The sequence below is a fragment of the Lactuca virosa genome, chromosome 3, assembly GCF_052849685.1.
Source record: "Lactuca virosa cultivar CGN04683 chromosome 3, Lactuca_virosa_CGN04683_v6, whole genome shotgun sequence".
NCBI lineage: Eukaryota > Viridiplantae > Streptophyta > Magnoliopsida > Asterales > Asteraceae > Lactuca > Lactuca virosa.
Window position 1 is genome coordinate 125,586,660 of NC_136428.1, and position 72,089 is coordinate 125,658,748.

The following is a 72,089-nucleotide window of genomic DNA, read 5'->3' on the forward strand; positions in this document are numbered from 1 at the left end:
ATGAATGTTGTTGCTTGTTTTACTATTTTACATTTGTTGTGATACTGAGCATGACGTCCTCCGCCCTGAACGTTTCCGCCGTTTTGTTTTAGGGGTGTGACACATACTACCCTTCACATTAGTATGCCCTGCGTACTCCCTATGTACGCCCCATATACTAGGACTTCCTCTTAAACCCTAAAATACTCCGAAGGCCATAACGTTTTCGTTATAAATCCAATTTCGACGATCCTTATATTCATGAAAAGGTAACGAGAAGCTCTACAATTTTATCAACTCATACTTTCCATAAAATTTCGCGAACAAAAATCCAATTTCCATAAAAGCCCGCTGCCATTTTACCAAAATACCCCTTGGCTCCAAAACCAAATCTTAATGCCCGAATCATCTACATTACATCACCCACACCCAAATGGGTAACAATTCGGGACAGGGCGTTACACCCAAATCCAAATGTGCCTAAATCTCTTTTTGTCACACCCCCAAACCAAGGATGGCGGAAACGTCCGGGGGTGGAGGACTTCATGTATAGTATCACAACAACGAGTATCCTAGTGCTCAAAGTAAATACAACCATCATAATTATAATTGAAAAAGTTATATCATAGTATGTTTTTACATGTTTCAATTCAATCAAACTATGATGAGAAAAAAATGAAATGTTTGACGATTTAACGTCCCATCCTCAAAAGCTTGTTGAGTTCCTGTTTCACTGATTTCCTGAGAATACAAGTAGTTTTGGAAAGAGTGTCAACAATTAAGTTGGTGAGTTCATAAGAGTTTTATTTGAGAAAGAAATCGTTTTCCTTGTTAAAAGCGATAGAGTATGATTCCAGAAAATCCAATATTTTCTTTAGTAAGTGTGAAATGAAAGCTCCTATGTTATGCAATAATGTACCCTAGAAAGACCCGTAGATTCCTTCTATGATCACCCAGTGTATATAAGTTATATAAAATTTAGTTTAATAAACCGTCGAATATAATGGGTCTGCCCTAGGTCCACAACCAAACAAGGAACAAGAAGTAAGGCGCGCCCACCAATTCTAAGTCGATTGTGACTAGATTCTTATATAACTCTAGCATATACACTTAGCAATTATAGCTGAAGTCTAACAATTCTAGATGAAATGTAGTTTTAATAGAAATATGTTTCCAAAGAAAATCCAATATTTTCCTTATAAAAGTCATGTAGTCTTAAATGTCAAGACCGAGAATATGTGTATGTTTTGTACTTATAATGTTCATAACGGTAATGTGTTTCCAAAGAAAATCCAATATTTTTCTTATAAAAGTCATGTAGTCTTAGATGTCAAGACCGAAATGTACGAGTATTTTTCCATACTTAAAGTAATTCATGCAAGTTTAAATCGACATAAGCTCGTTTAATTTAGAAGTAAAACCCCTTTTCAAAGTAGAATTTTTCCTGTAAACTTGAAAGATTGTTAACTCCCTATGTGAGTCGTTATAACCGTACTACGACCGGATGACCTGCTGCGACGTTCTTCAGACGTCGGAAACGAAATGACATTTGTCACCCCTGATCGGCCCTGATCGGCCGATCGGACTTATGCAAGCAGCATGGCTGTGGGTTGTCAATCCCAATATAGATCTATACACAATTATCACACTCTCCCTACAAGAGACTCTGGTTATAACCAATTCAGGATTTTTAACCAGTACTCAAAGAGTACAATGAGAATGTCTCACAACTTACGTTAACTAGTTTACATATAGTTTGAGTATAAAGCCCCTTCCGTGGAGGAAGTGAAATCACCTTTTATGAAAATACATTTGTGATATGAATCCATAAACTATTACTATTATAGTTTATCAAGTAGTATATGAAAAACCTATCTGTTTTGAGAGTAAAACCTTTTCCATGTAGTATGCTTTTATCGAAAATTCATAAACTATACTTAATGTAGTTTATTATATGTGTTCGAAATGAATGGAGGAAAAACCTTAACATGAATGACTAATTTCTGTTTATGATGATAAACTAACAAGAATGCATCCAAACATTGAGAAACTTATTGTTATACACTTTGCTCAACATACTACAAAGTGTTATTAATATGGTAAACTATGTAACTAATTTTTATCCTTTCTGCACTGCTTTGAAATCATCATAGAAAAATCATACGAAGTCGAAAACTAACTCAGTAAACTCTGAGAGTTTAGAAAATGTCTCTAGTTTATTCATAATTTTTATTATGATTTTTAGAAGTCTCTAACTTATGTGAAAGTGTTCATAATCACAGACTGGTCCGAATTCATTTCTAAAATGATAGGCAGTTTTGTAAATATCACCATAAATCGTAGAAAAATCGTATGGAGATGTGAAAGTAGTCATTTTAAAGGTATAAACCTGAACTACTTGCATATTAAACAGTTTTGAAAAATATTAAGTTTAAGTTGGGTAAAATAGTTCGTGAACAGGTCACAACTTTTCTGTTGTAATCTGTCAAGTTAAGTTTTGAATATGTTTTGGTGTTTTAGCTTGTATTCCCCCCCTGAAAACTGAAGAAAACTAGAAAATGTAGGGGTATGAACTCACCTTATGTGATTACTTGAAGGATGGAAGGTTGAAGATGATGAGTTTCAAGTCTAGAACGCTTGATGAACACACGAAGTTTTTGGATGATCCAAGAGCGATTTCGTGTTAATATGTGTGTAGATGATCCAAGAGTGTTATGAAGACATGTAATAGCACTTGAGTTAGAAGTAAATACTTACCAATAAGTGAATAAATGACTCAAGAACACATCAAAAGGGTGGCTGAAAGTTGAGAGAAAAGAGGCTCTCTTGATGACTTAAGAAGTGTATAAGTGTTTGATGGTGAAGCAAATGATCAAGGAAATCCCAGGCATTTCTTTATATGGAGGGTTGCTGGAGCAAGTGGCTAGGGTGAAGGGATGTTTGCCTTGGTTTGTGTGATGTGGATAAGGTTGGACCAATGAGAAAGTGACACATGGAGGCAAGTGGGCACACTTGACCCACTTGTGGTGTAGGATACTCTTCTTAATGTAAAATAATGATTTATAATTAATAAATCCTTGAAAAATAATTAAAATAAGAGTATGGGGGTTAAAAATGATAAAAATATGAATTTGGTGAAAAAATCACGTCAAAAACGTCAAAAACGGGTTTAGGAAGCGAAAATGGTCGAATACCGGGCAATATGGACCGAACCTGCGAGGTTTGGCTCTAAGAGGGTGAGAATCGAGAGGGGAGAAGGAAGGAACCGAGAGGAGGAAACGGGACCGAAGGTGCGAGGGGGAGGGACCGAAGGTCCGAGGGTCTCGGTTCGGTCTGCTGAGCTTCGGTCCGAGAAGGGTGCTTCGCTTCTGACAATTTCGGCTCCGAGAGGGTTCGGCCCTAAGAGGTTCGGTTCCTAAGAGGTTCGGTTCCTAAGAGGGGTTTCGGTTCCTAAGAGGTTCGGTTCCTAAGAGGGGTTTCGGCCCTAATTAGCTGTTTTTCGATATAACTCTCCGTTTCAAGCGGTTTTTGGCCAAGTTAAGGGTCGGGATGACTAAAAAAAGTTGAGAGAGATCTTGAGAGAGATTTGGGAGAGATTTCACATACTTGGAGAGATTTGGGAGAGATTTCACATACTTGGAGAGATTTGGGAGAGATTTCACATACTTGGAGAGATTTCACATATTTGGAGAGATGTGGGAGAGATTTCACATACTTGAAGAGATTTGGGAGAGATTTCACATACTTGGAGAGATTTGGGAGAGATTTCACACACTTGAAGAGATTTGGGAGAGATTTCACATACTTGAAGAGATTAGGGAGAGATTTCACATACTTGGAGAGATTTGGGAGAGATTTCACATACTTTGAGAGATTTGGGAGAGATTTCACATACTTGGAGAGATTTCACATACTTGGAGAGATTTGGGAGAGATTTCACATACTTGGAGAGATTTGGGAGAGATTTCACATACTTGGAGAGATTTCACATACTTGGAGAGATTTGGGAGAGATTTCACATACTTGGAGAGATTTCACATACTTGGAGAGATTTGGGAGAGATTTCACATATTTGAAGAGATTTGGGAGAGATTTCACATACTTGGAGAGATTTGGGAGAGATTTCACACACTTGGAGAGATTTGGGAGAGATTTCACATACTTGAAGAGATTAGGGAGAGATTTCACATACTTGGAGAGATTTGGGAGAGATTTCACATACTTGGAGAGATTTCACATACTTGGAGAGATTTGGGAGAGATTTCACATACTTGGAGAGATTTAGGAGAGATTTCACATACTTGGAGAGATTTCACATACTTGGAGAGATTTGGGAGAGATTTCACATGCTTGGAGAGATTTGGGAGAGATTTGATCTTAGCTAATATTATCGCATAATCTCGTAATGTAAGGTTCGTGAATCCCGTTATACTTCGTTTATTATTGTTTTAAGTCCCCGAGAGGGTCCTTAGTCGTGTTTTGAAGCGTTTAATTTTTTAGGGTTTGACATTGCTATTCACATAGAATATCTGAAACACTTGAATTCTTGGCATGCCAACACACATTTTTACAAAGTATCTTTTCTTATACAAGTATTGGTTAAGTTTGACCGGTTTGACATTGTTGATTTTGACTTTGACTTTGACTTGAATTTGATGGTTGTCACATTATCCCCCCGTTAGAAGGAATTTCGTCCCGAAATTAGCACATTGAGTGGGACATCAAGGGTTGGGGAATAGATGTGGGTATTTTTTGCTTCATTTGGTCTTCACGTTCCCAAGTGAACTCGGGTCCTTGTTTTACGATCCAACAGACCTTCACAATAGGGATGCGTCTTTGATTTCGTCGGGAGGTATCACAAGAGTCTCGTCGGACATACATTTCTTTAAATTTGACGCGTGGATGGTTGGATGTACGTTATTAGGTTCTTGGGGCAGTCGGAGTTTGTATACTACCGGGTCAATCCTAGCAAGGATTTCGAATGGTCCGCTGTACCTTGGATTTAGTTTCCCATGTTTACCGAAACATATCATTCTTCTGAACGGTGAGGCCTTCGGTAGAACTCGGTCACCAACCCTCAATTCCGAGGGTTTGCGTCGCTTATATGTGTAGTTCTTTTGCCGGTTTCGAGATGCTTTCAGCCTTTCTCGAATTTATACTAAGTCATCAATAATAACTTCCCCTCGGAGCGCTGCATAGGGTCTGCTTTAGTGTTTCTCGTTTGATTAGGTCGGTAGGGAGCGTATGGATTCGGTTCGTGAGACTAGACTTATTTGGATGGTAGAACGTTCACTCGCACTCCCGGGTAGCCTTGTCCCGAAGTTCATGGTAGGACTCGTACCTGGTCCATCTATCATTAACTTGCGCATATAGGTCGTATGTAATTAGGGTTGGTAAGACAGTTGGATGGGTGACTCCGCCCCAAGTCCACAACCAGACAAGGAACAGGAAATAGGGCGGAAACACACATCCAATGTCCATAGAATCTTAATTATATATTATCCTCGCGTATACACTTAGTAGTGATAGACTAACCGCATTCGTCCCCAGCTTCTGTGCTTGATCTTGTCTTGTTATACGAGTGATATTCTCGAAGGGTTTACTGGGAATAATTTCAAAAGGTGCGGAAGGTATAATACTCCTCTGGTGAGTGTTTTGGGGTTTCGCAGCGAGAGATGGCCCGGAGGTCCGTGTCGGATTTGCGTTTATAAGAGACGAGGGTTTCGAGGTTAGGTGAAGGGTCTTTTCGTAGCCGTTTAATCAGGAAAGTGAGGACTATACCAATCGACATCGAATGACGACAACATATATTTTTAGTAATACATGTGTTAAGTTGTATTCGTACGAAATATTCGTTAGGGAGATAGAGTATCCTGTGATTCTTGTTAGTGTGTTCCGTTTTGATCGATGTTATTGTTACTGCAAATGATTCATACCACAACAGCCAACACTGGTAGTAAGTGTGTTCTGATAGCTAGTAATGATACTTTATATCATGATCCTCGACAGGTCACTCTATGATCAAGCGGTATATGCAAGTCGTATGTAAATTGGTATTGATGAACCCGTCAAGTGGGTGGCTCTACCCTAATCCAACTACTAGACATGGAACAGGAGTCAGGACGGAATTATTCGCTTTAAGTCTGTAGTATTTTGATTATAATTAACCCTGATGTATATACCAAGTTATCCCAGCTCACTGGTAATGATCCTAAGATCATATATAAATGTCTTTGCTTTGATTGAACGAGAGAGTATTTTAACTACTTTTTGATATACGGCAATTTTAGCAAACATACCAAATTCATTACAATCATATGGTACTTAAATGTTTTTGTTGTTGGAATCATTACACAAGTCCTAATAAGGTTCCTTGTTGCTCCTGCTAGTTTGTTTGCCACACTCCTCCTTCTCCCCCGTCATTCCTCTCAGTTGGACAGTCTCTCTTGAAGTGTCCCGTTTCACTGCATACGTAGCATACTGGACTTACACTGGTGTTGGTGATTAAAGCAATGTGTTGGGTCCGGGTCCTGCAGAAACGGGCAGTATGTCCGTTCTTGTTGCAGTTTTTACAGTGCAACACCCGACAAACCCCATTGTGATGGTAGCCACAGTTGTTACACTTTGGAAGTGTTCCCATATATTGTCTGACCGGTGCTTGAGTGACAAACGTTGTGGCTAGTGTCGAGGCATGAGTCGGGACTGATGTTGTAATTACAGGGGCAGCCACAGATTGTTGTCTTTTAGCGCGTTTTTGAGATAGGTTGCGCTTCTTTTTGTCCCAAAATTTTCATTTCTTGTTCTTAGGTTTGTGGTTTGAGGCATCTTCGTGGGTAGACACCCGCTGGTGTTCTTGACTGTTACTGTGGTTAGAATTGCCAACACCGCCTTCACCTATGTGGGCGTTGTTAGCATTGAGTTGCGCCATGACGGCTGTCACGGCTGCCGTGACCGCCACTTGAAAAGTAGCAGAGTCTATCTGCAGGATTGCTGCCTTGCTTGCTGGCTGGTTACCTCCTTGTGAAGACATAACTCTGTTGCATGGGGAGAAACGATTTCGTGAGTGGGGATGATTCTAGTTATACCCTTATCATTTATATACACATATATAAATTTCGCACTTTACTGAACTATTCTTGATGTTTCTGCTAACGTTCCTAAGACGGAGTTATGGTAGTGGGTAGGTTTCGTACGGGCATTAAGTTTTACCTATCTTGGGATTATGTTTGTCCAAACACACTTAGCTGAGAAGTTCTAATGAGATCCGGTGCATTAGTGCTGGTATGACCGCACCCTATAGGTCTATGGAAAGGCACCTTTTAACCATGAGGTTTAAAAAGGCGAGACGATAATGAGTATTGAATAAGGGTTTATACGTCGGGGGTTATTTTATCTTAGTTCTGAGTGTATCATGTTCCAGTTTTTATGGTGTTCTGAAAACAATTCATAACGAGAGTCTATATATGATAAACTTATGAATTCTTAGTAGTATTGCTCCCAATGAAATAATACGCATGCCCCTTTCATTTGTATGATTTTAGTATATTTAGTTTTTAGAGAAAGGTTTTGAGCCTGATGCAGGTTCACACCACATCATTGCAAAAAAAAGTTTGGACCGCAAATAAATCTCTCGACTAGTGTCATCACTAACTCGCGGGGTCGGGCCTACACATGGAGGGGAGTAGCACCAACGCATACTCATAGACCTAATCTACAAGGTCTTGTGAGTAAAATGAACTCTGATCACGACAATACATCCCCAAATGGTGATTGATGTTGCTGATGGCGACTCCACCCATCGATCAATGCTGCCCAACGGGGCATAGGTTCGCTGTAGTCGAGACGGTTCACGAGAGCCCTGACTATGTAAGGAGAGTTGTCGACCTCTGGCTCCACCTCCGACTCTTTTCCTCATCACCCACTAACTCTCCGGGTTCGGAAAGTAGGGGCCTCCTGGTAAGTAAGATATTTTCATGATGTCCGTGCGAGAATAGGGGTGAAGTAAGAGGCATATAACTTTAGTGTATCCACTTAGTGATTGTAGATCTACTAGCAAGAATCTGTTTAGTTTTCACATAAGTTATAGCACCACAAAATACTCCTATAGTATTTTAAATGTTATGTTTGGTTGTTAACGATTTTCTGGTATGGGTGTTGGTAAGTTGATAGACTTGTTGCCCACTATGACTATCCCCCGATACATACTAGTCACTTCTCGGACGAATATAGTTGATCAGGCTATATTCCTCCTGGACTTGACTGCATATCCAAGGGCATATTCACATCGTACAACTCCTCTATTTTTAACTTTTGTGTTATCCTAGGTATGATATTGTACTAGTATGTATGCATGCACTCATACTTTTAACAAGAAACTATTTATTTCTAAAAGTATAGTTAGTTGACAATGTTTAATCAGAGACTTTAGTCCCAATGCATTTATAGTTTGTATATCTTATGTGGTTCGATATACTTAGTTCACTATAAACAATGCTCTGATACCAATCTGTCACACCCCCAAACCAAGGATGGCGGAAACGTCCGGGGGTGGAGGACTTCATGTATAGTATCACAACAACGAGTATAATAGTGCTCAAAGTAAATACAACCATCATAATTATAATTGAAAAAGTTATACCATAGTATGTTTTTACATGTTTCAATTCAATTACACTATGATGACAAAAAAATGAAATGTTTGACGATTTAACGTGCTATCCTCAAAAGCTTGTTGAGTTCCTGTTTCACTGATTTCCTGAGAATACAAGTAGTTTTGGAAAGAGTGTCAACAATTAAGTTGGTGAGTTCATAAGAGTTTTATTTGAGAAAGAAATCGTTTTCCTTGTTAAAAGCGATAGAGTATGATTCCAGAAAATCCAATATTTTCTTTAGTAAGTGTGAAATGAAAGCTCCTATGTTATGCAATAATGTACCCTAGAAAGACCCGTAGATTCCTTCTATGATCACCCAGTGTATATAAGTTATATAAAATTTAGTTAAATAAACCGTCGAATATAATGGGTCTGCCCTAGGTCCACAACCAAACAAGGAACAAGAAGTAAGGCGCGCCCACCAATTCTAAGTCGATTGTGACTAGATTCTTATATAACTCTAGCATATACACTTAGCAATTATAGCTGAAGTCTAACAATTCTAGATGAAATGTAGTTTTAATAGAAATATGTTTCCAAAAAAAATCCAATATTTTCCTTATAAAAGTCATGTAGTCTTAAATGTCAAGACCGAGAATATGTGTGTCTTTTGTACTTATAATGTTCATAACGGTAATGTGTTTCCAAAGAAAATCCAATATTTTTCTTATAAAAGTCATGTAGTCTTAAATGTCAAGACCGAAATGTACGAGTATTTTTCCATACTTAAAGTAATTCATGCAAGTTTAAATCGACATAAACTCGTTTAATTTAGAAGTAAAACCCCTTTTCAAAGTAGAATTTTTCCTGTAAACTTGAAAGATTGTTAACTCCCTATGTGAGTCGTTATAACCATACTACGACCGGATGACCTGCTGCGACGTTCTTCAGACGTCGGAAACGAAATGACATTTGTCACCCCCGATCGGCCCCGATCGGCCGATCGGACTTATGTAAGCAGCATGGGTGTGGGTTGTCAATCCCAATATAGATCTATACACAATTATCACGCTCTCCCTACAAGAGACTCTGGTTATAACCAATTCAGGATTTTTAACCAGTACTCAAAGAGTACAATGAGAGTGTCTCACAACTTACGTTAACTAGTTTACATATAGTTTGAGTATAAAGCCCCTTCCGTGGAGGAAGTGAAATCACCTTTTATGAAAATACATTTGTGATATGAATCCATAAACTATTACTATTATAGTTTATCAAGTAGTATATGAAAAACTCATCTGTTTTGAGAGTAAAACCTTTTCCATGTAGTATGCTTTTATCGAAAATTCATAAACTATACTTAATGTAGTTTATTATATGTGTTCGAAATGAATGGAGGAAAAACCTTAACATGAATGACTAATTTCTGTTTATGATGATAAACTAACAAGAATGCATACAAACATTGAGAAACTTATTGTTATACACTTTGCTCAACATACTACAAAGTGTTGTTAATATGGTAAACTATGTAACTAGTTTTTATCCTTTCTGCACTGCTTTGAAATCATCATAGAAAAATCATACGAAGTCGAAAACTAACTCAGTAAACTCTGAGAGTTTAGAAAATGTGTCTAGTTTATTCATAATTTTTATTATGATTTTTAGAAGTCTCTAACTTATGTGAAAGTGTTCATAATCACAGACTGGTCCGAATTCATTTCTGAAATGATAGGCAGTTTTGTAAATATCACCATAAATCGTAGAAAAATCGTATGGAGATGTGCAAGTAGTCATTTTAAAGGTATAAACCTGAACTACTTGCATATTAAACAGTTTTGAAAAATATTAAGTTTAAGTTGGGTAAAACAGTTCGTGAACAGGTCACAACTTTTCTGTTGTAATCTGTCAAGTTAAGTTTTGAATATGTTTTGGTGTTTTAGCTTGTATTCCCCCCCTGAAAACTGAAGAAAACTAGAAAATGTAGGGGTATGAACTCACCTTATGTGATTACTTGAAGGATGGAAGGTTGAAGATGATGAGTTTCAAGTCTAGAACGCTTGATGAACACACGAAGATTTTGGATGATCCTAAGAGCGATTGCGTGTTAATATGTGTGTAGATGATCCAAGAGTGTTATGAAGACATGTAATAGCACTTGAGTTAGAAGTAAATACTTACCAATAAGTGAATAAATGACTCAAGAACACATCAAAAGGGTGGCTGAAAGTTGAGAGAAAAGAGGCTCTCTTGATGACTTAAGAAGTGTATAAGTGTTTGATGGTGAAGCAAATGATCAAGGAAATCCCAGGCATTTCTTTATATGGAGGGTTGCTGGAGCAAGTGGCTAGGGTGAAGGGATGTTTGCCTTGGTTTGTGTGATGTGGATAAGGTTGGACCAATGAGAAAGTGACACATGGAGGCAAGTGGGCACACTTGACCCACTTGTGGTGTAGGATACTCTTCTTAATGTAAAATAATGATTTATAATTAATAAATCCTTGAAAAATAATTAAAATAAGAGTTCTGGGGGTTAATAATGATAAAAATATGAATTTGGTGAAAACATCCTGTCAAAAACGGGCTCAGGAAGCGAAAATGGTCGAAAACCGGGCAATATGGACCGAACCTGCGAGGTTCGGCTCTAAGAGGGTGAGAACCGAGAGGGGAGAAGGAAGGAACCGAGAGGAGGAAAAGGGACCGAAGGTGCGAGGGGGAGGGACCGAAGGTCCGAGGGTCTTGGTTCGGTCTGCTGAGCTTCGGTCCGAGAAGGGTGCTTCGCTTCTGACAGGCTCGCTTCTGACAATTTCGGCTCCGAGAGGGTTCGACCCTAAGAGGTTCGGTTTCTAAGAGGTTCGGTTCCTAAGAGGGGTTTCGGTTCCTAAGAGGGGTTTCAGCCCTAATTAGTTGTTTTTCGATATAACTCTCTGTTTCAAGCGGTTTTTGGCCAAGTTAAGGGTCGGGATGACTAAAAAAAGTTGAGAGAGATCTTGAGAGAGATTTGGGAGAGATTTCACATACTTGGAGAGATTTGGGAGAGATTTCACATACTTGGAGAGATTTAGGAGAGATTTCACATGCTTGGAGAGATTTGGGAGAGATTTCACATACTTGGAGAGATTTGGGAGAGATTTCACATACTTGAAGAGATTTGGGAGAGATTTCACATACTTGGAGAGATTTGGGAGAGATTTCACATACTTGGAGAGATTTGGGAGAGATTTCACATACTTGAAGAGATTTGGGAGAGATTTCACATACTTCGAGAGATTTCACATACTTGAAGAGATTTGGGAGAGATTTCACATACTTGGAGAGATTTGGGAGAGATTTCACATTTTTGGAGAGATTTCACATACTTGGAGAGATTTGGGAGATATTTCACATACTTGGAGAGATTTGGGAGAGATTTCACATGCTTGGAGAGATTTGGGAGAGATTTGATATTAGCCAATATTATCGCATAATCTCGTAATGTAAGGTTCTTGAATCCCGTTATATTTCGTTTATGATTGTTTTAAGTCCCCGAGAGGGTCCTTAGTCGTGTTTTGAAGTGTTTAACTCCCTTTTTAGGGTTTTATATTGCTATTCACATAGAATATCTGAAACACTTGAATTCTTAGCATGCCAACACACATTTTTACAAATTATCTTTTCTTATACAAGTATTGGTTAAGTTTGACCGGTTTGACATTGTTGATTTTGACTTTGACTTTGACTTGAATTTGACGGTTGTCACACTTTTCCTCAAAGGCCCTAAGCCTGATGATACCCGATCTTCGGTCACAACCCCGCAATAGGAAACAATTCAGAATAGGGCGTCACAGATTGATTATCATTTCACTCGTCACCACTTTCAGCGGGTGACTATTTCTCTTCCTCATGTTTTATCCACAATGTAGATTGTTGATATATTTACAAAAGCCTTGACTGTTCCTCAATTTCATTTTTTGTCTGAAAAACTCTCAATGCTTATTGCTGTCTCATTATGAGTTTGAAGGGGGATGTTAGCATAATAAAGTTATTAGGCCATTTTTTGGTTCGGGCCATGTTTCGTACTTTAACTCTTTAGTTGTTTAACCTAATTAGCTTTCCTATTTATATTTTCTTTTCCTTTCATTTGTAACTGTACTATGTATTATTTTTCAATAATGAAACCTAGAAATATTTGGTTCATTAGTTCACAAGAAGTGGCCAATCGATGTCTCGAGTCTTACTTATGATGTTTTACATGTGATGAACCTTGAAATTGGAGTAAATTCTTAGTCGAAGAATGGTACAGTACTCACTATCACAGTGGTATCGAGATGACCCCATTCCAGGCACTATATGGTAAGCCAACACCATTACTCTTAAATTATACACTCAAAAATACTCAAGTCCCATCTTTAGAAGCTACACTATGAGAGAACCAATGCCTCATTTATCTCCTTAAAGAAACCTTACAGAATACCAAATCGACAAGAATCGGACATGGAAACAATTCAATGTTGGTAAATGGCATTACCTACGCTTACGAGTCCATCGCCAAAGTTATTCCAAACACACAAATTTCAAAAACTAAGTCAACATTTTTGTGGTCCATTTATACTATTGTAGCATATTGTATGAATTTCATATGATATGGAGCTTCCATCGGAGGCTCACATAAACCGAATGTTCAATATGTCCCTCTTACGACCATGTATCGTCCCAACCATAAATCTAAGAATACCACTGCATGAACATTATGTTGATGATGACCTATTAGAGAAACTGGAGAGCATTCTTGATAGCCGCCTCATCGACCATAATGGTACCTCAATCAAATGGTTAATAATCCAATGGAAGGGTCATGACAAAGAAAAAGCTACATGGGAAAACCTCAATGACTTTCCAGATCTTGATGAAAAGCTCCTCTATAAGGGGGGGGGGGGGTAATGGTACTATCCAGGAAGTTGGATTGTCAGAGTAACCCAACAACCAACTTTATCGACCCAACAACCGAATCAGATGTTGTATAACGTCCAAAATTGAAAACCAAATATTTCATTTTAAAATAAAGGAAACCTTGTCATTCATTTATAAAGCAAACATTTGATTGTTTGAAAAAATAAATCAGAGTACTAATAAAATCATATGTGCACAACATCTTAAAATCATAAAATCAGATGCGATACAATCATGTCGTGCTCTTCTCCGTACTGCCAAAAAGACCTGTAACATTAAACTTAAAACCGTAAGCACAAAGCTTAGTAAGTTCCCCAAGATACCACATACAACCATACATAACGTAACGGGTTTGTTTCAACCCAAGTGAATGCTATGGGCCAAATCGTAGTCTTACAATCACTCCCTACCATGGGCCAAATCATGATCTTTCTTGCTATGAGCCAAATCGTAGTCTTTCATACAAATTCCATGAGCCAAATTGTGGTCTTTCATACAAATGCCATGGGTCAAATTATGGTCTTTCATGCATATGCCACAGGCCAAATCGTGGTCTTTCATGTGATTCACAATGACAAACAACACATCTTAACACTTAGTGTCCCACAGTATAGTCAGAAGACTCATCTCAGTCAAGAGATGAATCCGACTACTTGAAATCCCAAAGAATCAGCTACATGAACTGCCTAAACTAAACACAAGCTAAACCTCATACTATAGCTCAAAACCTCCAAATTTTAACTAAAAGTCAAATAGGTCAAAAAGTAAACAATCAAAATCAGTGGTTGACCCACCATGCCGTGGTCAACCCCATAGCCAAGCTATACGTGGGACATACAAATGCCTTCCTTTCATAGATAAGAATCTAGTGCCAGACAATCCGAGTCATAGGAGAAGCATCAATCCTTGTTAAATTCCTATACCCCTGGAATAATTTTCAGATAATGATATTTCTGAAATTGCACACTTCATTTTCTTCACATATTTTCAATATATAATTATCTTTTCTCCTTATTGTAATCATAACAACATAGTGGATTTTATTGACTTTTGTTAGATTTTTTCTATTTTGTCATATTCCACTATGCTTTGAACAACCATACTTATATATTGTGTAAAACTCAATTCGTATTTTTTATCTGTCTTTATTTATTTCATATAAATTAATGTAGAATACGTTTTCTTGTATTTAATTAATTTATCAATGTAATTTTACTACTTTTTACATGTATTGGAAATCCAAATGATGGAAAATGTTGTTGCTAAAATTTACCTGAAAACAAAACAGATGAAAAGTCGTTAAATTATAGTAGATGAAACTTCTCATGAAGAATCGATGGATTAGTAAGTTGCTAGTACTTGATTTTCCAGCAGTGAATGTCTAAAATGATAGAAAACTTCATTGACTTATTTCTTTATCTACTACATAATGATATTAAGAAAACATATGATCAGAAATTTCACCAGAAGGCATTCAAATGAATACACCTTATCAGGAGGCATATACGGAACTTCACAAAAGTAAAGGTATTGAAAGTACACTATATCAGTAAGAGATGTCAATTCAACGCAGATCCTTCACTAACAGATTTGAAACTTGGCGCATTGTTGGCCTTTCATGTGGATTCGAGTTCAAACATGTTCTTGAGATACTCAGAACTGACTTAACTTGTTTCTCAACTTGGGATGAGGGAGGAGGCATCCGACTATCTCCCACATTGATTGCAACCAGATAATCAGTAGACAATGTTGGTAAAAATGTTATGAGTTCTCCAGGATGTTTTCCCATGACCACTTCTAGTGCAACAACTCCAAAGCTATACACATCACATTTCTCGGTTGCCACCATTGTATAAGCAAGCTCTATATCCAAAGAAACATAAAAAAAATAAAACAAAAAAGATTGTATCAACGCCACGAGATTCTATCATAAATACATATATATATATATATATATATATATATATATATATATATATATATATATATATATATATATATATATATATATATATATATCGTGAAACTAAAGATGTAGAACTAACATCACAAGAGTATGTTACCTGGTGCGATATAACCATAGGTACCAGCAACTGCAGTCCAGTTGGACGAGTCTAGCTTTAAAAGCTTGGAGGTCCCAAAATCAGAAATATGTGCCTCATAATCAGAATCAAGAAGGATGTTGGCAATGGATATGTCTCTGTGAATTATAGGAGGTGAGCAGTCGTGATGCATATAAGCCAAACCATTAGCTACAGCCTTTACAATATTGACCCTTTTCAACCAATCCAATTCTTTTGCTAAGACATTGCTTCTTAAGATTGATCCAAGGCTTCCCTTTTCAAGGTATTCATAAATCAAAAATGAGTGGCGGGCATGGGAGCAATATCCATAGAGTTTCACTATGTTTCGATGCCTTATGTTTGTTAATGCACGTACCTCATTAAGGAAACCATTATGATCAGTCTCCTCAAATGATATCGATGAATGAATTTTCTTGACTGCTAACACATTGTTAGGTTGTAGCTGTGCTTTGTACACAATGCCGCATCCTCCGGTCCCAATACAATATGCTTCATCAAAATCATTTGTTGCCTTCAAGATTTCGTCATAAACTACATTTCCATCAAAACTTGTTATGGAGAAAAAATCATGACCTTCTTCGTCCAACTGCATCTGTGGAGCAACTTTTTTCCGTTGTCGATGAGCAATGATTCCACACATGAACAAACCAAGTAAAACTACCCCAATAAGGGGGAGCATAATTACAAGGATAAGCCTATGATGAAATGCATCATTTTTCTTCTTTTTAATTTGACTTGCACAAAGATCTAACCCTGTAACATTTCCACACAAACCTGGATTGCCTTGTATGGATGCATTCACAAAGTTAGTGCTATGGGGAACCGGACCTTTGAGCTCATTGTAAGATAGGTCGATATCAATCCCGCTAGGCAAACTTGTAAAAGTATCAGGAATAGAACCAGATAGTCTATTGTGAGAAAGATCCAATTTTTGCAAACTTTGCAAACTTTGAACTTCAGATGGTATCTCTTTGGTGAGCAAATTGTGAGATAAATCAACTTTCGTAAGTTGACCTAATTTACCAATCTCAGATGGGATTTTTTCACTGAGGTTGTTATTACTAAGATTCAAGTAGTAGAGGCCTGCCCAATAACCAATACTTGTTGGAATCAACCCATTCAATATATTTTTGGATAGATCAAGAACAAGGAGATGATGCAGTGATCCGAGCTCCTGTGGTATAATACCCGAAAGTTGATTATGAGACAAGTACAAATACAACATACTTTTCATCTTCTCAAACTCCCTTGGGATCTCACCAACCAAACAATTTGAAGAAAGATCAAGTCTTTGTAGTTGAGTTGAATTTCCAAACTCTGGTGGTATGCTACCACTGATGTTGTTATAGGACATCACTAAGGATGTCAAATTCTTGCATTTACTCCAGTTTTGAGAAAGCTGCCCTTGAAAATTATTGTGACTGACATTAAGGTAATTTAAGATTGGATAAACACCAAAACTATTTGATATATCTCCACTGAATTGATTTTGATCAAACCGAGCCCTTATTAAGCTAGAACAATTCTTTAAGCCTCTTGAAATAGAACCAGTGAGTTGATTGCCATTAACTATTAACAATTGAAGCTTTCCCCCATTGCACAAATCATCAGGCAAATCGCCAGACAATTGATTATTGTACATTTGTAGGTGAAACAATTCTAGACTTCCTAATCCCTGTGGAATTGTACCAGATAATTTATTCGCATTGAGGTACAGATACTGTAGGTTGCTTAGGTTTGCTAGTGTTGAAGGAATAGAACCACTAATCTGATTGTCACCCACCCCAAGCACAGTGAGAGACTCCAAATCCCCAAGTTTAATAGGAATGGGACCAGATAATTTATTGTGATGGAGGTACAGACGCTGTAAGTTGCTCAGATTTGCTAGTGATGAAGGAATAGAACCTACAAGTTGATTGTGGTTCAACGTAAGATCAATCAGAGACTTCAAATTCCCAAGTTCAATAGGAATGGGACCAGATAATTTGTTCTTAAAAAGGTACAGGTGTTGTAGGTTGCTCAGGTTTGCTAGTGATGAAGGAATAAAACCAGTAAGTTGATTGTCACTCACATTAAGATCAGTGAGAGACTTCAAATTCCCTACTTCGATAGGAATGGGACCAGAGAGTTGATTGTGGTCCAAATAAAAGACATTCAAAGATGTCAAATCACCCAATGATGAAGGAATTTGACCCGAAAATTTATTGTTATACAGACACAGATGAACTAACTTTGTTAAATTTCCCAGTGTTGGAGGCAATTCTCCTTGAAGAAAATTGTCAGACAATTGAAGCTTATAGAGAGAGGTTAGTCGACCGATCTCTTGTGGTATGGAACCAATCAAGTTATTTCCATTCAGGTAAAATATCTCAAGATTGGATAGCATCATCCCTATTTCAGGTGGGATTACTCCAGAAAAATTATTTTCTGAAAAATCAAGATAGACAAGTCTGGACAGGAGTCTGATTTCTGGTGGGATGGGGCCAAAGAAGTTGTTTACACTGAGATCAAAATGAGTAAGATTGTGTAGCAATGAGAATGAAAATTGATGAAGCGTACCCTTTAGTCCAGATGAACTGAGGTTTAGCCTCTGAATGCTCCCATCAGCATTGCAAACTACTCCAAACCAAGAAGTGCATGGAACCGATGCACTGGAATTCAAAGGGAGGGGAATCCATGAAGAGAGCAAGGAGTTTTTTGGGATTTCAAGGTTTGCTTTCCATTTAAGAAGAGCATTGGCTTCCTCCAAAGAAGCAGAAGCAAAATTTGGTATGGGGGAGAGTTTCATGATTAGTAGAGAAAAAAGTAAGAAGGTTGAGGAAGACATTATGTGCTTTGCCATGTTTTTTCTCTTTTTGAAAAAAGATAGTTTGTATCTGCCTAATTTATACTTGCGTTATTGCTTTCTTTTGTTTGTTTGTTTTTATTATTTTACTTTTTTATACATGGAAAATTTGGAAAAAGTCATTTATTTCACAAGAAATGTCTTTTATGTGATAAGTCAATGTTATGTTTTTCCACAAGGAATCTATTAAACTTTAAAATGTACATCATGTCAATCTAGGAAAAGACCATGGTTAACAAAGACATTATAATAGTAATTAGCTATCAAAAAACTAAACTAGATTTGATTTTTTACTTGTTCAACAAAGCATATACACACTAACTATAAAATTGTTGAACAAACCATATTTACCTGTTCAACAAACCATGACAATCTAGGAAAAGACCCATGGTTAACAAAGACATTAAATTCCAATTTTTTACCTGTTCAAAAAACAGTAGAGACAAAAGTAAGAACTTTGAGAAGTCAATATTATATTTTTCCACAAGCAATTCTTAAAAATTAAAGGGGATTGGATTCTTCCTGTTAACAATTCTTTCAGTCTTTTAATAGCTAGCGTTGTTATGCCAAGACTAGATGGTCCGGCCCTACTATGTTAACGGGTCAAACTGGATGGTTCCCAAGGGTCCTTAGAAGAACCTGAAAAATGAACGAACCTTGTGCATTCCTTCCACATGTGAAAGAGGCATGTGACAATGTAGTTTTTGCGTATTACTTTTATACGATCATCAATCCTTTAAAAATAAATCAAAATACAAAAATTAAAGACTATATAAAACTAAATATTACTATTTCCTAAATATTATTTCATTAATGCTAACCAAGCGTATGAGGAACTGTAGTTTAATCAGACTCAAATTAGTTTGACAGATTTCGTTTCTCCAGAAACATTATGCCAAGTTGCGAACCAAGCAACTCGTTATTTCTTAGTGTCATTTTCTACCTTTTCAAAATGAGTAGCAATTTTGGTCCCTGTAGTTTACTGAAAATCATAGGTTCGGTCCAAGTTTTGATTTTGTCAAAAAATATGTCCCAGTGGTTTTAATTTGTTGCTGAATCGTTAAATCTAGCCTTTAGTCTGTGAATTTCTAAATAGATTATTTTGCCCATGGACCAAAGCTGGAAAAACGATATGCCCAGGGACCAAATTCGTAACTTACTAAATATTATATAGGATAATATTTTTGATGGCATATAAGTGAATACAATATTATTGTCTTAGAAAATGAAGTATCTCACTGTTTAGCTTACTAAATTACAATAGTTGAATAGACTATGTATATTGTTGACTTTTGAATTTTGACTTTTGACTTTTGAGTTTTGTATGGCAATTTACAACATGCTCTTTCAAATTTTCATTTATTTTGTCGGTGACAATCTTTACAAGACACCCGACCGTTTCCATGGACCCCAGTAAAAACCCGCACACAATCTATATCTAAAGTAAATTACAAAAATAGTTCCTGTGGTATTCACAGTGTTAAATATATTGAGTATTGGTACAAACTTGTCATTTGAGATTATGCAGGGTGATAAAGTATAAAGTTGTTATTAATCAAGATGTTTGGACTGTTTATGTAACTTGTTGGAAGTCTTGGGTTAAAGCTGAAGTAATACTCTTTATGATTCCGGGTTAACACGCGGGTCATATCTCCGAAGTATATATTGGATGTTGGAGCAGATACGGGTCATAAAAATCATCTCAGATATTTTAAGTCCTCTCTTTTGTTCTCTCTGTGAGATTAGGGTTTTATCGATAGTGTTCTTCATCTGTTCTTGTTAGATTAGGATGAGTGTTCTGTAAAGAGTGTAGAGTAGGATTTGTGTAGTGAGGTTTTGTTTGTAAGTACCTGAAAACCATTTGTCTATTTGTCCTTAAATGATATAATAGATGATGATGTTGGGAAGATGAGTTTATACGTTTCTTTACATGGTATCAGAGCTTTAGGGCTTCGATCTTCTGCTTGATGATCATCTTTGTAAAGGTAATTTTAGTTCTATTTCTCTTTCGTGTTAGATCCTTGTAGATCTTCATTGCTGGGTTCTTCTGTGACTTCTTTTGAACGTCACAGGTTGTTTAACCTTCTGTGAATATCTAGGGTTCTTTCATTGATCTAATTGATCATCAATTTGGTCTGGATCAGTGATTGTTTTTTGTTGAAATTTTGGTACTGCGAGTTTTGTTGTGTTCTTGCAGGTTTGTCCTCAAGTGGAGATCCTTGATTGATTCTTTCTCATCATCGAGTGGAGATCCTTGATCGACAAAATAAACATCAATCGATCAATCCTGTTCTCTGAAATAACTCTTGATAACGGATTTCATCACCGTTATTGTTAAAGAGAACGGAGTAACAGGAGTCGATTCGTCTTTCCATCGCTAATCAACTCTGTGAGGGTTTTTTTGTTCCTTTCTATTCTTTTTCTAGCTGTAGATGTGGGAGATCCTGGTTGTCTTGAGTACACCAGTTATTTGTTTTTTGATTTTCTGTGATTTTTGTTCTTTTATTCTATCCTGGTTATCTGTGTTTTGTTTTACTCTATGGTTCTTGTCTTGGGCCCCGACAAACTGTGGTGACCATCTGGACATATAAGAATCATAGTAGGTTGATCATCTTTTTTGTTTTTTGTTTGGCTTAACTTTGTGCGAATGTGACTGATTCTCCTGTTGATACTGGTAGTAGTTCAAAGGACAATTCTGTGAACTACGATGATCCATTGTATATTCATCCTTCTGACAATACTGTAACCACAATTGTAAATTTTAAATTGACTGGGACTGATAACTTTCGTGTATGGTGTAGCTCTACGATAAGGAGTCTTAAGGCTAGAAATAAACTAGGGTTTGTAGAAGGAACTGTAATTAAGGATTCTAAAGATGAACTAAAATCTTTAAAATGGGAACGTGCTAATGCTGTAGTGTGTTCCTGGATTCTTGGTTCTTTGTCTGAGTCAATCTATTCTGGGCATGCTTATTCTGAATCTGATGTAGATATTTGGAATGAACTTTTTCAAACTTATAATAAGGCTGATGGTTCTGTTATCTTTAATATACATCAACGAATAAATTCACTTAAACAAGATGGGTCCTCTTTGTCTGAATATTTTAACAAGTTAGATACACTTTGGAAAGAATTTGATGGTCTTACTAATCTTGCTGAGTGTACTTGTGAAGCTGCAACTAAATATAATGATCATTCAAAACTCATGAAGTTAATGCAATTTTTAAGTGGTCTTGATGACTCTTTTAATCAAGTGAAGAGTCATATTCTTTTAATGGAACCTCTTCCAAATGTTAAATCTGCTTTTTCAATTGTTTCTAGAGAAGAGTCACATCAAAAGAATGGGGTTTTGACTTCTTTGTCTAATGTGTCTAAAACTCAATCATCTGCATTTAGTAGTAGGGTTAATGATAAAAAGAATTTTAACTCAAATAGAGGAAGAAATCAAAACTTGCAGTGTAAAAACTGTGGTCTTAAAGGTCATCTCATTGATAGGTGTTATAAGTTGATAGGCTATCCAAAAGATTTTAAACCTAGGAATGAGTCTAGTAATGATGTTCAAAGGAATCAGAATAAAACCTTTTCTGTTAATTCTTCCTCTGTTCCCTCTAGTAGTTCCTCTTCTAGTGTTCTTTCTGGAAATGATGGAGCTTATTGTTTCACAAGTGAACAGTATCATAAGCTTTTGAGTCTCATCAGTGATAAAAATTCAACTTCTGAGGATACTCCTGTCAGTGCTAATATGGCAGGTATTCCTTCATTTAATGTCTACAATTCTACCTTTAATCATCAAAAGTGGATTGTGGACTTAGGTGCAAATCAGCATATGACTTCATCTGAGTCTTTATTGCATGATATTGTTGATGTCTCAAAATTAAACCTTCTTGTTAATCATCCTAATGGTTCCTCTGCTAAAATTGAAAAAATTGGAAATTTACAATTTTCTGAAAATCTGACACTTTTTGATGTCTTTGCTGTTCCTGGTTTTAATGTTAATCTTCTTTCTGTTCACAAATTATGCAAAGACACAAACTGTGAAGTTGTTTTTAATGAAAACTGTTGTACAATTCAGGGTTTACAGTCAAAGAAAGTTGTTCATAATGGTAGAGAGTCTGGGGGATTATATTATCTAGATGCTTTTCCCTCAGGTATTGGTTCTTGTAGTTCTGTTAAATGTTGCGTTTCTAAACTTACATGGCACAGTAGGTTAGGTCATCCAACTGAACAAGCTTTAAACTCTTTAAAAGATGTTCTTAATTTTGACAATTCTTTTCTTCCTCCTTGTGATGTTTGTCACAAAGCAAAACAAACTCGTGAGTCTTTTCCTCATAGTGTTCATAGTTCATCTAAACTTGATGAATTAGTTCATCTAGATGTATGGGGTCCTTATAGAATGTCTACTAGAGAAGGCTATAGGTTCTTTCTGACTATTATGGATGATTTCACAAGGGCTACTTGGGTTTATCTTTTGAAAAGTAAAGATGAAGTTTTTACTAGCTTTACCTCATTCTTTTATATTTTGGAAAATCAATTTGATTCTAAAATTAAAACAATTCGTTCTGATAATGGAACTGAGTTTTTAAATCATAAAATGGAGTCTTTTCTTAAAGTAAATGGTATTGTTCATCAAACAAGTTGTGTGTACACACCTCAGCAAAATGGTATTGTAGAAAGAAAACATAGGCATATTTTGAATGTTGCTAGGTCTTTACTTTTTCAGTCTGGTCTTCCAATAAAATACTGGGGAGAAGCTATTCTAACTTCAGTTTTTTTGATAAATAGAATGCCAACTTCTGTTTTAAAAGGACAATCTCCTTATGAATTAGTATTTAAGAAAGTGCCTGTTTTTGATCATCTAAGAGTTTTTGGTAGTTTATGTTTTGCTACAAAACTTAATAATAATGATAAGTTTTCTGAACGTGCTGAAAATGTGTTTTGTTAGGTTATTCTTCTGAAAAGAAAGGTTATAAACTTTTAAGTCTTGATACAAATTCTATTTGTGTTTCCAGGGATTGGAAGTTTTATGACTCAGTTATTCCATTTAAGCTAAAGTCAACAACTGTTGATACTCAACTTGATTTTAATAAATCAGTAGACCCTTTTTCCTATGATGATTATAATACTTCAGATTATGTGAATGATTTAATTGATCTAAATGACTTGAGTGTTAATCATCAAATGGATGGCTCTAATGCAGCTCAGAATCTAGATGAATCTTTGTTTGATACTACTTTTGATAATAACAACCAGTCTAGCGGGGTATCTGAACCTTCATTTGATAGGTCTGTGCCGAGTCATTCTGATTCAACTGAGGAAAATAGTCAGTTAGATTCATTGCCTTCTTTAGGACAGTCAATAGGGGCATCTAGATCTAGAAGAGAATCTCGAATGCCTGTGAAATTCAATGATTATATTGTTGAAGGGAGGCATAGGTATGGAATTGAACATACAATGAATTATTCTGTTCTTAGTTCTGAAAATAAGTGTTTTTGTTCTAATCTTAATAAAACTGTTGAACCTAAAACTTTTGAAGAAGCTTATTTAGATCCAAATTGGATCGAGGCAATGAATAATGAAATGGAAGCTTTATATCGTAATCATACATGGGATATTGTAGAACTTCCTATAAAACGAAAACCAATAGGTTGTAAGTGGGTCTATAGAATTAAATATAAACCCAATGGGGAAGTAGAAAGATATAAGGCCCGTCTTGTAGCTAAAGGGTATAATCAAAGAGAAGGGGTTGATTATCAAGAAACTTTTTCTCCTGTTGCAAAAATACTTACTGTTCGAATAGTTATTACTTTGTCTGTGAATAAATCTTGGCCCTTGTATCAGTTAGATATTAATAATGCTTTTCTTTATGGTGACTTAACTGAGGAAGTATATATGAGTTTACCTCAAGGGTATCATACTAAAGGTGATACTTGAGTGTGTAAACTGGTTAAGTCGTTATATGGTCTAAAACAAGCCCCAAGAAAGTGGAATGAAAAGTTATGTTTTGAATTGTTTAGTTTTGGTTTTATACAAAGCAGAAATGATTACTCTTTGTTTATTAAACAGAATAATAATTCGATTGTCATTTTATTAGTTTATGTTGATGATATAATTCTTACAGGTAATAATGAGTCTGAAATTCAGAAAGTTAAATCTTTTTTGAACTCAAAATTCTTAATTAAAGATTTAGGAAAATTAAGCTATTTTCTTGGAATTGAGGTTTTGAATACTAATAAAGGTGTGTGTTTAAATCAAAGAAAATATTGTTTAGAACTTCTGCATGAGTTTGGTATGCTAGGCTGTAAGCCTGCTTCAACTCCTTTAGAAGCCAATTTTGTTCCAAAAAGGAGTTGTGATAGCAGTGATTCTTTACTTCAAAATATAATTGAATTTCAAAAGTTAGTTGGAAAACTTATTTACTTAACTATTACAAGGCCAGATATTTGTTATTGTGTTCAAATACTCGGTCAGTTTATGCATAAACCACATAAGTCACATTTAAATATGGCACTAAGACTACTTAGATATTTAAAAGGTAGTCCAGGTAAGGGAATTTCTATTGAAAAGTCTGTAAACTGTGACTTAGTTGGTTATGTAGATGCTGACTGGGCTAAATGCCTTAATTCAAGAAAGTCTGTTACTGGATATTTGGTTTATTTTGGAAATTCTCTAATTTCCTGGAAAAGTAAAAAACAAGCTACTGTGTCCAGGTCATCAACTGAATCTGAATATAGAGCTTTAGGTTCTATTACTTGTGAAATTATTTGGATTTTAAAGTTACTGTTTGATTTGGGAATTAAAAGTTTGATTCTTGTATCAGTTTTCTGTGATAATGAGTCTGCTATTAAACTAGCATTGAATCCTGTGTTCCATGAAAAAACAAAACATTTTGAAATTGACTTACATTTTGTTAGAGAAAAGATTGCAAGTGGTGTTTTAAAAGTTGAAAAAATTATTTCTTCATAACAAAGGGCTGATATTTTAAAAAAGTTTTTAAGTGTGTCACAACACAATTTTTTAACAAATGAAATTGGTTTGATAGATCCTTTTAAATAATAACATTTTTTATCTCAAATGTTAAGTTTGAGGAGGGGTGTTAAATATATTGAGTATTGGTACAAACTTGTCATTTGAGATTATGCAGGGTGATAAAGTATAAAGTTGTTATTAATCAAGATGTTTGGAGTGTTAATATAACTTGTTGGAAGTCTTGGGGTGAAGCTGAAGTAATACTCTTTATGATTCCGGGTTAACACACTGGTCATATCTCCGAAGTATATATCGGATGTTGGAGCAGATACGGGTCATAAAAATCATCTCAGATATTTTAAGTCCTCTCTTTTGTTCTCTCTGTTCTCTCTGTGAGATTAGGGTTTTATCGATAGTGTTCTTCATCTGTTCTTGTTAGATTAGGATGAGTGTTATGTAAAGAGTGTAGAGTAGGATTTGTGTAGTGAGGTTTTGTTTGTAAGTACCTGAAAACCATCTGTCTATTTGTCCTTAAATGATATAATAGATGATGATGTTGGGAAGATGAGTTTATACGTTTCTTTACACACAGATTAGTACTCTTAGTCCAACTTTAAAATTTTTGGCATGGTCAGTTTCTAAGGTTTCATTTTCTTGTACAAGTAAGCATTTAATTGTTAAACCTAACTATTCAACTTATATCTTTTTAGAAATGACCATTTTGTCATCAACCCAAATCAGTATACGTACAAACTGTATATAGGGGCCAAATCCATATAAACTTTGAACTAACCTAAGGATGGAAGGTGTCGACCCATGAAGCTCGGGAAGGAGCTTCGGGTTCTTCATTGTCGGGAACAAGGATCTGGCCACATCGGGTTTGACGGGAAAGAGCTTCCTCCAGGTTGTTCTTCCCGAGTTGTTCCTCTTCTTGATAGTTACCTAACAGCTAGAAATCTCCAATGACCATAATTTTTTTTTTCAAAAATTAAACTGTATTAATTAATATATACTCAATTTTTTCATTTTACTACACCATATCTCACAACATTCCTTCTCACAATATTTTCACAATCAAAATGGACTAAAGCCATGGGAAAGGTTGTGCTACGTGTTCAAAAGGAAAGAAATGTGAAGAGTTCACAACAACAAGCAACTACTCAATTCCCGAAACTCAATTCCCACATTTCCCACCAAACTCAATTTTCCCCATTTGCACAAGTTTTGACAGAAAACGGCATCGAGCGAAAAGTTGCATTTGATGGTGGAAGAATAACAAAAAAGAATGCACATCATGGACGAGGAGTTGCGTTTGATGCAAGAAAAACATAGAGATGTGGATACGTGGATCTAAATAGTGACACATGAGAATTTTTTCAGCTCGACATTGGTTGCGGTCCTAGTACGCAATAGTGAATTTGGGAAAAATATATATGGGAATAAAATGCTTTTTATGTATTTTGCTTATTTAAGCTTGTGTTTTTTTAAGATTTCTGTCAATTATTTTTTTAGTCTTGTAATTTCATTTACTAATGAATGTTATTTCAATTAAGTAATAGTTTTATGTATATTTAATTAATTAATTTTTTTAAATGGTTTATGAAAGGGAGGAAAGCTAGGGAATACCATTTCAAAAAGCTTTCAAAGTACATCCAAGAGACATTATCACATAACAAATTTCAACCTTAAATATCTCTTAAAGTGAATGCTCCAAAACAACACACTACAAGAAAACTGGCCTTTTAATGACACGCATTGCATGTCATAAAACGGTACAGATAAAACAGTACCTACGCTTGGTGTAGCTTTACTACGCTCAGAGGTGGTGTTTGTGTTTTGTAAAAACCTGTTCTGACCACTTATTGTTTCGTGACGCAGCACACCCGCAACACTTTCCATCTCGCAGTTTGTTTTTTAATAGGCTTATGATTAAAAAACTTATGCGCCTCCTCTGCCCCATACAACATTGGGCTTGCCTCTTCAAGCCTCTTCCTAACCTAAGACTGAAAAAGTGGGACATTGGAAAAAAAAGGCCGCTCATCAAAAAGAAGCTCCCAGCGTTCTTCCTTCCCCGTTGTTCTTCCTCCTAAGCTCATCATCGCCACTCACAGACCATCACAGTCACAACTCACAACTCACAGGGAACCTCTCCGTCGTTATTTCGACCCTTATCATCGGCGTCTTCCTTGACATGTTTTTTTTTTTCGTGATTTCTGATGTAGCTGTGCTATAATTGATTTTATGCTCCTGATTTCTAAAATCGATTTTTGATTTCTGATTTGCTGAAATGGTGTCTCTAATTTGTTGAAATATATATGTGTTATTTTAGGGTAGTAATTTAAGAGGGGAAACAAGTTCTTGAACGTATTGCATAAAACTTTCCATAAAATAGTTAAAATTTTACAAATTTGCATAAAACAACCAATAGGAATGAACATATTGCAAGTTCTTGAGTGGGATGGATTTGTATATATAAATCAAGTTCTTCAAGGAGATCATACAATTCAAGGTCTGAAGGTATCACCAGAAAGTTAGGTATTAGCCAAGGACAAATTTAAGATATTCATCTTCCCAAACTCCTTTGGGATCTCACCAATCAAGTAATTTGAAAAAAGATCAAGCCTTGTATTTGAGTTGAATTTTCAAACTCATGAGGAATTATAGAAGCACTAATTAGTGATCACTTATATATTTTGGTCTCTAATCTATTTAGTGACAGCTATAATGACAAAAAGTGACTACTGAAATTTTGGTCAGTAAATTATTTAGTGACTACTCCTTTTACTGGTACTGACCGCATCACTTTTGTCACTAGCATTTTTCTTGTACGGTAAGTTGATTTTCACTCGGATAAAGATCAGTGAGATACTTTGAATTTTGAGCTTCAATAGGAATGAGACCGTGTAATTTATTCTTATGGAGGTACAGACGTTGTGGGTTGCTAGTGGTGAAGAAATAGAACCACTAAGTTGATTGTGGCTCAGTACTACCAGTGAGAGAATTCATAATTAGAAGTTCTTTAGGAATGGGACTGATGCAACCAAATCCTGGAGGGAGAAGGATATGGATGGATTGCAAGGTCGGAGCACGTGCAGCTGCAAATGGCCTGTGTACCATCTCGGGGCACATTTTTTGAATTAATTTATTATATATCATGATATATAGAAACATAGGTGGAAAAGGTCAATAAAGGTCTACTGTTGTGTAATGGGAGGCGCTAATCTTTTTAATTCTTGTCTTAGAAGCAATTTTATAATTTGTTTTAAATGAAGAGTAAGAGGGGCCTTTTGCTTACAATTTACACAAAGCCTAAGTAAAATCAAGCCAACCCTGATGGATGGATAGAGAGTGTGGAGTCTTCTTGGGTTAAGCTTGTGGATCCATGAGCTTTTGATCACAAAGCAAAGCTAGGATAAGCCCCGTAATATGTTGGATTTAATCCAAATGTGTTCAAAAGAAGTAGATCATGGATAGTTTGTTGCTATCTTTTAGGGATTTCTTTGCTTTATGTAGTTCGTTCTTTTCATTTTGAGTTTTGAGCACCTGAAAATAAAACGAGAAAATTGTCCCAAAAGCTTCCCCTGTTCTTCCTCTTGTGTACTCTGTTGTTTTCTGTTTTGCACCAGGTGCAGGGGTTGATTCCATCATTTGGTATCAGAGCCCGGTTTATGCCCAAGTATCAACCCCGATCAACAAGTATGGGTGATAGAAGTGAGAAAGATGGTCAGATTACTTTGCACAACCCTATGTTGTCAAGAAGCAATTATGCTGCCTGGGCAATAAAAATGAAGGTGTTTATGCAGGCACAAGGTGTTTGGGATGCTGTTGAGCCCAGAACAACAAACACTGTAGTTGAAGTAAAGAAGGATAAATTGGCGATGGCTGCTATCTATCAAGGGATACCGGAAGATCTCTTGTTATCATTGTCAGAAAAGCAAACAGCCAAGGAGGCATGGGATGCCTTGAAGACGATGTTCATGGGGGCAGATAGGGTAAAGATGGCCAGGGTGCAAACTTTGAAGGCGGAATTCGAGACCCTAAACATGAAAGAAGGAGATAATGTCGATGATTTTGCTGTGAAAGTGGGTAATATCGTCAGCAACATTAGGGCTCTCGATGACAAGATGGAAGAATGATATGTGGTCAAAAAAATGTTATGTGCAGTGCCCTCAAAGTTTGTGCAGATCGCCTCAACCATCGAGCAATTCAGAGACTTAGACTCGATGTCTATGGAAGAAGTCGTTGGAAGATTGAAAGCCCATGAAGAACGGTTGAGAGGGCATGCTGAGGTAGAAGAAAAGAAGCTCCTATTGAATCATCAAGAATGGTCAGATAAAAGCAAGAAAAATGGCGAAGTGGGATCGAAAGCTGCAACTAACACCTATAGGGGAGGTTCAAGCAACTCACGAGGACATGGGAGAGGTAGAGGAAGATGCAATGGTTCAGGGAATTGTGGTGGCCGTGGCAGAGGCGGTGGTCATCATCAACGCAATGGGGGTCGTGGTCATTCCAATGATCGTGACAAAAGTACAGTGAGATGCTACAATTGTCAAGACATTGGGCATTTTGCTGCAGAATGTCAAAACCCACGTCGAGAACGAGAAAGAAATCAGGAGGCGAACTTGACCCGAGACGACCTAGAGGAACCAACTCTGTTACTTTCTGCAATTCATGAAAGTGACAAGGTGCAAGAAGTGTTTTTGAATGAGGAGAATGTGACTCCAAAGCTAAGAAGAACAGGGGCTGAACCAAACAAATCGAACATGTGGTACCTGGACAATGGGGCAAGTAACCACATGACGGGTCAAAAGGACAAGTTTCAAGAACTCAACCGGTCCATTCAAGGTTCAGTAAGGTTTGGTGACGGGTCACGGGTTCGTATCGAAGGAAGAGGGACAATAGTGTTCCTGTGTAAGAATGGGGAGCACCGTATACTGCCAGATGTATACTACATACCGAGTCTTTGCACCAACATTATAAGTTTGGGTCAATTGGCTGAAGGCGGTGACAGAATAGTGATGCTCGGATCATACCTGTGGGTCCATGATGTAAAAGGTAGACTTCTTATGAAGGTCAAGAAATCAATCAACCGGTTGTACAAGATAGAGTTAGAAGACATTAACTCACGATGCTTAATTGCAACTAGCAATGAATCATGCAAGTTATGGCACGCACGTATGGGCCATGTGGGTTACAATGCACTCAAGTTCATGTCAGATAAAGAAATGGTACAGGGATTGCCAAAGATAATAAGTCCTACAGGGATGTGTGAAGGTTATTTAGTAGGCAAACAAACACGAAAACCTTACCCCAGATCATACTAACTTCAGAGCAAAGAAGAGACTGGAATTGATACATGGGGATCTCTGCGGTCCAATCTCACCACCCACGCCTGCAGGGAACAGGTACTTCTTCTTATAGTTGATGATTTCAGTCGGGTTATGTGGATCTACCTGACAAAAGACCAAACACTTGGTATGTTTAAGAAATTTCGGGCAGCGGTAGAGGCTGAAACAGGAGAAAGGATTAGGGTGCTCTGGTCAGATCGTGGCGGGGAATTTCTTTCAAAGGAATTCACCTCATATTGTGAAGAAACCGGATTGATACGACACTACACAACCCCGTACTCCCCTGAACAGAACGGAGTGGTGGAGAGACGCAACTGTACTATTGTGGAGATGGCGAGAAGCTCACTCAAAATCATGCAAGTTCCCGAGACATTGTGGGGTGAGGCAGTGCGTAATGCGGTTTACATTTTAAATCGTGTAACCACAGGAGCCCTAGAGAACTCAACCCCGTACCAAATATGGACCGGAAGAAAGCCTAATATCGAACATGTAAAGGTGTTTGGATGCGTTGCTCATATGAAGGTGACCGGTACACATCTTAGTAAACTTGCTGATCGGAGTAAAGCGATGGTTCACTTGGGAACTGAGACGGGAACAAAAGCTTACAGGTTACTAGATCCAAACACCGGTACTATCAGCATCAGCAGAGACGTTTGCTTTGATGAATACAAGTTCTGGCCATGGGGAGAGGCAAAGAAAGTCAAGGCTACACCTGGAATGACCTTCACTGTTGAGGGACTTTCACCAGTGGAAGTAGAAGGAGAATTCAGTGAACCAGAACCCTACACACCTGTACACCATGAAGATTTCAATGATCAAAGTATGGAGATGCCAACAGTCGAGACCTCACAGGATCCAACATGGCAACCTAGCCCACATGAGAGCACACCCACATCATCAACACCAGAAAGCTCAACCGGCTCCACAAATACTATGTCAAGCTCTACTGGTGGAGGAGCTCCTAAGAGGTACAAACTTCTAACTGATCTGTATGATGAATGTGAACAGATTCTGCTGTTGAATGATTGTGAAGAACCAGCCACATATGCTACAGCTAGCAAATATAATGAATGGAATAGTGCAATGAAATGCGAACTGGATGCAATTGTAAAGAACAAAACACGGACTCCTGTAGATCTACCACTGGGACGAAAAGCAATCGGGCTAAAATGGGTCTACAAGGTGAAAAAGGATCCGAGTGGAAAGGTATTGAAGCATAAATCTCGTTTAGTGGCGAAGGGATATGTCCGAAAGAAGGCGTAGACTTCGATGAGGTATTTGCTCCGGTGGCTCGAATGGAAACTATCTGTATTTTACTTGCACTTTCAGGTAATAACGGATGGGTTGTGCACCACCTCGATGTCAAATCTGCATTCCTAAATGGTGAGCTGGAACAGGAAGTTTATGTGACACAACCGGAGGGCTTTGTGAATCATGATCAACCAAACAAGGTGTACAAGTTAACCAAGGCGTTATACGGACTTCGACAAGCACCAAGAGCTTGGAATTCAAGACTCGATAAGTATCTCAAGAAAATTGGGTTCAAAAGATGCTTGCAAGAGTATGCTCTATATACAAGGAACACAAAGGGAAAAACACTGATTGTGGGTGTGTATGTAGACGACCTCATAGTTACATGTGACTGTAACAATGAGATAACACACTTCAAAGAACAGATGAATAGGGAATTTGAGATGAGCGATCTGGGAAAACTCTCATATTATCTTGGAATTGAAGTCCATCAGCATGAAGGAACAATCACCCTGAAGCAAACATCATATGCCAAGAAAATACTATCTAAGACTGGAATGGAGGAGTGCAATCCTTGTAAGTACAGAATGGAACCTAAATTGGAACTAACCAAGGATGAGGATGGAGTACAGGTTAATGCCACGGAGTATAGGAGTGTGGTTGGTGCACTGCGATACCTGACCCATACCCGACCCGACATCAGTTATGCTGTTGGGTTGGTAGGTAGATTCATGGAGAGACCCATAGTTCAACATATGAAAGTAGTGAAACACATCTTGAGGTATGTGAAAGGGACCACAGACTATGGTCTGGTCTATGGCAAGGGTAATAGAGAAAGTGTTGTCACCGGATACACCGATAGCGACTTAGCAAGAGATGTGAATGATAGAAGAAGCACGAGTGGAATGGTATTTTATATGAATGAGAATTTGGTCGCATGGGGATCATTAAAGCAGCGTTGTGTAGCCCTTTCATCCTGTGAAGCAGAATTCATGGCAGCCACCTCAGCAACATGCCAAGCAATTTGGATCAGACGACTCCTAAGTGAAGTAACTAACTCCAAGATCAAGGCACCTGTGTTGTACATTGACAACAAGTCTGCTTTGGACTTGGCAAAAAATCATGTATTCCACGGGAGAAGCAAACATATTGATACGAGATACCATTTCATTCGTGAACGTGTGGAGGAAAATGACATTGTTGTCCAGCATGTGTGCAGCAAGAAACAGAGAGCCGACATCTTTACTATGTCAATGGGGAAGACTCAATTTTTGGAGATGAGAGATCTGCTGGGAGTACAAAAGGTAACTAGTTGAAGTTCAAAGCAATGGCATGACCTGAACACTTTGGATTAAGGGAGACTATGTTGGATTTAATCCAAATGTGTTCAAAAGACGCAGACTCTCTTCAGGGGCATTTTAGTCAATTTTTATGTTTGAATAAGTAAAAGGCCATGTAGGCCATCAATTCCGTTTTTTTAGTAGAAGTAGATCATGGATAGTTTGTTGCTATCTTTTAGGGATTTCTTTGCTTTATGTAGTTCGTTCTTTTCATTTTGAGTTTCGAGCACCTGAAAATAAAACGAGAAAATTGTCCCAAAAGCTTCCCCTGTTCTTCCTCTTGTGTACTCTGTTGTTTTCTGTTTTGCTGCAGGGGTTGATTCCATCATAATCTGGGGGTGTGTCCCGGTGCCAAAGTTAGGGGCTGTTAGGGTGGTACACCACTAACTAAGTACCCCGACATACTATTAGAGCCAATTGCAAGAATATGTGTCGAACTTGAATATGGAATCCGACTTGGGCCTTTTTTATGGCTAGGGCGCATGTATAATTTGTAATTTGTATATCCCCTTCAAGCGCATCTGGCGATTCTGCAAAGGGGTATGCTCCTCTACGACGCTCTTGGTTATGATGAGATGATGTGGGGTATGTTTCTAACACATATAAAAGAGGTTTTCTCAGCCTGTTAACTGGTGTTATTGATTTTCCTTTTACACCGCTTTTTCTTGTGAGTTCTGTATTCTATTTCTTGCGTAGTTGCGTTGCTGGTAATGGCGGAGGATCAAGGAATTGTCGTTATTTTGTCGGTGATTTTTGTCAATCAAGTTGAAACAACGACGTTGGATTGCCATTTTGGGTTGAATTTCAGTGGTGCGCTGCCTACACCAAGTGTTCCGATTAACATGCTCAGAGGTAATCATGGAGAGCATTGGGGAAATATGTCAATAAAAATTTAGCGTCAGATAATTCATGTTGGTGACATTTTCATCTTAGCCAAACTCCATATGATATACTATGCTTACTGGACACGCATACTTAAACGTCCTCCAACACCGAGTAACTCTCTTGAAAATTGTATGCTGCAAAGAAGCTAATATCCCCAATGTTTTGTATAACTCTAAGAAGAGAAATCAAGAAATCAAGAATATTATATATACTCAGTAGCTATGTGTTTTGTGTTACCTGGGATAAACCAAAAACATGACAAATCCTGTAATTGAATTAAGGTTTTTCCGAATGGGTATGAAAAAAGGTTTATACTTGCTCATAAAACACAGCAACGGATCCGGTTTTTAAACGGTATTTTTTAACCCTACAACATTCGGGAAAACTTTGTCAAATGTGAGGATTCTCATCGTTGACTATCAGCAATTCTCCTTGTCCATTTTCATAGCTTGCAGCTTTCTCCTTCATGTCCCATTCCCCCGCCCACAGCCATCCTTCTTCCTTCCCCTGTAAGAAATTGATACTAAATCACTTAAATCCATTAAAATCGAGGAAAATGTATCAATTTAAACATATTGGTGATTCTTCATCAGTGTGAATCATTTCCTTGGTAGAAGCTGAGCGGGTTAAGTGCTGATCATGGTTTAAATGGATATCAATTAAAAGGTCTGTATTGTTTGTTTTCTTTTACTATCGACTCTCATATCTCCATTTAGGTTCATTTGGATATGCTTGATCTAAAAAAAGAAATTGATATTTTTTTTTGAGTTTGATGCCACATTAGTTGTATGTTTTGTTCCTTGTGCAGTGTTGTGATTTCATAGAGTTTTAGAATTTTTTTTAAAGGAAATAAATACCGTAACGGTCTCAATATTTGTGAATTCTGATCTCTAACCACAAAATTGTACACACATAATACAATATATTTTGTAGCATAGGGTTCAGGGGCGGAGCCAAGATTTTATAATAAGGGGGGCATACATCGTAATAAGATCGAAAACCTTTCTCCATGATCACGAATTATATATTCAAATTTTACCTCTTAAATTTAACATATCATATTTTTTAGGTTGACATTAATTGGTTCTTCAACATTACTCTTCTTTTAGGTTGTAGGCGTATATCATCTTTCCTATTATTATCACTAACAAGATGCTATGTGGATAATAAAAGTTATCTTTTTGTTTGGAAAAAAAAAAAACTAATGGCTCTTTAGTTGCTTCTGATTTATCTTTTTAATTATACAAGACCAAATTACTCCTAATAAAATTATTATTAATTTATAGATTACAAAAAGTTAAAACTAGCTTCTTCTATGTCATTGATAAATAAACTTAGGAATTTTGCATAAACCAAAAACATAAAAATTGGAGTTGTTGTTAAATGGCCACCGCCTACGACTTTTAAAAGTTTAAATGGTATCGTAATTAAAAGAAATTGAAAAGCGTGGGGTTTTAAACTTTCAATGCCTTATCCTTTATACGACTCATCAGTTTTGGAGGAAATCGGCTTATAATTAGGCCGAACTAAGTTTATTTAACATTAAAGGAGATGGGATTGGGGGGGGGGGGGGGGGAGGGGGGCCGAGACATCCGGCAGCCCCGGTACTGTCTCCGCCCATGATAGGGTTACTTTGACTCTTGATGTACCTTTATCTAGTTCCCTTGTTTGGTAAGTAGTTTGTACAAAAATAGAGGCTTCAACCTCTTAATCAAAGAGAATATATTATTCCCAGAAATCAGATTAGTCACATGGTATCAGAGTCATGTTGGAGCGAAGAATTAATTGCAAAACGGCGGGAATTTGAGCGACGATTGAGAAAACCGATTCTAATTTCTATATCTCTACTCTTCTTTCCCTCTCAATGTCACTGTTTGATTTCTGTACCAATTACATAGGTGAAATAAGATCGAGTTAACATTACATCCATATATGTTGGCTGCCTAACCTTTGCAATATGTGACTTTTTTGTGATACATAAAAATGATAAAATCATTTAGCATTACATCCATATATGTTATGCCATATCATATTGAAATGAAATGAAAGGGGGATGAGACATAAAACCAGTAAGAAATTGAAATCAATGTTATATCCATGTTATACCAAACTCATCCACATAATCTCTTAATTATAGTTCTAGTCATATTTCAAACCAAAGTGAAATGCGTACCAATAATTGAAATCGTGTATGTTTTGTTTGAAGGATTTAGTTCGTTATAATACCAAGTGTAAAGGTTAATTGGAACTCAACAGCTCAAATGCATGCTAGGATCGGAGACATGGAGAGGGGAGCCAAAAAGGTTCCAGGCTGTACGTTTAAATTGCTTTAATATTTGAATTTTTTTCTTAATATTTAAAATTTGCCATCTTTGTAAAGACACCTCTCATCTTATCATACCAAGTGTCTCACAAAATTTCCCAATGGGCAAACCGATATAAGTATAACAACATACTTAACATAATTTCTTATTTTGGGGATTTGTGTATGGCCTTGTCCTTGGTTTCAGTAGTGACTTTTAGAAGTACAGCAATCTCAGCCCATTGACTTATCTGTTTATCTATTACAAACAAATCTAAAGTTTCTTAACAAAAAGGCATTCAAATGAATACATATATATATTGACATGATGCATATAGAGAACTTGAGAAAAGTAAAGAACATTGAAAGTACACTATATCGATTGGACAACAAATGTCATTTCAAAGCAGATCCTTCATCAACAGATTTGAAACTTGGCGCATTGTTGGTCTTCCGTTCGGATTGGAGTTCAAACATGCTCTTGAGAGACTCAGCACCAACTTAACTTGTTTCTCAGCTTGTGGTGAGGGAAGTGGAATCCGACTGTCTCCCACATTTTCCAACACTAGATAATCAGCAGACAATGTTGGTAGTTCACCGGGATGTTTTCCCATGATAACTTCAAGTGCAACAATGCCAAAGCTATACACATCACATTTCTCGGTTGCAACCATCGTATAAGCAAGCTCTATATCCAAAGTAACATAAAATAAAAACAAAAAAGATTATATTAACCCCACAAGATTCTAACATAAATACATATATGCACATATACAAATTTATATATTACGAAACTAAAGAAGATGTAGAGCTACAATCACAAGATTATGTTACCTGGCGCGATATAACCATAGGTGCCTGCAATAGCGGTCCAGTTTGATGAGTCTAGCTTTAAAAGCTTGGACGTCCCAAAATCAGAAATATGTGCCTCATAATCAGAATCAAGAAGGATGTTGCCAATGGAAATGTCTCTATGAATTAAAGGAGGTGAGCAGTCGTGATGCATATAAGCCAAACCATTAGCTATAGCCCTTACAATATTGACCCTTTTCAACCAATCCAATTCTTTTGCTAAGACATCGCTTCTTAAGATTGATCCAATGCACCCTTTTTCAAGGTATTCATAAATCAAAAATGAGTGGCGGGTATGTGAGCAATATCCATAGAGTTTCACTATGTTCCGATGCCTTATGTTTGTTAATGCTCGTATCTCATTAAGGAAACCATTATGATCAACATTCTGAGATGATGATGAGTGAAGTTTCTTGACAGCTACCACATTGTTAGGTTGTATCTCGGCTTTGTACACAGTCCCATATCCTCCGGTCCCAATGGAGTATGCTTCATCAAAATTATTTGTTGCTTTCAAGATGTCATCATGTGCTACTCCTCCATCAAAACTTGTTATGAAGAAATAATCACCACTTTTTTTGTCCAATGGTTTCTGGGAAGAATGACTCTTTCGTTTTCGATAAGCAATGAGGCCACAAATGAAAAAACCAAGTAAAATTGCCCCGATAAGAGGGAGCATAATTACAAGGACGAGTTGATGATGAAAGGGATCATTTTTCTTCTTCGAGATTTGACTTGCACAAAATTTTAGTCCTGTAAAATTTCCACACAAATGTGGATTGCCTTCTATAGACACATTCACAAAGTTAGTGTTAGTGGGAACTGGACCTGAGAGCTCATTGTAAGACAAGTCAATATCAGTCCCACGAGGCAAACTTTTAATAGCATCAGGAATAGAACCAGATAATCTATTGTGAGAAAGATTCAATTTTTGCAAACTTTGCAAACTTTGAACTTCAGATGGTATCTCTTCCTTGAGCAAATTCTGAGATAAATCTAGTTCCGTAAGCTGAACTAATTTACCAATCTCAGATGGAATTTTTTCACTGAGCATGTTGTTACTAAGATTTAAGTTGTAGATATAAGTCCAATTATCAATACTTTTTGGTATCGAACCATTTAATCTATTTGAGGACAAATCGATAGCAAGGAGATCATGCAGTGATCCAAGCTCTGGAGGTATAATACCTGAAAGTTGGTTATCAGCCAAAGACATATACAACATACTTGTCATCTTCCCCAACTCTTTTGGGATCTCACCAATAAAATGATTTGAAGAAAGATTAAGCTTTCGTAGTTGAGTTGCACTTCCAAACTCTAGAGGTATGCAACCACTGATGCTGTTGTATCCCATATTTAAGACTGTCAAATTCTTGCATTTACTCCAGTTTTTAGAAAGCTCCCCATGAAAATGATTGTAACTGATATCAAGGTAAGCTAAGTTTGGATAGAACCCAAAACTATTTGATATATTTCCACTGAATTGATTACGATCAAAACGAACTCTTATTAAGCTAGGACAATTCAATAAGCCTCTTGGAATAGGACCGGTGAGTTGATTACCCGATACTGTCAATTTTTGAAGCATCCCCCCATGGCACAGATCTTTGGGCAATTTCCCAGACAACTGATTGTCATCCAACTCTAGCTTAATCAAGTCTAGGCTTCCAAGTCCTTGTGGAATTGAACCTGAAAAAGTATTAGCACCGAGGAACAGACGTTGTAGGTTGCTGAGGTTTGCTAGTGATGAAGGAATAGAACCGCTAAGTTGATTTAGGCTCAACGCGAGCTCAGTGAGAGACTTTAAATTTCCAAGTTCATTTGGAATGTGACCATAGAGTTGATTGTAGAACAAAAAAAGGGTATTCAAAGATGTCAAATTACCCAATGTTGAAGGAATTAAGCCAGATAGATTGTTTACAGAGATGCTTAGGAACTTAAGTGACACCATGTTTCCTATTTCTTTCGGAACGGAACCAGTTAGATTGTTTTTGTCTAAGTCCAGGTCGGTTAGCTGGCGGAGGGTTCCTATTTCACGTGGGATTACTCCAGAAAACGTATTGAATGAAATATTAAGATAAACAAGTTTGGACAGGAGTTGGATTTCTAGTGGAATGGGGCCAAAGAAGTTATTTACACTGAGATCTAAATGTGTAAGATTGTGTAGCAATGAGAATGAAAATCGATGAAGTGTACCCTTTAAGCCAGATCTCGAGAGGTTCAACCTGTGAATGCTCCCTTCAGCATTGCAAACTACTCCAAACCAAGAGGTACATTGAACTGATGCACCAGAGTTCATAGGGAGGGGAAGCCATGAAGAGAGAAAGGAGTTGTTTGGGATTTGAAGGCTTGCTTTCCATTTAAGAAGAGAATTGGCTTCCTCCAAAGAAGCAGAAGCGAGATTGGGTACGGGGGAGAGAATGATGATTAGAGCTAGAGAGAAAAATAAGAAGTTTGAAGAAGATATTATTTGCTTTTCCATTTTGTTTTTTGAAAAGTGATGGTTTGTGCCACCCTAATTTATACTTGACCATTTTTTTTTGTTTTTTTATTCTCCCTATTTTTACAAGGAAAGTTGATTAAAACTGAAATTGTGTAAAGTTGGTTTTCAAATCAAACAGGTTTCAGTTATTATTAGCTCAACGGAAACATAATATAACTTCACAATATAAAAACTTACGACTAATTAAGTTATTTACTTAGCATCTGTTCGACAAAAATTTTAATCATTTGATGGCTAAAGTTGTTATGCAAAGAATAGATGGAACGTTGACAAAGCAAAATAGGGTCTTGTCTACTTCGGAATTTAATGGTATATCTAATTAATTCTTGTAGAATAGAAAAATGCCATCGAAGCCACCCTAGCCTGTAATGTGGATCTGTAAGTTGTCGGATTTGTTTGACAAATTGCAAATTGGGTCCACACCATTAATTTTCAGTGACCATTGATTTGTAACCATAATTATTATTTCACAATTCAAATTATTAAAGCACACTCATTTAAAAGTCTATTTAAGTTTGAAAAACAAATCAACAACCATTTATTTAGTATTATCTATACGGATAGGAATATTTATTGTTTTTTTTCTAAGGACACATATTCAGACACGAGTACAGAACAGACACAGTCAAAGAACAAGTGTTATATTTTAGTTTTTCTTTAGTCATCAAAATACAGATACAGACAGGTAAACAACACATATATAAAACAACTATTATTGTTAATTACTAAGTAATAAGTTATGTAAAAGAGTTTTGGTAATTAATCTATCAAGTTACCAATATACTAAAGCCCGACTTAGGTATTGCAATTTAAGTCGATGTTGTAAGTTTCTATTTATATCACCTTCTATGGGCCATAGTACAACAGGGCTGAATATACATACAAAGGCCAATACAGAATACATAATAATACACATGCTAATATGCCCCTGCAGTTTGAGGAGGGGGAGGTTCTCGAATGCTCAAACTAGGACGAAACTCAGAAAAAAGAGGAATCGGCAAGCCTTTGGTGAAAATATCAGAATGATACCAGGAAGGAACATGATACTGATACTGGGAAGAAACATGCAACACTTTAATGTGACCGATTGCGACTATCTAGAACAAAGTGAATATCAAGCTTAATGTGTTTGGTTCGTTGGTGCTGAACCGGGCTTGCAAACATATAAATGACGTTGATATTGCCGCAGCAGACAAGGGTAGCAGAGCAGAGAGGATGGTGAAGTTCCCGAAGGATATTACGCAACCAAGCTATTTCCGCAACAGCATTGGCAAGACCCCAGTATTTTGCTTCCGCACTTGAATGCGAAATTGTGTGTTGTCTCTTAGATGACCGGGATACCATATTATCACCAAGAGAAAAACAGTATCCAGAGGTAGATCGACAGGTGGTGAGATATCCTCCTCAATCAACATTAGAGCAGGTTGTAACAAATGTAAAAGAAAAAAAGTTGAGCTGAAGCCTGTTGTCTATAGTCTTGCGTATGTATTCCAGTACGCGTTTGAGAGCTTGGAAGTGAGGCTCTCTAGGTTCGTGCGTATATAGACATATTTGTTGAATAGCAAAAGAGATATCCGATCTAGTAAACGGGAGATATTGGAGTGCCCCCGTATGACTACGATATAAGGATGGATCCAAAACTCTAGAGCTGGTAGCAAACAGTTTGGTGGACATATCAACCGAAGTATGATTTGGATTACATGTAACATCTTGGCACGTTGAAGCATTTCAGTAGCATACTTCTTTTGAGACAGAAACATGCCTTGTGAGGAGTGTGTGACTGAGATACCCAAAAAGTAATTTAATGGCCCAAGATCCATCATGGCAAACTCAAGACCGAGTTTGGTGAAGATGCACCGAAGAAGGCTCGGTGATGATGCAGTAAGAATGATGTCATCAAAGTATAGCAAAAGGTAAGTTGTATCGAGACCGTTCTTCAAAACAAGTAGAGAGGAGTTGGTCTTGTTGTGTTGAAACGTAAGAGTGGTTGCATGACTGGCGAAGCGTTGGAACCAGATGTGCATGAATAATACCGTATAAACATTTATGAAGATGACGTACATGGTGAGGCATGTTGGGATCGGCAAAGCCATAAGGATGGTACATGTAAAATGTCTCATTAAGGTGAATATGTAGAAAAGCATTTTTGATATAAAGCTGATGCACATGCCACTTACGAGAGAGGGAAAGATTGAGAACTATACGAATTGTAGTAACGAGGCTAAATGTGTTTGCACATTCGATGTCGGGTTGTTGACTCTTTCCATTCCAATGAGATATGTTTTAGACCTGTTACGAGAACCATCAACATTAATGTAACATCCCAAAAATCCAATGAAAAATTTTCATTTTATTTAAAACAATAGTCTATACAAAAATGTGTTCCCAAACGATTGAAGTGAAAAATAGTATTTAAACATCAAAGTAAAAATTATCAATGCGGAATAAACTCTGGGGGATGTTGTGCAGTCACGTCGGGCCCTTCCCTTTCGAACGAGAGGTACCTGAAACCATAACCATAAAACTATAAGCACAAAGCCTAGTGAATTCCCTAAAATACCAAATACCATACATATCCTTGGGCCTATCCTTCATATTGGGCCCAACCCATAATAATGGACCTATCCCTCCCAATTCAATAGGCCCAACCCAACATACAAATGGGCCTAACCCGTCTTACCATGGGCCTAGCTCAACATACAATGTGAGAGTCACAAAGACAGCTACCATATAACATATCCTAATGGTCTGGCATGGGTACCTTCAACCTATGGGTACAGTGAGGAGGCTCACCTCAATCTAGAGATAACCGAATCACACACGCTGCTGCTACCGGGCTTCTCACACTAAACACATCCAAATTATCCTTAATTAATAATTAAGATAATTTCCCATAATCCAAGGTCTGATTCATATTCTATCATACCAATGGGTAAAAGACTAATTTACCCTTCCTATACTTGGCCCAACAAAGCAACACCCAAACCCAATATGACTCAAGGCTCAAAAATGGCCCAAGAGCCATTGAGGTGTGTACGCCCCGCGTACCAACTTGTTACGCCCAACGTACGACGCTGAATCCCAAAATCAACTCTAAACCTCTTAATACCTTAAGATAACATGTATAACTTCCAAATCTGATTCATATGGGACGTCCTAAGTCATAAAGTTCCTAACTTTATGTCTTTTCATGGCTTAATGGTGTGGTGGCTGAAGGTAAGGAGGGTTGGAAATGAGTTAAGGCCTTTAAATAAGGTCTAAGACCCAAAATTTGGATTTGAGTCTAGGCCGCGTACTCCCAGCCTACTCCTGGTACGCCCAACGTACTAGGTTGTCCTCCGCGATAAATCCTGCCTAGTACGCCTAACGTACTCGGGTGTAACGCCCACGTTTCTGGCTAAGCATTAGTATGATGATGTAATAGGTAGGGTCAACAATTGTAACCTATTTTGAAGTAATAAAGAGGAATTATTTGAGTATTATGTTATTTATGTGATTTATGTGCATTATACTTGCTTATGACGATGTAATAAAATAATAATAAAAATATGTATCAAAAATAAAATAATAGATAGACCCAATATCTATGAATAAAGTTGAAGTGATCATAACAAGGATTTCGGGGATATAAGGAACGCTGAAATCCGACTTATAACAAAGAAGTTATGACCTGTCAAAGTTTCGAGACAAAACTGACACGACGCTGTGTGACGTAAAAAGTGAGTTTACGATAAAATACTTTTTAGCCTTATCTACGTAAACGAAAGTCGTAGTATACGTTAAACCGAGAGCGTACATATAGAGAACGCTCAAATCTGACTTCGTTAGAGGAAGTTATGATTTTTCTAAGATTTGGCATAGTAGTATGCAGCCCGGAAATCGAATTTTAGATCGATCAATTTTTAGCCGATACAATCAAAACGAGAATTGAAGATCTCGTTAATAGGAGCTCAACGATATAAAGACAGACGAAAACGGACGTCGGATGACAAAGTTATGAAATTTTAACGGACTTTATCTATCTAAGCCTGTTAAAATATAAATTTAAAAATAAATTCAAAATTAGCCGTCGGAGTCTAAATGAAAGTTGAAGATTATGTCACCACCTACGCGTGGATATAAAGAACATCAAAAATGGAGCTCATATGTGAAACTTAAGGAATTTAGAAGTTTATTAAATTATGGAAGGATGTGAGGGTGACACGTGGTCGAATCAGGGCTGTTCCTTTCTTTCCATGGCTTTGCTTCGGAGTCCGACACATGTCCCTCGTACGCGCAGCGTAGTGCCTTGGACATGCAGCGTACTCCGAAGTTACGCCCAACGTAACCCAAGATCTCAGCCTATAAATAGATGCGAGGAGCACCCCATTTCTTCACACTTTTCCCATTCTTTCTCTCTCAAACATTCCTCTAAACCACTCCAAATCCCTATTACTTCCCAAGTGCTAGAGCCGAGTCCCGGAGTGCTAGAGGGCTCTGAGAAGAAGAGCATTTGGCTTAGAAGTTCTGCCCCCGCAAAGCCCGACTCCCAGCCAAACCCCCTTGTAAGTGAGTTATGCTTACCCTACTCTAAGTATAACTTATGTTTAAGTTTATTATCGTTATTATGTACCTATAAACAATACATGATCTAAGAATTTTGAATTAGACAATGTGTTATAATACGTTTTAACTGCTCACGGTACCGGGAATCCGGTTTGAAAGGCCGCCTGGGTTGTTGGATTTCAAAACAGCTTAAATGCCAAAATGGTCCTGCCCTCCGGTGTTTCATGTCTGGCTCCTGTCTGTACATAGTAGTTGAAAAGTATTATTTAACGCTTATATAATACAAGAAAAACAATATTTCTCGATTAATAATTAGACGCAATAAATATTAGACTACAATCTAGTAATAATGATACTAGGTTTCGTCAAAGGGAAATAAAATTGTTAGAAGCGAAGCGTTGCCCGAGTTTGAAGCCATCACTTTAACAAGTGAGTGCATAGTCACTTTCATCTTACACATAGATATGAAGTATTTAATATAAATTATGTGCTATGTGTTCATATTATCTGTGTTCTTGATATCTATGTTGGATAAACGAAATATACATGTTTTATTTGATTTAAACTGTATATGTATTTTATACCTATCAATATGCTGGGAAAGATGGGTAGATGAAATAAAGGATGAGCGATGAAATAAAATGATGAGAGGCCCCAATGTTTAAGCTAATTCAGTCATCTAGAGGAGTATAGATGACGACCACAGACTATTCTAGACAGTCTAGTGGAACGCTAGCAGGCTCGCAACCTGTAGGTGTTTGTGAACGATGTGTTCACCGGTGTACTCCATCCCCCTCATGGTTGCCTTACTAACATATATTGCTGAGGAATCCGCTTAGCAGTATTATCTATCCCGATGATGATCCTTAGGATAGGTCCCTTGAATTAGATGCTTTAGGGACAGAAAGTGAGTATAACGGGAACGGGTAATCGGGTTGAATGATTTGATGACATTAATAAACTTAATTATTGTGGGTTGAAAACCCTATGCGCTCACCAGGCTCCCAAGCCTGACCCACTGAGTTTCTTGTATTATAGGTAGTGGCACAAGAGCGTAGATGTGATGATCGGATGAGAGATTGTGGATTATAGGTCAGTAGAAATAAATAAATGTTGTAAGGCCTATGTTGATTTGTTTATGCTTTTGATTTATATTGACAATGACATCCCGGAGTTTTTAATATAATGAAATACATTTCTTCGGGAATGCTTTGATAAAATTTTTATCATATTTTTGGGAACAAATTCCGCAACATATTTCTTCAAAAGAATACTTTAAATTTTTAAATAAAGCATAAACAAATTGGTCTTTTCTGGCCGTGAAAATGGGGATGTCACAGTTGGTATCAGAGCATTAGCTTAAGCGAACTAGGAATTTGTAGGATTTCTAGACTTAAACTTAGAATGCTAAGTGATGATTGTGAGATAAGTGTCTATTGTATTTTAGACACGAGCACTAGCTTATTTTAGGAAAAGATGCTTAAAATGCTTTTATGTGCTAAATGATTTATGGTATAGCTATAAAGATGCCTTATATGCTATTATTTGATCGGATCTATGGTCTGTTGCCGACCGAATCTGGAAACTTTATGTGTTCAGAATTCTAAACGTTTAAATTACGGTATTAGAACTAGCATGTAACTTTTCAGAGTGACAAGGAGGATTTAAACATCTATCGTAAATAAAGATCTAAATTCGCCTACTTTGGTATATAGATCGATATGGCAAGAACCGGAAGTGGATTTGGAAACGCTAATGGAAATGCTAATCAACGGCCTGTGATTGAGCGTGCACCGGAAGTAGCAGTTGTACTTGAGCCAATCATGATGGAAGGAGTACTTGCTATGATTCGAGATATGATGGCCGATTAAAGGGAAGAGATGAGGCAAATGTTGCAAAATAATAGGGATGAACCTACTATGCCTGTTGAATAGCCTGAGCTGAACATTGAACAATCAGATGAAGGAAACTATAGTCAGATTGTTAGTCAAGCTGAACCACAAGTGGGTAGGAGAAATCACCCCAACGGAGGAAATGATGTACGTGGATGCAAATACAAGGGGTTCATGGTATCTAAACCACCGAGTCTTTCTGGAAGCCCAACATCAGTGGAATTCATGGATTGGATCTTAGAGATGTGGACGATGTTCGAAAGTTGCGACTGTAACAACAAACAGAAGACCGCCCTCGCGGTTACACTGTTAAAGTCAGGAGTACTAAGCTGGTGGAAGCTACTAGCTCATACCATGCCCAAGGGAGAAGCTAGCAAGTTGTCTTGGGAAGCCTTTTTGGTGCAACTGAAAATGCAGTACTGCTCTTGTTGGATTAGTGTTTAAGTCCATAACTATAATTGGTATGTACTTGACCCGATTTGGCATGGTCCATTTGGGTTCCATGGCATCGGAAAATTTGGATAGACTTTTTGTGAGAATAGGTTATTTATGATTTATATTAATATATTATAAGTTCTAATATATTAATATGAAATCATATTATTTAATTAGTATTGATCAAGAATTAATTTGGAGATCAAAAAAGGCTAATTAAATATGGACTCTTGTATATATATGGAATGGGCCAAGGTTTATTTAAGATGGGCTAAGAGTGTATGGAAGTCCATGGATAGTCCATGGAGCTTTTAACCCATGGATCCTATGTTAATGAAAGGTCATGGGTATTAGGGTTTTCATGGATGTAACCCTAATCCTCCATAATATATAAAGGAGTCCTTGGTTCACAAAATTGGCACTAGTGATACATATATGTGAGGGCTAGCCGATTTGAGCACAAGAACCTTTTCTCTCAAGTTATTCCAAGATGTTGGTGATGTTGTGTGAACCATTTGAGGTGTCAAACTTGATGCACTAGGCTCTTAAGCTCCATGGAATCAAGCTACACCAAAAGGTATGTCTTCTAACTTGTTTTATTACCCAAGTATCAAAGATTGTATGCTAGTTAGGGTAATACCTTGAAAACTTCATATTTGCATGTATAATAGAGAAAACATAGATCCAAGGTATTTAGGGTTGCATGTACACCTTAGGAGTGTTAGAATGCTCAAAACCCATCAATGGTATCAGATCCTAGGGCTGTTTTCAATTATACTTGATGCAACACATTTTTCGAAACCAAGAATCTGCCCGGACATGAAAGTCGACAAGTTATGGCCAAAAACTCGACGAGTTCATGTGTTAAAGCATGAACTCGACGAGTTCCATGTAGAACTCGACGAGTTGGTGTCCCAGAATGCATATCTTCGAGTTTTAAGGCTGGAATTGGACTAGAATTATTACCCTAAGCTGTTTTTGAACTTTAAACCTGTTTTGATGTGGTAATAATTATTATAATCTAATTAAAAAGATAATTATCAAAAGTTTCATGTTTTGTATTAGTTTAATGGTTAGGCTAATTACATGAAAAGTTGTTTGATTTTAATTGTCTTGTTAATATGAATTTAATTTTGATCATGAATATTGCTAGACATGCTTGTTAGTTTTATTTGATGTTCTTAATGCTTTTATGGATTCCATAACTTGTCCTCAAGTTATGGAATACCAAGATTTTTTCTAGTTAAAGAATCATTAGAAGCCATAGGTTACAAAATTGAAGAGTCATCTTTGTCATAAATAGTTTTATGAACTCCATAACTTGTCCTCAAGTTACGGATGTTCAAGAGTCTCTTCATTAAAGTCTTTAAAACCTTAATTAAAGTCATAAGTTATGAAAATCCAAGAGTTTTGAATAGTTTCGAAACTTGCCCTCAAGTTTTGGAATTTGTAAATTACCCCTCATGAATGCTTTAATTCCAAATCAAACCCTAGAATTTTAAAAGTTTAAAATTCAACCCTTATACTATTATAATATTATAGGTTTAATATTAATATATATATATATATATATATATATATATATATATATATATATATATATATATATATATATATAGATATAAGAGTAAAGTCAATCTTACTGTTAGTAGGCCTAATTCACGAAGTCATTCTCTATAGGGGTATAAGGTTACTGCCTATAAAATGGAAGTTTAATGGGTGTCCACTCTCACCCACCGCTTCCTTGACTGGTGGAGGGTCGTTAGCCGAACGGGTAGGATAGGACTATAATTCTCTCTTCATTAAAAGTATAATGATAAATACTAAGTAACTAAACACTTATAAATTCCCAACCTTAGTTACTTAGGAAAATGTGAATATGGTTCTAACCCATGAAATTACACTTTGCACCCTTGTTAAGTCATTAGTGGAGCGTGTGTGGTTAACCGGCACATTAACTTGGGACTGACAATGTGTGGCAAAGGGTAACTTAATGTTTATCATAGATTGGTGGAGCGCGTGTGGTTAACAGACACATCGATTAGGTGATAAAGTTAAGGGTACCAAGTTAATTTGCATGGTTATTCACACCTTGTTTGTGATCCTCGGCATCCCGGTCACAAACTTGAGAGGGCACAATCGAGATTTAAACATGCCATTAAAATTTCAATGAATCTCAAAAAATCTAGGAGTTTCAATCCAATTAAAACTTAATAATTTATTTTGTTTTTCATGGTGGAAATTGGTAAATCGTCATTTACCTACCTTCGAATATTTTGTAGCTTGGATTACAGCATCCCTCTTCCAAGTTATAAAATAGTTTGTTGGGTCCTAGCCTTAATATTTCATATTGGGTGTTATATTAAGGACTTAAATCAACTAACTTGAATTTCTCCCATTATAGATGTCTAGTTTAGACAGTTATGGTCTTCCCAAATATTTAGGAACAAACCTTCTTAATAAATATGATATCCCACATGGCGATCAAAGGTGAAGGATCAATCCCTTTGTTGTGCATTAATGGGACTGGAAATCATACTTCACTTCCTCTACCTCCTCCAATAATTCTCCCTATCCTACAAGTTCAAAGACTTGAAAAGTTCTAAGTCACTCAATCCCTATTGGCAAGCAAAGTCTATATGTGCTCGGGTCTTGGAGATCAAGTCACATATTGACAGGCTGGGAGAGTTGGGTGTCAAAGTCTCAAGGAAGTTGACTGTTGACTGGGTTCTTCAATCACTTCCCAAGTCATATATTGAGTTCTTTAAGGACTACTATGTAACAGGCCATGACATGACCTTAATGATCTTACATATTTGCTCGATGCTGCTGAATCAACAATGATTTGGAGCATTGGTAAAGCAAATTAGATTGGAAGATCTACTTCCCAAACTTATTTGGACATTGACAAAGGTGACAATGGAAGTCCAAAAAAGCTTTCTCTTCCCAATGGAAAGGGATCGGCCATGGTTAAGTCATTTGACCAATGGTAAAGAGAAAGGCTAAGTCTGAGACAATCAAGTGTACCATATCCAAAGAGTCCATATGTTATTTTGCGAAAAGAAGGGGCAATGATTGCGAAGCTACCGAATTTACCTGAAAGTTCATAAGGATGGTAAAAGTCAAAAAGTTTGATTTTGCTTCAGGTTAAAGTCCATTATCTAACTCTATGAAGTCTCTTTTGGAGATTCTTAATACATGATGTAATGTGAATTACATTTTGATGTTTTGGAAGAACCAAAGGAAACCTAGAGAAAGAGTATGTTGATCTGATCACGAAGATGGATCTCGATCGGATGGTTCGATGATCAGAATTTTGAGCTGCTGCTTAAGAGTTATGATAAATTGCTTAGGAATGGATAACAACATGTTTTTCATATGTATTTGCATTGTAAGGATAAGATTTTTCCGCAAGTTTTAAAATAAAAGAAAAAGTTTTGATTTATTTATTTTAAGTATCCTTACAATGGGATTTGTGAAAAATTGTTGTTTGTATGTTTCCATTTATAGCAATATTGGAAAATGGATTTGATTCTTTCATTTGTGGTAGTGTCATAATTTACCAAATAAGGAAAGATTCTCATCACCCAAGTTTCAGATGGATAGAAACTTGGAATCATGCAACTTGTATTGTGTGATGAATGAGAATTTTCATCTTTGGGAAATTAAGACTAAGTCCTTGTTCACATGTATGTGTGAGTCAAGTGAAGGACAAGGGGATTGGGTACACTAGGTTGTGCGCTGTTCAGGTCCACCACAAAGGTTAATAAGATTATTCGTCATGATTTACTAAAGTTTAGTAAATATGGTTATGCTTACAAGTTTAAGTGTAATTTTGAAACATTGGAAAAGTTTCAATGTATGGCAAAACGGATGAGAAGAATCAAATAAGGCATAAAGATAAAAGTTTCTCCAAATCTGAAGAGATGGGAGAGTACTTTAGTATCTTGTTTTATGATTATCTTAGTGATTATAAAACCATATCGCAATTGGTCCTCTAAGGACACCTTAGTGCATTTGTTTGGCTAAGGAGAGGAATCGTGAATTGTTGAAATGGTCAAATCAAAAGATAAATCATACTTCGTTCCAAAATCAACTCTTAGAGTCATACTCCAAGATTGAGCCTTGAGTGACAAAATCTTAAAGAAGGTTTATAACACTTATCAAATGTAGAGTAAGATGTATCCTATTCTTGTACATTTGAGATTGGTAAGTTGTGATGTTTTGGATAAGACAAAGACCAACTAAGACCAATTGGGAGAAGTGTTTGAACTTGATAAGAATCTGCACTAACTCTTGAATATTTGTTTTGTCAAGGAATGATTCTTGACAAAGAGAATCTTATATGTCAAGAGGTCAGTGGGAGTCTTAAAAGATCTTTAGATAGTTTCAAAAACTAATCAAGAATGAAACCTATTGTTTAATCACTAGCACACAACTTGAGGTTTGTAAGCCATTGTGTTGACATATTCTTGTTTCTGTGCCCATTCCAGTTTAAGTTAACTATGCATATAAGTTCTATGAGTTCTCAATTGTTTGCATAACAACCTGGAAGAAATGGTAGGCCCTTGTGCTGTCGGGGTGGCAATAAAAATGAGATTGGGCAAGTTCAGTCCATATGAGTTTGGATTTTTCACTAACCTTATCTTGTGATTATGGTTATGACAAATTCACATGGATAGGAACACATACACCATAAAAATCTAAGTGTCATAAGGTTTCTCTTCGATTCATGAAAATGATGGTGAGGAAACGCTTTCACTAAGTAGATTTTAAGTAGATAGCAATTGTGACATTTGCATTCTCAAAGTCGTTAGTGGAGCGCGTGTGGTTAACTGGCACACTAACATGGACTTGTGAGAATGACAAAAGGTCTAAACATTATGATTACGAAATCCCTCTTCATAATTGTTTAGACACACATGTGAGTTATCTAAGGAAAAGTGTATGATTTTGATAAAGTCTTATAAAACCAATCTCGTATCAGAAATTTGAACTTTGGTAAGAAAATCAATAAAGTATTGATTTCTAGAAGTCCAGTTGATTTCTGGGTACATGTCAAAGCTAGTGGGAGCATAAGTGTTATGCTAGTAAAATAATAATTATCATGTTAGTGGGAGCATGATTATTATGATTAAGTGTTGCAAGTTAGCAATGTTAATTATAGAAAACAGAAGTTTCAATTCGCTTTGAAATGTTGTTCTGCTATAATTAAGGGATAGGATTTTATACTTCATTCCAATTCTACAAGCTTAGATTGAGATTTTAATCAACTTTAGTCAAGGATATATATGAATGTTATGTTGGAATGGTTCAACATAAGGAAATTCTATATATGTTGCGTTCTCAAAATTCGATTATGATTACGACATCCCTCTTCATAGTTCGAATTGTGAGAACATGGCAAATAAATATTTTATAGCATGAATCGTGTCCTATATGCTTCGGGTATAGGATCGATTACATGTGCTATAATATTCATATATTCTAAATTTTCCAAATTCCTAGGGCATTAAGAAGGAAAAAGGAATTGAACTGGATATGATTAAAATGATTGAGCAATTGTCGGGGACAATCTGAGGTTTTCCAAAAATTGGTTGCTAAGGACAATTGGAAGTATAGAGTTAGGACCATATTGACACATTCTGAAAAAAGTCAACTCTTATTCAGAAGTGATAGTCAAAATGGGAATATGGAAATGTTTCCATAGGTGGAAGTTATTCTTCGAATCTGTGTAAGATTAGAAAAACTTAATGCAAAGAAGGATGTTCAAAGGAATGTACTTTGAATATGAGACTTCATTTCCATGGAATTACTCTCCATTGGAATACTTTGTAATGTCTGTTGACAAGTCTTTGTGACTTTTGTGCATAGTCATTACAAGGGGGTTATTGCATATAAGTTTTGAATCTAACAGATTACAGTAAATGGCAAGAGTTTGGTATTCTTACATTTACAATAAGGATTGGGATTGTGAAATGAGCATCATTGGAATCATGTTCAATTGATCTATTTCACAAAGGAAGGACCATAGGTAAACATAGTGTGTATGCTTGGAGCATGGCATAACTATTGTTTTAATTCAAGTATTAAGTTGATTATTCGAAACATTATACAATAAATAATGAGTAATCAATATGGTGCTTAGATAAAAGGTGTTTTATTTACACTCAAAGTGTTGGGGCCATATAGGATTAGTATTATTCTTGTGTTTCACTTGGCATGTTTTGACTTCCCGAATAACTAGGTTATTCAAACCGTCCACAGTCAATCATACTTTGGAAGTAGGTATTGAGGGAAGATTGTCATGAATGGGTCTGTAGTATGCCTAGGTGGCCTAGACATAGCTGCAGTATTCATGAGTGCTCCTGGAATAAGATTCGAGTATTGGATTCAACCCACGCTCATTTGAATCACTTCATGGATTTTATCACGAGTGAATCATGAGACGATAATATCTTATATTCTTCAAACTGAGAGATATGAGTTGCAGTCTACAAGTCGGTTACACATTGATTATATGAGAACGCACCAGTAACTTGGTGTTATAAAACGCATTTGTGTGTGTGATTTGATGAGTAAATAGAGCAAGAATATGAGTCGAAGTTTATCCATTCCTTTTACCCTTAAAGGGATAAAAGCGATATTTGTGGGCCCCTCGATGATTTAGTGATGACACCCTAAGTGCTTGGCCAAGCCTGGATTGATTTGATTTGTTCAATTAGTCGGTCGTCATAAATTAGAAATCGGGAAACAACAAATGGACAGAGAGAATGATTATAATGCATGTCTCAGTCCATATGGTATCTAAAATGGAGGAATATATGATCCCTTATCTAATGGACACGTCATTGATTTGTTCAGAGTTCGACATCAGCTTTTAAGAGCTACGATTGCTAGTCAGGTTGGAGTTGTACTTGCAATAATAGTTATTAGACTTAACCAGGTGGGAGACTGTTGCATTAGTGTCTAAGTCCATAACTATAATTGGTATGTACTTGACCTGATTTGGCATGGTCCATTTGGGTTGCATGGCATCGGAACATTTGGATAGACTTTTTGTGAGAAGAGGTTATTTATGATTTATATTAATATGTTATAAGTTCTAATATATTAATATGAAATCATATTATTTAATTAGTATTGATCAAGAATTAATTTGGAGATCAAAAGAGGCTAATTAAATATGGACTCTTGTATATATACGGAATGGGCCAAGGTTTATTTAGGATGGGCTAAGAGTGTATGGAAGTCCATGGATAGTCGATGGAGCTTTTAACCCATGGATCCTATGTAAATGAAAGGTCATGGGTATTAGGGTTAACATGGATGTAACCCTAATCATCCATAATATATAAAGGAGTCCTTGGTTCACCAAATTGGCACTAGTGATACATATATGTGTGGGCTAGCCGATTTGAGCACCATAACCTTTTCTCTCAAGTTATTTCAAGATGTTGGTGATGTTGTGTGAACCATTTGAGGTGTCACACTTGAGGCACTAGGCTCTTAAGCTCCATGGAATCAAGCTACACCAAAAGGTATGTATTCTAACTTGTTTTATTACCCAAGTATCAAAGATTGTATGCTAGTTAGGGTAATACCTTGGAAACTTCATATTTGCATGTATAATAGAGAAAACATAGATCCAAAGTATTTAGGGTTGCATGTACACCTTAGGAGTGTTAGAATGCTCAAAACCCATAAGCTCTGAGCAGTATCTACTAGAGATCAACAACGAGTTTCAGACCCTAAAGAAGGGAAGAATGAGCGTCACCGAGTATGCTCTAAGTTTTACGGAGAAGATGAAGCTTGTTCCTTTCCTAGTTCCAACTGAACTCTCCGAGGTCAACAAGTTTGTCCACGGATTACCGACAGACTTTGGTCCAATGGTCAAGCAACCAACCACCTTGAAAGCTGCCATTTGGGCTGCTAAGAAGGTGTTGGATAAGGTGTCTAAGTCCATAACTATATTTGATATGTACTTGACCCGGCTTGGCATGGTCCATTTGGGTTGCATGGCATCGTAACAATTAGATAGACAAAATGAGAAAAGGACACTTATGATTTGTTAATATATTATAAGTTCTAATATATTGATATGAAATCATATTATTTAATTAGTATTGATCAATAATTAATTTGGAATTAATTTTGTGATCAAAAGAGACTAATTAAATATATGGGGATTGATTGTGTAAATCATTCATTCTTATATAGTGGGCTTATGATCCATGATTCATTAGATTGGGCTAAAACCCATAGGGTGCTCCGTAGAGGTTAAAACCCATGGATCATGGAGGAAATGAAAAGCCATGCACATTAGGGTTTACATGGTGTAACCCTACATGTGGCACACTATATAAAGTGCCCTATGTGAAGTAAAATCAGCCACTAAGACATAAGGGTGAGGGCTAGCTGAATTTTGTGCACAAGTGTTCTTCTCTCAAGTTATTCCAAGAGTTGTGGTGTTGTGTGAAGCATTTGAGGCATCACATTTGGGGTGCTGGGCTCACAAGGTCTTAAGGAATCCAAGCTACAAGAAAGGTATGTCATTCTACTAGTTTTATATTACATGTACCTCATGATATGCTAGATAGGATGAAACCTTGGAAAAATCAATATTTGCATGTATAATAGAGAAAACATAGATCCAAGGTTTCTAGGGTTGCATGTACACCATAGGAGTGTTAGAATGCTCAAAACCCAATAGAATGTTGAGACCCAGATAAGGGAGAAGGATCTGGAGAGAGTTGAGGCTGGGGAGAAGAGGAAGTTTGAAGGATCTTCTAGGTGTGTTTCAAGTGTGATGGAGAGGTCACTTGTTTCAAGTGTGGAAAGTCTGGGTAATACACCAATGAGTGCATATTCAACAAGAAGGCGTGTTTCGTATGTAATGAAGAAGGGCATATCTCTAGGGACTGCCCGAAGAAGAAAGATGTAGAAAGGCCTAATGTTCCACCGAGTCCAAAGGTAAGAGCATTCCAGATGACTCTGGAAGCCGCAAAGGATGAAGCAAATGTCGCTTCAGGTACCTTTCTTGTAAATGGATTGCCTACAAATATATTGTTTGATTATGGAGCAAATTACTCCTTTATATCACACAAATTTGGTGGAATACTAGCATTACATGTAAATGGACTTGATAATGCTCTAGTGTTAGAAGTTGTCAGTGACAAATTCATACCTGTTAGCGATTGCATTAAAAACATCGTCATCGACTTGAACGGAAACGAATTCCACAAGGAGTTGTTACACATTGAGTTGAATGGTTTCAACATCGTACTGGGAATAGATTGGCTTAGTACGAATGATGCCGAGATACTATGCAGAAAGAAGATGGTAAGAGTAAACCCACCTGCAAAAGTGTCATTTATGGTGTACGAGGACAAACGTAGAGTAAATTCTGGAATCATTTCCCCGATGAATGCCAGAAAGTGTTTGTCCAAAAGATGCACATCATACTTGGCATTTGTGATCGATGCAAAGAAAGAAATACAAAGAATATCAGTGGTGTGTGACTATCCGGAAGTCTTTCCCGAAGATCTTCCTGGATTGCTCCCTGATAGACAAGTAGAGTTTCGAATAGACTTGTTACCAGGATCAACACCAATAGCGAAAGCACCATACCGATTAGCACCGACAGAGATGCAGGAGCATATGATGCAACTTCAGGAGTTGTTGGACAACGGTTTCATTAGACCTATTTCATCACCTAGGGAGATCCGGTGTTATTCGTGAAGAAAAAGGATGGAAGAATGAGGAATTGCATAGACTATAGAGAGTTGAACAAGGAAACGGTAAAGAAGAAGTATCCATTGCCAAGGATTGATAACCTATTCGATTAGTTGCAAGGTTCGAGCTATTTCTGACAGATTGATCTTAGGTCAGGATATCATCAGCTGAAGTTAAGAGAGCAAGATATTGAGAAGACCACATTCAAAACAAGATACAGACACTATGAGTTATTGGTTATGTCATTTGGACTAACCAATGCTCCAGCGGTATTTATGCATTTGATGAATAGGGTTTGTAAACCATTCCTTGATAAATCCATAATAGTGTTCATAGATGACATTCTGATTTACTCAAAGAACCAGAAAGAGCATGGCAAGCACCTACGAGAAGTGTTAGAAGTTTTGAAGAAGGACAAACTGTATGCAAAGTTCTCTAAATGTAGTTTTTGGATTCGAGAAGTCCAATTCTTGGGTCATGTGCTTAACCAAGAAGGGATAATGGTTGATCCAACAAATATTGACGCTGTGATGAAATGGGAACGACCAAAAAGTCCCATTGAGATTCGAAGTTTTCTGGGATTAGCTAGATATTACCGAAGGTTTATCTAAGGCTTTTCTTCGATAGCTGCTCCATTCACAGCTTTGGCCCACAAAGGAGCTACATATACATGGAGTGAGAAACATGAAGAAGCATTCGAAAAATTAAGGAAGAAGTTGTGTGAAGCACCGATTCTTTCTTAACCTGACGGAGTTGAAGACTTCACAGTCTATAACGATGCATCTGGAGTTGGATTAGGTTGTGTTCTAACCCAGAGAGATAAGGTGATAGCATATGCATCTCGACAATTGAAAGAGCACGAGAAGAACTACCCCACCCATGATCTGGAATTGGCAGCGACTGTATTCACATTAATATGGAGGCATTATCTCTATGACAAAGTGCAGACTCTTCACTATTCATAAGAGTCTGTAGTATCTCTTTGAACAAAAGGAATTGAATATGAGACAACGACGCTGTCTAGAGTTACTCAAGGATTACGACTGTGAGATACTTTACCACCTTGGTAAAGCAAATGACGTGGCTGATGCTCTAAGTCGAAAAGTAAACCTAGAAACAAAAACGCCAAGAGCGTTAAGAATAGAAGTTGTCTCGACGATTGTGGAAAGCATTATGAAAGCTCAGGAAGAAGCTTTAGAAAAGAATGACCGAAAGGGAGAACGTTTAGGCAAAACGTTGGTCTTCGGTACAAATACTCAAGGATTGAAGGTATACCAAAAGAGGATTTGGGTACCTAAGATGGGAGTTATAAGTGATCTTATGATGGAAGAAGCACACAAGACAATGTACTCGATTCATTCCGGAAGCACTAAGATGTATAGGGATCTGAAACCTTACTACCTGTGGCCGACGATGAAGCTCGATGTTGCAAAATATGTGGCAGAATGTGTAACATGTGCGAGAGTTAAAGCACAACATCAGAAAATATATGGGATTTTAGAACCTTTACCTATACCCATGGGTAAATGGGAAGTCATCACCATGGATTTTGTGACTAAACTGCCCAGGACGAAGAACGGTGTCACACCCCCAAACCTGAACGGCGGAAACATTCGGGGGCGGAGGACGTCATGTACAGTATCATAACAAATGTATAATAGTAATCAAAGCAACAAAAACTATTATATTGATAATAAAGTGTTTACATCGTATACATAACATAGATTGATTGATTTCAAAAGTAGATAACAAAACAAAGACTTGAAGCTACTATGCTCCGTCTTCTCGAAACCGGTGTGAGTACCTGTTTACTAGTTTCCTGAGAATACAAGTAATTTGGAAAGTGTATCAATATTTAAGTTGGTGAGTTCATAAGTATTTTGTTTTAGAAAGTAAGTTCATTGTTCCTTGAAAATGTTCGTGTATTATTACAGAAAATCCTATATTTTCTTAATAAAATGGAATGTAGTCTTAGGCCTTAAGACCAAAATGTATATGTTTCTTATATTTAAAGAGTGATATATGACGCTATAAATTCGCATACGTAAAGTGACCAATTCTAGTTTCCACCATGATTACTTAGTGCATAAAAGTTATATATAATAATAGATACACAAAGTATAAGAAAGTATAATCAACGATTTGTATTTTAACACAAGTTTTCTTGTGTTATACTTGTATTCTCCCCCTTTAAAACATATAAAAATCATTTAAAAGTGTAGGGGTATGAACTCACTTGATAACTGGTGATTTGGACAGCGTTTCGTTTCTAGGAATGAGCTTTCTTGACGTAACCACAAGTTTCTGGTGAAAAACCGGACTTCACGCGGGTAGAGTTTTGACTGTAAATATTATTTTCTCGGGAACTTCAGGGCGTCGGGACTTGTGTCGGGTGTTAGTGATGATATCGGGACTTCGGAGGGTTGTAGGAAGGCTTAAGAGGGTGTAGGAGGGAAGAGAGTGGGTAAAATTCTAAACAAAACCCGGAGGCTTCGCACCCTATTTATAGTGGCTGAAAGTTGAGTTAAGCTAGGCGTAATAACTTCGTACGCTGCGTGTACTAAGGTGAACAGCAGTACGCTGGGCGTACGTCTTCTACGCGGGGCGTAGTTCATTGATCATTATCCGAAGTCTCGGAGGTGGCAAGGGTACGAGATACGTGGTTTGATACATGTATGCATGCGACGGAGGGGCGACGTGGACAATCTGAGGCCTAGCTTCCGAGTACGTTGGGCGTACTCCTTCGGACCAGCCTCACAATTTGTGCCCAGAACTTTAAAAATCCGTAACTTTCGCATATGGGCTCTGTTTTTGACGTTCTTTATATCCACGCGTAGGTGGGATTATACTCTACAACTTTCGTTTAGACTCCGTCAGCTAATTTTGAATTTATTTTTGATGTTATAATTTTTAACAGGCCGGGACAGGAAAAGTCCGTTAAAAATTCATAACTTCTTCATCTGACGTCCGTTTTTGTCTGTCTTTTTACCATTGTACTACTATTGACGAGATCTTCAATTCTCGTTTAGGTTGTCTCGCCTAAAAATGGCTCGATCTTTAATTCGATTTTTGGGTTGTACACTGCTATGTCGAATCTTAGAAAAATCATAACTTCCTCATACGAAGTCAGATTTGGACGTTCTTCTTATGTAAACTCTCGGTTTAACGTATTCTACGACTTTCATTTAGATTGTTAAGGCTAAAAAGCGTTTTATTAAAAACTCACTTTTTAGGCTAAACAACGTTTTGCCGGTTTTGTTACGGGTCTTCGATTGGTCATAACTTCTTCGTTATAACTCGAATTTTAGTGTTCTTTATATTTCTGGAAACCTTGTTACGATCTCTACTACTTAATTATCCCAATCAGGATTATTGAACAGTTTATTTTTGAGCTAAATTTGACTGGTGTTACATTATCCCCCCCGTTAGAGAGAATTTCGTCCCGAAATTTACATTTTGAATGGGACATCAATGGTTGAGGAAAGATGAGTGTACTTCAATTCTATTTGATCTTCTTGTTCTCTAGTGAATCCAGATCCTAGCGTGGGTGTTCCAGCGGATCTTCATTATTTCGTCTGTTTTTTTGATCGGTAGAGGTCGTGTGGATTGGGCTTACTTGACTACGTTTATCCGAAGGGTAGCAAGTCTACTCATAGTCTTGGTTAACTTTTGTCTTGAAGTTAATGGTTGGACTCATACCTGGTTCATCTATCATCGCCTTGTGTATACAAGTCGTATATAATTAGTAGTGATAGGTTAACCGTATTCATCCCTAGTCTCTGCGCTTGAACTTGACTCGTTGTACGAGTGTTATTCCTAAATGGTCTGTCGGGAATACTTCGGGAAGGTTTCAAAAGATATAGTACTCCTCACATGAGTACTTCGGGATTTTAAAACGAGAGACGATTTGGAAGTTTGTGTCGGGTTTGTCGTTATAGACTGAAAGAGTTTCGTTAGTCGGCAGTTAAAGCGAATGGTCTTTTCATAGCACATGCAATTGGTATGGTGAGGACTAAACCAATCCATGTTGAATACGATGTTGGAACTTCTTATCGTAACAGGTGTTAAGCCGATTAGGAAAAAGTGTTCGTTAGCGCGATAGTGCATTCCATGTGTATGTTTCAGTGCTTTCAGTTTATCCTTGTTATTACTACTGCGAACATTGTACCTCGTTTAGCGATTACTAGCAGACGGGTGCTACGATAACGGAAAATGATGAAATTTCATAATATAATCCCTACCAGGTCCCTCTATAATCGTTTGGTGTATACAAGTCATGTATAATTCTAATGTACACATGAAACCATCATAGCTTACCCGCAAGGATCCTTAATTCTTATATGAATACTACGATTTGTTCGGATGAGAAAGTAATTTATAATTACTTTTTAATTGGTGCTAGTTTTAGTAAAAAGTTAAGATTTATATACATATTTTATTAGGAGAAACATATCGTTATTCACAGGGGTTCCGGAATAGTCTCTCCTGCGGTGATCATCAGTATTCTTCCATCTCCGCCAGAGTTCCTAGTTATTGGACAATCTCTCTGGAAGTGTCCAGTTTCGCCACACCTGTAACAGCTGGGGATTTGAGAGATTGGTTGTGCCGGTGCTCTACAGAAATGAGTAGTGTGTCCCTTTCTATTGCAGTTCTTGCAATGCATTATCCGACAAACTCCAGTGTGATGAAAGTTACACTTATTACATTTCGGAAGGTTTCCAGCATACCGACTAGTAGGTGCTGGGGTGGCAGGTGTTGTGGCAGTATAAACAGTAACTATCAGTTGTCTTTTCGAGGTCTCTTATGTTGGTTGTCCCTTTTTATTACTCCACGACTTTCGCTTATAGTCGTCCATTTTTGTTATCTCACGAGTGGGGGTCATCATGCCTTGGCGGACTCCATAGTCGAAGAGTCTCTAGGCCAAGCGTTTGGCGCTATCGAAAGTAGTTGGGTTTGAAGCTAATACATGTCTTTGAACCCGAGGAGATAGTCCCCAGATGTATCTTTCTCTTTTCTTGTTCTCTGGAGTAACCATCCCGGGGCATAGTGCCGCTAGATCACTGAATCTATCAGTATAGGCCACTATGTCAGAGCTTGTCATAATAAGATTCCACAGTTCTTGCTCTAGCTTCTGTACCTCGCCCCTTGGGCAATACTCTTCTATCATCATTGTTTTCAGGCTCTCCCAGCCCATTGAATTCGCCACCGCGAGTGTTAGGGACTTGACATGGCCATTCCACCATGTAAGGGCCCTGTCAGAGAAGGTGCAGGCAGCAAACTTAACTTTGCTCCCTTCTGGACACGTGCATATCTCGAAAACTGATTCTGTTTTCTCGAACCATTGCATTAGAGTAATGACTCCCCCGCTTCCACTAAAGGATTTGGGTTTGCAGTTCATGAAGTCTTTGTATGTACACTCCCTAGGGTGTCCATGGCTATTTCCGAAGTTAAAGTTATTAGTACCACTTCCCGCCCCACTGGCACCATTCACATGAATTTGAGTCATGACGGCTACTACGGCGGCAGTTATCATAGCCTGAAATGCAACAGGATCAAACTGTGGTAGAGGCGGTGGTGGATTTGTTGGCGTGTTGTTGTTACGCCTAATATATCTATGAGGCGGCATCTTTCTGCCATACTGATTAAAGATGAAAGGTTAGTAAGATATCGGTAGCGATTATAAATCAAATTGAATAAGAACTAGGTTATCTTAGCTTTGGATGTATCATGATCCGAAAGTGTTTTGTAAAAATTCATAACGGAGGTTTATTTAAAATAAACTTATGAATTTTTAATAGTAAACATCCTCAATTGAAATTCCATGACTCGATTTACTGTTATTTGTCATGATGGAAAAAGCGATAAGCCTAACACATAGTGTGAGTAGTGTAATCATCAACTCACTAGGTTATATCAATTATTAGTTATTAGTATGACACATCAGGTTCTCTACGACCTTGCATGTCTCACGAGTGGTTTCTAGTGTTCTCTGTTCTCTGTCCTACTCTTGGTGCTCATGATTTGTTATCTCCTGGTATCTATATGGTGTCCTTGATCTTATTAGGAATGTTAAATCTCCGTTATGTCATGCTTCGGGTTTTGACATTGATCCCCATTACATCATAATGGAGGGTTTGAATCTGACTGTTTGAGCGAGCTTCTCACATCTGCTCTTGATAAGTTAAAGGTCCTTGATGATTTCTCTATTTCTTTGATCCTCATCTGTTTCCTTCTCGGAATTCTCCTTATGAATCTCTTTTTGATATTCCTCGACTCCTCTGTTGGCTGATATAGTGGAGTGGTTATATCTAACTATGTTGTTCGTGCGACAATGGGGATGTCTAAAGAATATTAAAAGTTTTTATGGTGCTCCTTATCGGGTCATCCTATAATTATGCAGTGTATACAAGTTGTATATAACTAAGATCGAATAGACCTTCGAATAAGTAATCCTACTCTAAAACCACAACCAGACAAGGAACAGGTAGTAGAGCGAAGATCACAAATTCTTAGTCTATGAAATCTTAATTATATATAACCTTAGAGCATACACTCCACAATTATAGACCTGCCAGTAAGGGTCTTTTAGTTTTCATATAAGTAATTTTATAGCACTTAAAATACTTCTATAGTATTTTAACTTTATGTTTGGCTCTAGGGTTTCTTGGTATACGAAGTTGATAAGCTTTTAGACTTGTTGTTATTGTATAGTATCATAAAATACTCCTATAGTATTTTAAATCTTATGTTTGGTTTTAGAGTTTCTTTTGTATAAAGGGTTGGTAAGTTTTAGACCTTGTTGCGACACCACGACCATTCCTAGGCATATGCTAATCACCTCCCGAATAAATATAGTTGATCAGGCTATATTCATCCCAGACCTGATTATATATCCCAAGGCCTACTCATGCTATTCAACAATCTTAATACTTTTGTTTTGTTTTAATTATGACATTGTTCTTTTATATATGTACACATGTATACTTTTATAAAATTATTTTTATATTTAAAAGTATAACTCTTGGTCAGAGTGTTTTAGTCCCATTATATTTATAGTTGTATATCTTTTATACGTTGATATACTTAGTTCACTATAAACAATGCTCTGATACAAATCTGTCATACCCCCAAACTTGAACGGCAGAAACATTCGGGGGCGGAGGACGTCATGTATAGTATCATAAGAAATATATAATAGTAATCAAAGCAACAACAACCATTATATTGATAATAAAGTGTTTACATCGTATACATAACATAGATTGATTGATTTCAAAAGTAGATAACAAAACAAAGACTTGAAGCTACTATGTTCTGTCTTCTCGAAACCGGTGTGAGTACCTGTTTACTAGTTTCCTAAGAATACAATTAATTTGGAAAGTATATCAACATTTAAGTTGGTGAGTTCATAAGTATTTTGTTTTAGAAAGTAAGTTCATTGTTCCTTGAAAATGTTTGTGTATTATTACAGAAAATCCTATATTTTCTTAATAAAATGGAATGTAGTCTTAGGCCTTAAGACCAAAATGTATATGTTTCTTATGTTTAAAGAGTGATATATGACGCTTTAAATTCGCATACGTAAAGTGATCAATTCTAGTTTCCACCATGAGTACTTAGTGCATACAAGTTATATATAATCAAAGATCGAACGGACAGTCGAATGGGTGGATCTGCCCTAAGCCCACAACCAAACAAGGAACAAGAAATAAGGCGGAAATCACACATTCCACTATCTATCGAATTTTCATTGTATATAACCCAAACATATCCACTAAATAATTACACCAATATGTATATCATTGTGTTTATTTCCAGAAAATACGATTTATTCTATAAAATGAGCGATGATTCGTTGTGTCTAAAATGAATGTATTCAATCCGGAAAATCCTATATTTTCCCTAAAAATGAATTTGTAAAACTGTTTACTTGTAAAGTGATAACGTTTAACCCGGAAAATCCTATATTTTCCTTAAAGCTGGAATGTAGTCTAAATACTCCAAGACCGTAAAGTGTAAGTAAATATTCCATACTTAGTTTGATAACTTGTAGTTCTATTATTAAGTAAAACTAGTTGTAGATGTGTTTACCCTGAATTCTGAATATGTTGATAATACCCTATCATGATTACTTAGTACCTAAAAGTTATATATGATTAAAATCGAACCGACAGTCGATTGGGTGATTCTGTCCTAAGCCCACAACCAAACAAGGAACAGGAATGAGGCGGAAGTCACACATTTCACTGTCTATCGAATAAAAACTCTATATAACCCAGATGTATATACAAAGTAATCATATAGTTATTATCCCTTAAGCTTGATTGAGAAGCATATTACTACGTAAATGAGTCGTTGTTTTCTCCATGTGAGTTCTTATAACCATACTAATATGACGGATATCCAGACAGTTAATGACATTTGTCACCCCAGAACTTCCGTTCCAACTGTAGCTAACAGTTAGGGTGCGGGATTGTCAGTCCCGTATAGATCTATACACAAACTCACGCTCTCCTTCCAGGAGACTCTGGTTCATAAGTGGGGACGCTTATGGGTACATAGATAAGTACTCAAAGTCATGTCTCACAAATCTATTGTTACAACGAGTTTACGAGTAATACGTGAAAAACCTTTTTGTAAATAAAATTATAATAATTTTTATTTAAACCTGTTTATGATGATAAATATCTTGAACTGACCCATAAATTATACCTGTTATAATTTATATATTTGTTTTCATATCGTTTCTCCTACTTAGTTAAATAATATGGAATTTCCATAAACTATATCTATTATAGTTTATATGAATGCAATTTATACAATAAAAACTTTGTTATATTAACAACTTATAAAAGATATAAATTCAACAATAACGTTGTTTCGTATTTTGATGATTTCACGTAATAGATACACAAAGTATAAGAAAGTATAATCAACGATTTGTATTTTAACACAAGTTTTCTTGTGTTATACTTGTATTCTCCCTCTTTAAAACATATAAAAATCATTTAAAAGTGTAGGGGTATGAACTCACTTGATAACTGGTGATATGGACAACGTTTCGTTTCTAGGAATGAGCTTTCTTGACGTAACCATGAGTTTCTGGTGAAAAACCGGACTTCACGCGGGTAGAGTTTCGACTGTAAATATTATTTTCTTAGGAATTTCGGTGCGTCGAGACTTGCGTCGGGTGTTAGGGATGATACCGGGACTTCGGAGGGTTGTAGGAAGGCTTAAGAGGTTGTAGGAGTGAAGAGAGTGGGTAAAATTCTATACAAAACCCGGAGGCTTCGCACCTTATTTATAGTGGCTGAAAGTTGAGTTACGCTGGGCGTAATAACTTCGTACGCTGCGCGTACTAAGGTGAACAGTAGTATGCTGGGCGTACGTCTTCTACGCGGGGTGTAGTTCATTGATCATTATCCGAAGTCTCGGATGTGGCAAGGGTACGAGATACGTGGTTTGATACGTGTATGCATGCGACGATGGGGCGATGTGGACAATCCAAAGCCTAGCTTCCGCGTACGCTGGGCGTACTCCTTCGGACCAGCCTCGCAATTTGTGCCCAGAACTTTAAAAATCCGTAACTTTCGCATACGGGCTCCGTTTTTTACATTCTTTATATCCACGAATAGTTGAGATTATACTCTACAACTTTCGTTTAGACTCCGTCGGCTAATTTTGAATTTACTTTTAATGTTATAATTTTTAACAGGCCAGGACATGAAAAGTCCGTTAAAAATTCATAACTTCTTCATCTTACGTCCGTTTTCGTCTGTATTTTTTACCATTGTACTACTATTGACGAGATCTTCAATCCCCGTTTAGCTTGTGTCGCCTAAAAATGGCTCGATCTTTAATTTGATTTTTGGGTTGTACACTGCTGTGTCGAATCTTAGAAAAATCATAACTTCCTCATACGAAGTCAGATTTGGACGTTCTTTTTATGTAAACTCTTGGTTTAAAGTATTCTACGACTTTCATTTAGATTTTTAATGCTAAAAAGTGTTTTATTAAAAACTCACTTTTTACGCTAAACAGCGTTTTGCCGTTTTTTTCGCGGATCTTCGATTGGTCATAACTTCTTCGTTATAACTCGGATTTTAGTGTTCTTTATATTTTTGGAAACATTGTTACGATCTCTACTACTTTATTTATCCCAATCAAGATATTGAACATTTTATTTTTGACCTAAATTTGGCTGGTGTTACAAACGGTCACGAAATGATTTGGGTAGTCGTGGTTCGATTCACTAAGAGTGCATAATTCATAGCAGCCAATGAAAGTTGGTATATGGATAAGCTTGCAAATGCTTAGATGAAGGAGGTAGTAAGACTTCATGGTGCTCGTTTAACGATTGTGTCGGATCGTGACAGTCGTTTCACGTCAAGATTTTGGAGAAGTTTACAAGAGAAAATGGGTACAAAGTTGTGTTTAAGTACCGCCTACCATCCACAAACTGATGGTCAGAGCGAAAGAACAAATCAAACACTGGAAGATATGTTAAGAGCATGCACCCTATAATTTCAAGGTAATTGGGATGAGCATTTACCCCTGGTAGAGTTTTCCTACACAATAGTTACCATTTGAGCATCAAGATGGCACCTTATCAAGCTTTGTATGGTCAAAAGTGTCATATGCTGTCTTGTTGGCTTGAGGCCGGAGAAAAGCAGTTGATGGGCCCCAAGATAGTCCATCAGACTGTTGAAAAGTTGAAAGTGATTAGGGAAAGAATATTAGCAGCTCAAGATCACTAAAAGAGTTATGCTGACGAGAAGCGACGACCAATGACATTCGAAGTTGGAGATTCGGTGTTGCTCAAAGTCTCACCGTGGAAGGGACTTATAAGATATGGAAAGAGAGGAAAGTTGAATCTAAGATTTATTGGGTCATTCACGATTCTTCAAAGGATTGGGAACTAAGCTTACAAGTTGGAATTACCAGAAGAAATGGATGGTATTCATAACACTTTCCATGTGTGTTATTTGAGGAAGTTTACGGGAGAAGTTCCCGATATAATTCCACTTATGGAGTTAAGAATGGATGAAAATAAGAGGTTAATCGAAGAGCCTGAAGCAATTATTGACCGCAAGACAAAGAAGTTGTGACGAAAGATGGTCGGATTAGTGCTTCTGCGATGGAAACATTCGAATGGGCCGAACCTCATCCGGGAAATAAAGAGTGACATGATGAGTTGTTATCCACATCTGTTTGCTGATGCATGATTCCAGGATGGAATTATCCTAAGGAGGAGAGAATTGTAACGCCCGCGTTTCTAGCTAAGCATTAGTATGATGATGTAATAGTTAGGGTCAACAATTCTACATTATTTTGAAGTAATAAAGAGGAATTATTTGAGTATTATGTGATATATGTGATTTATGCGCATTATACTTGCTTATAACAAAGAAGTTATGACCTGTCAAAGTTTCGCGACAAAACCGGCACAACGATGTGTGACGTAAAAAGTGAGTTTGCGATAAAATACTTTTTAGCCTTAGTGATCTACATGAAAGTCGAAGTATACGTTAAACCGAGAGTGTGCATATAGAGAACGCCCAAATTTGACTTCGTTAGAGGAAGTTATGATTTTTCTAAGATTTGGCATAGCAGTATGCAGTCCGGAAATCGAATTTTAGATCGATCGATTTTAGCCGACACAACCTAAACGAGAATCGAATGTCTCGTTAATAAGAGCTCAACGATATAAAGACAGATGAAAACGGACGTCGGATGACAAAGTTATGAAATTTTAACGGACTTTATCTGTCTAAGCCTGTTAAAATATAACTTTAAAAATAAAGTCAAAATTAGCCGACAGAGTCTAAACGAAAGTTGTAGATCACGTCACCACCTACGCGTGGATATATAGAACGTCAAAAATGGAGCTCGTATGCGAAAATTACGAAATTTAGAAGTTTATTAAATTATGGAAGGATGCGAGGGTGACACGTGGCTAAATCAGGGCCGTTCGTTTGTCTCCACGGCTTCACTTCGGAGTCCGATAGATGTCCCTCGTATGCGCAGCGTAGCGCTTTGGACGCACAGCGTACTCCGAAGTTACGCACAGCCTAACCGAAGATCTCAACATATAATTAGATGCAAGGAGCACCCCATTTCTTCACACCTTTCCCATTCTTTCTCTCTCAAACATTCCTCCAGACCCCTCCCAATCCATAATACTTCCCAAGTGCTAGAGCCGAGTCCCGGATCGCCAGAAGGCTCTGAGAAGAAGAGCTTTCGGCTCAGAAGTTCTGCCCCCGCATATCTCGGCTTCTAGCGAAACCCCTTCTAAAGTGAGTTATGCTTACTCTACTCTAAGTGTAAATTATGTTTATGTTTATTATTGTTATTATGAACCTATAAACAATACATGAGCTAAGAATTTTGAATTATACAAAGTGTTATAATACCTTTTTAACTGCTCACGGTACGGGGAATCTGGTTTGAAGGGCTGCCTGAGTTGTTGGATTTCAGAACAACTTAAATGCCAAAATGGTCATGATGTCCGGTGTTTCATGTTTGGCCCCTTTCTGTACATAGTAGTTGAAAAGTATTGATTAACGCTTATATAATACAAAAAAACAATATTTATCGATTAAGAATTAGACGCAATATATATTAGACTAAAATCTAGTAATAATGATACTAGGTTTCGTCAAAGGGAAATAAAATTGTTAGAAGCGAAGCGCTGCTCGAGTTTGAATACATCACTTTAACAAGTGAGTGCATAGTCACTTTCATCTTACACATAGATATGAAGTATTTAATATAAATTACATGATATGTGTGCATATTATCTGTGTTCTTAATAACTATACTAAATGAACGAAATATAGATGTTTTATTTGACTTAAACTGTATATGTATTTTATGCCTATCAACATGCTGGGAAAGATGGGTAGATGAAATAGAGGATGAGCGATGAAATAAAATGACGAGAGGCCTCGATGTTTAAGTTGATTCAGTCATCTAGCGGAATATAGATGACGACCACAGACTATTCTAGACAGTCTACTGGAACGTTAGCAGGCTCGCAACCTATAGGTGTTTGTGAACGATGTGTTCACCGATGTACTCCATCCACCTCATTGTTGCCTTACTGACATATATTGTTGAGGAATCCCCTTATCAGTATTGTCTACCCCAATGATGATCCTTAGGCTAGGCCCCTAGAATTAGATGCTTTAGGGACAGAAAGTGAGGATAATGGGAACGGGTAATCGGGTTGAATGATTTGATGAAATTAATAAACTTAATTATTGTGGGTTGAAAACCCTATGTGCTCACCAGCCTCCCAAGCCTGACCCACTCAGTTTCTTATATTAAAGGTAGTGGCACAAGAGCATAGATGTGGTGACAGGATGAGAGATTATGGATTATAGGCCAGTAGAAATAAATAAATATTGTAAGGCCTATGTTGTTTTTGTTTATGCTTTTGATCTGTATTGACAATGATATCCCGAGGTTTTTAATATAATGAAATACATTACATCGGGAATGCTTGATAAAATCTTTATCATATTTTTGGGAACAAAATCCGCAACATATTTCTTCAAAAGAATACTCTAAATTTTTAAGTAAAGCATAAATAAATCGGTCTTTTCTGGTCGTGAAAATGGGGATGTCACATCGGATTAACCCAAAATTTTCATAACTTCTAATGGTCATAACTTTCGCCTCCTTAATCCATTTTCTGCATTCTGTATATGCTCAGAGAGGTAATGAGAAACCCTACAATCTCATCTAATTTCCTTCAACTTAAAATGATCTGAACTTAAATCCTAAATTCAATAAAAGGTCTGAAGCATCACTTTACCATTATACCTTTGAAGTCTAGGGCCTTAACTTGATCTATTAATGTCCATAAATCCCCAAATAGGAAGCTTCTCAAAACCCGGATGTTACAACTCTCCCCTACTTAAAATGGATTTCATTCTCGAAATCACCCTTTGCTACTAACCAAGCACCCATACGGACCATACGGACCGGCCGAATCTCCCCGAACCTTGCTTTGTCCAAAGGACGACTCATACGTATGATGATTTTCCAATGCTACAATCGAAACCCAACCATAACAGGACTCAGAAGTGTTTCTGGAGAACGAATCATCGCTCTAATAATTTCATATAAGGAAGAATAACCATCATTTTTATACTAGGACCCGGAAATCCAAAATCTTGCCTGACCTCCACACAGGCAGTACAATTCTGAACATAGCCATCAAGGCCTCACTCTGCAACCTGAACCCAAAGAATTCCTTCAAACCTACATTATCTTGCTAATAGTTCTGCCAAACAAAATACTTGACCATACATTGCTTCCGAAGAGACCTTTCATATAAGCAAAGTGACTCCCAATGTGTGTCTCATCCCTTTGATCCAACTCGGAACATAACTCAAATTCCAAAACCAAAGATTCACACTTACATTCTATCTGAAATCTTCTAATTCCATGGCGACTTTTTACTAAACTGAGATACAGCATCCCCAATCATCCGCTAAGACAGACTGTCTGAAACTTGGTCCCACCACGAGGCTACGTCTAAGAGCCTAACTGATGAGCGCTACCATTTCCTAACTACCATACGGATGCCTTCCAATGACCACAGAGTCACCCAACTCTAAACGTGATCCAATACCTTGCTTGAGCCAATTCCTTCAGGTCTCACCCACACTATCATAGCCAAATGGGCCTCGCCCATAGGTCTCACCAAATATGAACAATTGAACAGACCTCACCCACGGGTCTCACCCACTCTAGTGCTTTATAGCCCCAACATCGCCTTTGATATAACGATCCTCATTCTAAACAAGGAGTGGTCCATCAACAATATTTTCCACCTCTGCCCAGGCATGCGCTGATCCTCCTTCACCCTAACAAACACTCCTACAATGGCTTACCCCATCCTAGTGAATGCTATGACTACATCGCAGACTTACAACACTTACCTAACAACCTATCATCCTTGTTTATGCTACGGCTACCACGTACTCTTACATCACTCCCATATCAGCCATGAGCCTAACTCATGGTCATGATCTCCTTCTACCATACCGACTTACAAACAAACATGATTCCATAACACATCGATTGCATCCCATTTAGGTGTTCGAGTCATGCTTTGAACCCCAAATCCTTCATCAGACAAGAACAGACAGAGAGGCTCTAACATAACCCTCAAACTGGATCCAACTACATGTCTGCCATGCATCACAATGAATGTACCACCCTGTCAATAAAAGTTCTAAATCTCCAAACTTGAGTAATCTCTATCCAGACTGCCACTTGGATTGACTTGCCCTTTTGACTAGGATGTGGAACTCCTCCTCTTTCCGTACTAGAGACCATCCCCGAAAATCCAAACGATTCTCCCCCACTTGAATTTATCTACACTCTGACAACCTTGCTAAGAACAACGAATGATAAACCCATTTATCTGATTGGATGGATTACTAACCCAACAACCCACTTTCTGAAGCATTTATGCTTACAACATCTTTAACATATATAAATTTGAAATTTCATTGGCAATCCTAAAGTCTGGATGAACCCATGTGACCAAGATCAACACCCACTCACTACTGCTCGTACCCTACTAGTGGTAG

General features: G+C 37.1%; 2 protein-coding genes across 2 annotated transcripts; both read right to left on the reverse strand.

Moving 5' to 3' along the window:
• Window positions 1-15,023: 15,023 nt before the first annotated feature.
• On the reverse strand, window positions 15,024-18,425 carry LOC145162598 (uncharacterized). The gene is made up of 3 exons (XM_079081697.1): window positions 17,674-18,425; window positions 15,563-17,601; window positions 15,024-15,362 (listed from the first exon to the last, which is right to left on the reverse strand). Exons 1-3 carry the CDS (start codon window positions 18,423-18,425, stop codon window positions 15,064-15,066), a joined length of 3,090 nt encoding a protein of 1,029 aa, XP_078937823.1. The 3' UTR covers window positions 15,024-15,063.
• An 18,374-nt stretch (window positions 18,426-36,799) lies between these two features.
• LOC145166521 (uncharacterized) lies at window positions 36,800-39,846 on the reverse strand. Its single transcript, XM_079085522.1, has 2 exons — window positions 37,354-39,846; window positions 36,800-37,207 (listed from the first exon to the last, which is right to left on the reverse strand). The coding sequence occupies exons 1-2, from the start codon at window positions 39,668-39,670 to the stop codon at window positions 36,921-36,923; spliced, it is 2,604 nt and encodes an 867-aa protein (XP_078941648.1). The 5' UTR covers window positions 39,671-39,846; the 3' UTR covers window positions 36,800-36,920.
• Window positions 39,847-72,089: the final 32,243 nt, after the last annotated feature.

What these genes read in the sequence shown, in the direction of transcription:
- LOC145162598 (XM_079081697.1), bottom strand. Translation starts at nt 18,425, where the DNA reads ATGGCAAAGCACATAATGTCTTCCTCAACCTTCTTACTTTTTTCTCTA. An exon ending in ATCGAAGTAGGGAATTTGAA is followed by an intron (nt 17,602 to 17,673) that starts GTCTCTCACTGA and finishes AGCAAACCTGAG; the next exon opens with CAACCTACAACACCTGTACC. An exon ending in CTATGGTTATATCGCACCAG is followed by an intron (nt 15,363 to 15,562) that starts GTAACATACTCT and finishes CTTTGGATATAG; the next exon opens with AGCTTGCTTATACAATGGTG.
- LOC145166521 (XM_079085522.1), bottom strand. Translation starts at nt 39,670, where the DNA reads ATGAACTCTGGTGCATCAGTTCAATGTACCTCTTGGTTTGGAGTAGTT. An exon ending in CTATGGTTATATCGCGCCAG is followed by an intron (nt 37,208 to 37,353) that starts GTAACATAATCT and finishes CTTTGGATATAG; the next exon opens with AGCTTGCTTATACGATGGTT.